At 37.2% G+C, this 72,089-nt stretch overlaps 1 long non-coding RNA gene across 2 annotated transcripts; it reads right to left on the bottom strand.

Annotated features, from left to right (window-relative positions):
- Positions 1-40,423: 40,423 nt before the first annotated feature.
- LINC02819 (long intergenic non-protein coding RNA 2819) lies at positions 40,424-64,358 on the bottom strand. Of its 2 annotated transcripts, XR_922189.4 has the most exons (4): positions 63,830-64,358; positions 62,297-62,373; positions 47,469-47,549; positions 40,424-40,496 (listed from the first exon to the last, which is right to left on the bottom strand). It is a non-coding gene; the product is annotated as a long intergenic non-protein coding RNA 2819 (long non-coding RNA). The 2 variants fall into 2 exon arrangements; XR_922190.3 differs by lacking the exons at positions 40,424-40,496; positions 47,469-47,549 and adding an exon at positions 56,731-56,885 and having other exon boundaries at positions 63,830-63,890.
- Between the last annotated feature and the right edge of the window lie 7,731 nt (positions 64,359-72,089).

The raw sequence follows: 72,089 nt of genomic DNA, 5'->3' as shown, positions 1-72,089 counted from the left end.
TACACGGAGTACTGTGAAGACCCAGAGAAAAAAATTCCCAACTCAATTGGTGAATTTCATCCTTGCATGTATTTGTAGCAGGTCAAGGTAAATGAGTTTGACAAGTTCAAGAACTTTATTCTAGTAAAACTTCATGAGATTAAGCCTACTCAGAGATAGCAAGTGCCCCCAGGTTAATGAATCCAGAATCTCTATAATTTATCATCCACAATTTTCAGTATGTAATTACAAAATGCTCAACATTGGGGAAAAAAACAACATTGTGGCCCCTATCAAGAGAAAATGAGTCAACACGTCAACCCTAAGATGACTCCATTCAGTAGTCAGGAACTTTAAAGTAGCTAGTGTATATAGGCTCAAGAACTTATAGAAAATTTTCTTATAATAAGTAAACATATGTAGAATCTCAGTCAAGAAATCTAGAACTGAAAATTAAAATACGTGAAATAAAAATTTACTGTTTAACAGTAGACTGGTGTTGGTAGAAAAAAGGGTCAATGAACTTGAGAGTGATTAATAAAAATTATTGAATCTGAAAAACAGAGAAAAAATGAATAACAATGAACAGAGTCTCAATGACCTGTGCTACAATTCAAGACATCTAATGTACATGTACTTGAAGTCTCAGAAAGAGAGAATAGTATGTGTCACAAAAATATTTGAAAAAACATTGGTTAAAATGTTCATATTATTAAAAAATATAAGATACAGATCTAAGAATCTGAGTGAATTCCAGGTAGGGTAAATAGAAAAATGTCAAATATATGTAAGCAGAGTCAAATATTTAAAACCAGAAATGAAAAAAAAATCTTGAAAGTAACCAGGTTAAAATAATAATTTTTTCCAAGATGACAGATTAGAAGCTTGTCAGCACACCTCACCCACTTGGAAATAGCAAAATACTGTGTATAAATTTACACTGCTAAATTTTATCAAAAAAAAAACAAAACAAAAAACACCAGGAGTGCCCAAGAAATTGCCAGCCAGCACAGGAGGCAGTTATTGGTTTGGAGAATTTTGGTAGGGAAATTTGTGATCTGGCCTTGAGTAGGGGAGGAGTCCCCATGGCTAGAACAGAGGTGAATGTGATGTGGGCTTTAGCCACAGGCATGGGAGTTGATCACCCTGTCTTTGTAAGACGACTTGAAGAGATTTGGCCTGGAAGCCATGGTTTTGACACAGGCAGTGAGTTTATGGCCTGCAGCAGTTTTGCCATCTGAAGAAAACTATTTGTGACTTGGCTGGTTGTCTCAGCTTGCTGCCAGCCGCAAGCTGTGGCAAGGATGCTTGTCAGGTTGAAAGCATTAAAGCAAGGTGGGTTCCACTACTGCCTGCTTGGCTGTGGTGCATGAGTTGCCTCTCCAACCATGCCGGCTCTATGGCATGGTAACAGGTGCTTTGCTCCTCCTTGAAGTATTGCTCCATGGGCCTAAGAACTGCCTTCTGACTCCTGTCAGGGCCAGCACATATGCCCATTATTGAGGGCCCAAGTGCAGGCTTCACCATCCCAGCCCTCCCCAGCTTGCCTGCTCACCCCTGCCTCAGAGGCAGAGCATGAGATTAGAACCACTGAGAGCTCCACAGCCCAACCCATCACCTGGGACACCTGAGCATTTCTCCTGGTTAACAAAGGTCAAGCATAAACTTACTGCTACCACCATAGCTGGCTCTCACCTGCAAGCACCACTTAATGGCCAAGAGGTGAACCCACACAGTGCAATATAAAATTTGCTAACATAATTGCAGCCTAGAAGCAAATAGCAATGTCTAACCTAACTGAACATCCTGAATGCCCAGACAGAGATGTGAAGGAGAAACTAATCCCATTTTTACCTGTTGAGGTTGTGGTACTGGGATTACCATAAAGAGACCTCAGCAACTTCCTCCAGGGACCTGAGGACTTCCCCACCACCCTGTCAGGGCTGGTGCTTGCACTTGCTATTGGAGGGCCTGAGTGTAGGCTTCCCCTCCCTGGCTCCACCATCCCCTCCTAGAGGGAGGGTGGGACTGAAGCTCTTGAGTGCTCCAGAGCCCAACCCACCACCTGAAACACTGGAGCACTTCTCCAGCTGTTAACACAGTTCAAGCATAAACCCTACAGGTACCACCTCAGCTGGCTTTTACCTGAAAATGTCACCTACTGGCTAGGAAGTTGACTGGCACAAACAACACAATACAAAATCTGATACAAGAGTGCAGCACTTGGGAAGGAGACAAACTTTTCCCAACTTCTACTAACACCATTGCCCATGCCACCTTAGCTTGTCAGGGGGCAGTGAGCCTGCTCACCCACCTGGTACACCACTACAACAACCAGCATTTTAGAAAGCTGGCACACTACAGCTATTTATAACCAAGAAAATAATAGAGTCTTGACTACTGAATGCACCCAGAGGCATAGTCAAATGACCCTGTCCAACATAAATCATAGTGATACCCCCAAGAAAAAAAGTTCCTGCCTGCATTAATGAAAGTAAATTCAAAATTAAGAAGTGACTGTTTGCCCAGATGCAAAGAAATCAGCATAATTATTCTGGAAGTATTAAAAAAACAAGGGTATATGATGCCCCAAAGGAACACAGTAATTTTCTAGCAATGGATCCTATCCAAAAGAAAATATTTCAAAAGCCAGAAAAATTCATAATATTGATTTTAAAGAAGCTCAATGAAATACAAGATAAATCTAAAAATGAATACAAAGAAATCCGAAAATCAACTCAGGATATAAAATAGAAATTTACTAAGGAGATATCTTAATTTTTTTTCTGGAAATGAAAAAATCTTTGAAGGAGTTACAAAATACAGTTGAAACCTTCAACAATAGATTATACCATGCAGAATAGAGACTCTCTGAATCTGAAGACAGGTCTTTTGAATTAATCCAATCAGACAAAAATAAAGTAAAAAGAATAAAAAGAAGGAACAAAGCTTTCAAGAAGTATGAGACTACAGAAAATGACCAAGCTTATGAATCATTGTTATTATTGAGGGAAAAGAAAAACCAAGAAGTTTAGGAGATCTGTTTAAAAAAATAATTGATGAAACCATCTCTTATCTTACAACACATTTAGACATCCAGATACAAAAGGCCTGGCAAACACCTGGAAAATACATAGCGAGATGGACTTCACCACAGTATATAGTTAACAGACTGTCTAAAGTCAATGTGAAAGTAAAAGATTCTGTAAATTACCTTGGGCAGTATGGCCATTTTCACGATATTGATTCTTCCTACCCATGAGCATGGAATGTTCTTCCATTTGTTTGTATCCTCTTTTATTTCCTTGAGCAATGGTTTGTAGTTCTCCTTGAAGAGGTCCTTCACATCCCTTGTAAGTTGGATTCCTAGGTATTTTATTCTCTTTGAAGCAATTGTGAATGGGAGTTCACTCATGATTTGGCTCTCTGTTTGTCTGTTGTTGGTGTATAAGAATGCTTGTGATTTTTGTACATTGATTTTGTATCCTGAGACTTTGCTGAAGTTGCTTATCAGCTTAAGGAGATTTTGGGCTGAGACAATGGGGTTTTCTAGATATACAATCATGTCGTCTGCAAACAGGGACAATTTGACTTCCTCTTTTCCTAATTGAATACCCTTTATTTCCTTCTCCTGCCTAATTGCCCTGGCCAGAACTTCCAACACTATGTTGAATAGGAGTGGTGAGAGAGGGCATCCCTGTCTTGTGCCAATTTTCAAAGGGAATGCTTCCAGTTTTTGCCCATTCAGTATGATATTGGCTGTGGGTTTGTCATAGATAGCTCTTATTATTTTGAAATACGTCCCATCAATACCTAATTTATTGAGAGTTTTTAGCATGAAGGTAATTTACAGATTCAATGCCATCCCCATCAAGCTAGCAATAACTTTCTTCACAGAATTGGAAAAAACTACTTTAAAGTTCATATGGAACCAAAAAAGAGCCCGCATCGCCAAGTCAATCCTAAGCCAAAAGAACAAAGCTGAAGACATCACACTACCTGACTTCAAACTCTACTACAAGGCTACAGTAACCAAAACAGCATGGTACTGGTACCAAAACAGAGATATAGATGAATGGAACAGAACAGAGCCCTCAGGAATAACACAGCATATCTACAACTATCTGATCTTTGACAAACCTGAGAAAAACAAGCAATGGGGAAAGGATTCCCTATTTAATAAATAGTGCTGGGAAAACTGGCTAGCCATAGGTAGAAAGCTGAAACTGGATCCCTTCCTTACACCTTATACAAAAATCAATTCAAGATGGATTAAAGACTTAAACGTTAGACCTAAAACCATAAAAACCCTAGAAGAAAACCGAGGCTTTACCATTCAGGACATAGGCATGGGCAAGGACTTCATGACTAAAACACCAAAAGCAATGGCAACAAAAGACAAAATTGACAAATGGGATCTAATTAAACTAAAGAGCTTCTGCACAGCAAAAGAAATTACCATCAGAGTGAACAGGCAACCTACAGAATGGGAGAAAACTTTCGCAACCTACTCATCTGACAAAGGGCTAATATCCAGAATCGACAATGAACTCAAACAAATTTACAAGGAAAAAACAAACAACCCCATCAAAAAGTGGGCAAAGGACATGAACAGACACTTCTCAAAAGAAGACATTTATGCAGCCAAAAAACACATGAGAAAATGCTCACCATCACTGGCCATCAGAGAAATGCAAATCAAAACCACAATGAGATACCATCTCACACCAGTTACAATGGCAATCATTAAAAAGTCAGGAAACAACAGGTGCTGGAGAGGATGTGGAGAAATAGGAACACTTTTACACTGTTGGTGGGACTGTAAACTAGTTCAACCATTGTGGAAGTCAGTGTGGCGATTCCTCAGGGATCTAGAACTAGAAATACCATTTGACCCACCCATCCCATTACTGGGTATATACCCAAAGGACTATAAATCATGCTGCTATAAAGACACATGCACACGTATGTTTATTGTGGCATTATTCACAATAGCAAAGACTTGGAACCAACCCAAATGTCCAACAATGATAGACTGGATTAAGAAAATGTGGCACATATACACCATGGAGTACTATGCAGCCATAAAAAATGATGAGTTCATGTCCTTTGTAGGGACAAGGATGAAATTGGAAATCATCATTCTCAGTAAACTATCACAAGAACAAAAAACCAAACACCGCATATTCTCACTCATAGGTGGGAATTGAACAATGAGAACACATGGACACAGGAAGGGGAACATCACACTCTGGAGCTTGTTGTGGGGTGGGGGGGGGGGGATAGCACTGGGAGATATACCTAATGCTAGATGATGAGTTAGTGGGTGCAGCGCACCAGCATGTCACATGTATACATATGTAAGTAACCTGCACATTGTGCACATGTACCCTAAAACTTAAAGTATAATAATAATAATAATAATAATAAAATAAAATAAAATAAAAAAATAAATAAAAATAAAAATAAAAGCAAAAAAAAAAGAAAGTAAAAGATTCTAAAATTATCAAGATAAAATTGTCTAGCCACCCATAAAGGAAACCTCATCATATTAGCAGTGGATTTCTCAGCAGAAACCTTGCAAGCCAGAAGGGATTAGGATCCTATTTTTAGAGTTGTTAAAGAAAAAACTGTCAACCACGAGTTTTACATGCTGCAAGAATAAGCTTTTTATGTGAAAGAGAAAAAAATATATTTCCCAGACAAACAAATGCTGAGAGAATTCATTACTACCAGACCAGTTCTACTAGAAATGCTCAAAGGAGTTCTAAACATGGAAATGGAAGGTTGATATTTGCCATCATAAAACACACAAAAATATACACCTCACAGACCTTGTAGAAACAATTATACAAGGAAGAAGAGAAAGAAATCAAATGGCAACATGACACAACTCCACAAAACCACAAAGACAAGCAGAGATAAAAAAGGAAAAAATAATGTTCAAAATAACTAGAAAACTAACATTATGACAAGAACTAAACTTTACATATCAATCTTAAGCTTGCATGTAAATAGATTAAACACTTTAAAGATATAGAATGGCTGAATTAAAACACATGAACCAACTGTATGCTGCTTCTACAAAACTTATCTTACTGCTAGAAACAGACTGAATGCAAAGGGATGGAAAAAGGTATTCCCCACAAATGGAAACCAAAAGCAAGAGGAATAGCTATATTTATATCAGATAAAATATACTTTAAATCAACAACATTAAAAAGAGGCAAAGAACATTATTATATAATGATAAATGTATAAATTCAACAATAATATAAAGCAATCATAAATATGTATGTACTAAACACCGGAGCACTCAGATTCTTGAAGCAAATATTACTAGACACAAAGAGAGAGCAATACAATAATGGTGGGGGGGCTTCAACACCCCACTCTAAAAAGATCATCAAGACAGAAAATCAACAAAGAAACATTGGACATAAATTAGGCTTTAGATCAAAGGAAACTGACAGACGTTGACTTAACATTCTATCTAACAAATGCAGAATATACATTCTTCCCATAGCACATAGGACATTTTCCAATACAGTTCATATGTTAGGCCATGAAACTAGCTTCAGTAAATTGAAAGAAATTAAATCATAGCAAGTATCTTCTCAGAACATAGCAAAATAAAACTAGAAAACAATACCAAGAGGAATTCCCAAAACTAGACAAATATATGGAAATTAAACAGCATACTCTTGAACAATCTTGCATCAATGACAAAATTAAATTGGAAGTTTGAAAAACTTTTGAATTTAATAAAAACAGAGACAAAAGCAAAACTTTTAGAATATAGCAAAAGCAATGCTGCAAGGAAAGTTTATAGTGTCAAAGGCCTACACCAAAAACCTCCCACCAAAAATAAAAAGATAAAAAATTAACAATCTGAAATTGCACCTCAAGGAAATAGAAAACAAGAACAAACCAAACCCAAAGCTAGAAGAAGAAAAGAAATAACAAAGATCAGGGAAAAACTAAACAAAATTGAGACCAAGGGAACAACAGAAAGGAGCAATGAAAGAAAAGTTGGTTTTTGAAAAGACAAACAAAATTGATAAACTGTAGCTACACTAACCAAGAAAAGAACAGAGAGGATTTAAATACACACAATTATAAATAAAAATGTAGACATTAACAACTTATACTACAGAAATGCAAAAGAACATCAGAGACTACTATGAACAACTCTACATTGGCAAATTAGAAAACCTAGAGGAAATGTATTAATTCATGGAAATATACAATCTCCCAAGATTAAACCAGGAAGAGGTAGAAATCCTGAACAGACCAATAATGAAGAGTGAGGTTGAGTCAGTAATAAAATTCTGCCAACAACAAAAAAATCCCAGGACCAGGTGAGTTCACATCCAATTCTATGAAACATACAAAGAATTTGTACTAATCCTACTGAAACTATTCCAAGAAAATAGAGAGGAAGTAAATCCTCCCTAACTCATTCTATGAAGTTAGTATCATCCTAAAACCAAAGCCTTACAAGAGGACAACAATAAAACAGAACTACAGACCAGTATCTCTGATGCACATAGAGGCAAAAATTCTCAACAAAATACTAGCTAATGGAATCCAGTATCATATAAAAAAATACCACCATAATCAAGTGGATTTTATTCTGTGGATGCAAGGATGGTTCAACATACACAAATCAATCAATGTGACTCATGACATAATCAGAATTAAAAACGAAAACCATATGATCATCTCAATAGATGCAGAAAAAGCATTTGATAAAATTCAGCATAATAATGTCCCCAACAAACTATGCATAGAAGGAACATACCTCAAAATAATAAAAGCCATATATGACAAAACTGCAGCCAACATAATACTGAATTGGGAAAAGTTGAAGGCAATCTCCCTAAGAACTGCAATAAGACAAGAATGCACCCATTTACCACTCTTATTCAACGTAGTACTGGAAGTCCTAGCCAGAGCATTTAGGCAAGAGAAAGAAATTTAAGGCATTCACATTGGAAAAGAGGAAGTCAAACTATCTCTGCTCACTGATGATATGATCTTAGAAAACCCTAATGACTCCTCTAAAAACACTCTTAGATTTGATGAACAAATTCAGTAAAGTTTTAGATACAAAATCAATGTACAAAAATCAGTAGCATTTCTATACACCAGTAACAATCAAGCTGATAACCAAATCAAGAAGTCAATTCCATTAGCAATAGTTACAAAAATAACATATCTAGAAATATATTTAGCCAAGGAAGTGAAAGATCTCCACAAAGAAAACTACAAAACACTGATGAAGAAATTGTAGATGATAGAAATAAATGGAAAAAGTCCCATGCTCATGAATCAGGGAATTAACATTGTTAGAATGACCATACTGCCCAAAGCAATGTACAGACTCAATGCAATCCCTATGAAACTACCAACATCATTTTTTTTTTCACAGAATTAGGAAAAATAATCTTTTTTTTTTTTTTTTTTTTTTTGAGACGGAGTCTCGCTCTGTCGCCCAGGCTGGAGTGCAGTGGTGCGATCTCGGCTCACTGCAAGCTCCGCCTCCCGGGTTCACGCCATTCTCTTGCCTCAGCCTCCCGCGTAGCTGGGACTACAGGCGCCCACCACCACGCCCGGCTAATTTTTTGTGTTTTTTAGTAGAGACGGGGTTTCACTGTGTTAGCCAGGATGGTTTCGATTTCCTGACCTCGTGATCCGCCCGCCTCGGCCTCCCAAAGTGCTGGGATTGCAGGCGTGAGCCACCGCGCCCGGCCAGGAAAAATAATCTTAAAATTCATCTGAAATGAAAAAAGAGCCAGAGTAGCCAAAGCAATCTTAAGCAAAAAGAACAATGCTGCAGGAATCACATTACCTGACCTCAAATTATGCTATAAAGCTGGCCAGTAAGCAAAACAGCACGGTATTGGTATAAAAATGGACACATAGATCAATGAAACAGAATGAAAAAAAAACCATAAATAAAGCCACATATCTTTAGGTAACTGACCTTTGCAAAGTTGAGAAAAACATACACTGGGGAAAGGACACTCTTTTCAATAAATGGTGCTAGAAAAATTATATTACTGTATGCAGAATAATAAAACTGGATCTGTCTTTCTCCATATACAAAATCAACTCAAGATGGATGAAAAAGTTAAATTTAAGACCTAAAATTATAGAGCTACTAGAAGAAAACCTATGGAAATTATTTTAGACATAGGTCTAGGCAAAGAATTTATGACTGTGACAAAAGCACAAGGAAGAAAAATAAAAATAAACAAATAAAAATTAAGCTAAAAAGTTTCTGCACAGCAACAGAACAGAGTGAACAGACAATCAGGAGAAAATATTTATAAACTATGCATCCAACAGGGGACTGATATCCAGAATTAAACAATAAAAACAACAAAAACCAAATTACCACATTAAAAAGTGGGCAAAAGACATGAATAGACTTCTTTTTCAAAAGAAGACATACAAATGGCCAACAAGATTATAAAAAAAATGCGAAATGACTAATAATCAGAGAAATAAAAATTAAAACCACAGTGAGATATAATCTTAAAACAGTCAGAATGGCTATTATAAAAGAGTGGAAAAATAACAGATGTTGGGGAGAATACAAAGTAAAGAGTAAAGAGCATGCTTACACACTGTTGGTGGGAATGTAAATTACTACAATGTTTATGGAAAACAATACAGAGATTTTTCAATTAATTAAAAATAGAGATACCATTCGATACAGCAATCCAACTACTGGATATATATCCAAAGAAAATAAATCATTATATCAAAAACATAACCTGCACTCACATGTTGATCATTGCCCTATTCACAATAGCAAAGATAGAATCAACATAAATGTCTATTATTGGGTAATTGAATAAAGAAAATCACACACACACACACACACCATAAAATACTAAGCCACAAAAATGAAATAAATCATGTATTTTTCAGCAACATGGATAGAACTGGAGACCATTATTTTAAGTGAAACAACTCAGAGGCAGAAAGTCAAATACTGCATGTTCTCATTTATAAGTTGTAGCTAAATAATGTGTACACATGTACACAGGCTTTGTGAAATAATCATCACAGGAGTCTTGGAATGGTAGGAGGGTGGGAGGAGGGTAAGGGATGAAAAACTACTTAATGGGTACAATGTACACTACTCAGATGATGCTTACCTTAAAAGCCTGGACTTTGCCACTACGTAATATATTCATATAATAAATCTGCGCCTGTATCCCTGAAATTTATACAAAAAAAGACATATTACATAGCAGGGAACAAGAATAATTTTACTTGACTTCTAATCAGAAACAATGGAGGCCAGAATAAATTCAATGACATTTTTAGTGTTATGCCAGAATTCTATATCCAGCAAAAATTTTATTCAAGATAAAGGTAAAGATAATTTCAGGTAAGTAAAAATTGAGATAATTTATGCACTACCAGAAATACTAAAGGGAGTTCTTCAGACTGAAGTTAAGTGACATCAGGTGCAAGCTTTATATTTGCAGAATAAGGACAATTGAAAATGGCAAATATGTGGGTAAATATAAAGGAATATCTTTTTTTCTCAATTGTTTTAAATAATGTATTATTTAAAGAAAAATATGAAATATTGTAAGATTTATAATGTTTATAATGTGTGTTGACATCATACTTATGACAACTATAGCAAAAAGGAAAAGACAAATGTAAATATACTTTTATGAAATGCTTTTGTTTAATAAAAGTGGTGCAATTTAACTCTAAGAAAAATTGTTATGAGTTATGAATGCATGTTAATCCACAGAGCAGCAATTAGAATAATGCAAAGAGGTATAGCTAAGAAGACAATAGATAAATAAAATAGAATACTAAAAAATTTGTTTGATCTAAAAGAGGAAAGCAGTGAGAAATAGAGGAACAAGTAAAGGATAGGACGAATAGAAAAAAATAGCAAAAGCTGGGTGTGGGGACTCGTGCCTGTAATCCCAACTACTCAGGAGGCTGAGACAGGAGGATCACTTGAGGCCAGGAATTTATGATCAGCCTGGGCAATACAGTGAGACCCCTATCTCTAAGAAAAATTTTTTTAAAAAATGTCAGGGCATGGTGGTGTGTGCTTGTAGTTCCAGCTTATTGGGAGGCTGAAGTGGGAGGATTGCTTGAGTTTAGGAATTTGGGGCTGCAGTGAGCTGTGATGATGCCATTGATCTCCAGACTGGGCAACAGAGTGAGATCTCATCTCCTAAATATTAGAAAAATGGTAGACTTAAATCCAACAATATATGTAATTATGTTTAACCTAACTATATTGAACATGTCTGTGAAAAGGCAGTCATTGTATTTTACCAGAATAGATGAAAACAAGCAAACCCCAAGTATACTCTATTTTAGAAGACAAACATAAAAATATGTAGATATATTGAAAAAACTATGGAGAAAGATATAGTATGCAAACTCTAATTCTACCAGAGTGGTTATACATTCCAGAACTTTCTATAGCATTTTTGGTAGTGTAGAAATTATTTGAATTTCCACCTACCTAAAAACGTTTTTCATGTTTATTTCTAAATCATTAGCAGACAAAGTAGACATAAAAACAATAAATATAACCATAGATGAGAAAATGATTTCATTATGATAAAGGTCTAATTCATCAGTAAGACATACCAATCTTAAATGCTCCTGCTCCTAATAACAGAACTTCAAAATAAATAAAGCAAAAACTAGGAGAAATCAAAAGAGAAACAGACAAACTCACAATTCTAATTGGGATTTTAGTCCTCTTCTTTTATCAATTGATTTAACAAGTAGACATAAAATAAGAATATACGACATCGATATCTAAGGACATTCTAACCAAAAACAGAACATACTGTCGTTTCAAGTGCTTATGGAATCGAGAGAGAACATGTGATGAATCATACAATGACTCAATAAACTTATAAAAATTAAAATAATGCCGACTTTCTCTGACCATAATGAAATTCAGTTAGTAATAAGACAAAAAAAATAAAAAATTCTTAAACATTTAGAAATTAAACAACACACAGCTAAATAACTGAGGGATTAAAGAAGAAACCATAAGGAACATCAGACAATATTATAAGTTGAATAGAAATGAAGACAAGAAGTATTAAATCTTGTGAAATTCAGCTAAACCAGTACATAGAAATTATAGTTTGAATGCTTATAGTTAAGAAAACCAGTATATCAGCCATGGCCCATTCTTGAGACAGAAATCACATAGTAATTTCAACAATGAAAATTTAATATAATGAATTAATTGTAACAGGAGATTGCCTGTAGGTTCAGTGACATATGGAGCCACTAATGGCCAGATGGCAGTCTCATCTTCCAATTAAATGGACTATTGTTATGTTTTCTGGTAGAAGTATTTTCCCCAGGGGTGCTAAAACCAGCAGAGTTCAAGGTTGCTGAGACAGGCTAAAAAACTCTGTAAGTGAATTATTAGGTGTAGTAATAGGAATAAAAGAAATCCTTCCCACTTCCACCCTTTAACTCCTGACCCCTTGAATTTTAGCTATGATGGGGTGACAGTACTATATAACAGTATGATTCAAAACATACACTACATTCTATAAAACAGAACTCTATAATTTCAAGATATTTCCCAACTAGTGTTGTAACTAAGTCTTTAGTATGCCATTCATTTTTCAAGTACATAAGCTATTTTTGGACAATAAAGCATGTGGTAAGACAAGTTTATTCCATGGACGTGAACCCATTGCTGTATCTCCTTTATTGTTAAATTAGTTCCTTGAGCAGATGCAATGCTATGGGAAATGCCATGAAGGTGTTTAAGGCATTCTGTGCACCCACAGATAGTGGTGCTGCCAGAAGGATTACAGGCAGGGAAAGCAAATCCATGTCTAGTATACAAGCCTATTCCAGCAAAGGCAAATTTCTTCCCCTTCCATTATAAAAGATGTTCAAATAATCAACCTGCTATGAGGCCATTTTTCACAAGGCATGGTGTTATAGTTAGGGTTTACTATTTGTCTCCATTCTCAACAAATTATGTGCTCAACAGCAGTGTTAGCTGCGTCAGCCTTGGTAAGGGGAAGCCCATATTGTTAAATCCATGTGTAGTCTCTGTCCCTGCTAACGTGGCCATTTTGTTTATCAGACCTTTGTATAAGCAAAGTGTCTGGGGAAAGAAGCTAACTGGCATCTATAGAACATGCCATTTTGCTCATGTGACCATTGTAAGCCTTCATTTTGCTTGGTGGGCCACAGTCACATTTTGGGTTTTGAGATATTAGCATCAATTCAGGGACAAGGTCAAGTTATTCTGAAATGTCTGAGTATTTTCTACTTCTCAATGGAGTATATGTATATACCTCTAGTATACGGCCACAGATCCTTTTGGGGGAAGTTTTGGTGGAAGATTTACAGTGTGTGCTTGCATCAGTGATACTTCCCCAAGAAGTCTTGAACTCCCTTTCAATTGAGGGCCATGGTTCTGTGAATTATGATAGGTCTAGAAACTGGTTGAAAGACCATGATGCTCTGCTGTATTAACTTAAGTCACATGATAGAAGTAGTGTTAGCTCTGGTCTGACATACTCTCTGGTAAGTTGGTTCAAGGACCTACCCAGTGTCTACTTCTTCAGTTCCTGAATGTATAATTAGAATAGACATACATAGCAACTGGCAGAATACTCAAAGTGGTTCCCTGACCCATAGCATGAGGGCCATTATAATAGGAAGTATTAAGTAGAAGCCCCTAGAACTTCCTTTTCCTACCAACATAGTACATATGAAGCAATTCTGCATTACTATGGGAATTGTAGTGATTAATGGCATCTTAAAAGACCTAAAAGAAGCAGGGGTGGTTATACCCATCATGTCCCTCTTTAATCCTCACAGTTTGGTCTGTGAAAAAGTTAGATGTAAATTAGAGGAAGACTCTGGACTACTGTACACTTAATCAGCTTGTCACACTAATTGCAGTTGCTCCTCCAGATGTAGTATCTCTATTGGAGCCAATGAACATAGCACCTGTCAGTTGGTATGTAGCTATTGAAATAGTGACTATTTCTCCACATTAACTTTAAGGAGAACCAGAAGCAGTTGCTTTTACCTGGCAGGACCAATAGTATACTTTCACAGTTTTGCCTTAGGGCTATGATAATTCTGCTGCCCTCCATCATAATATAGATCACAAAAATGTTGTTTGTCATAAAATTTCATAGAACATCACACTTATTAACTTATATTGATAAAGTTAAGCAAATTGGATCAGTCAAAGGGAAGGTAACACATACTTTAGAGGCCTTAGTAATAAAGATGCATGAATAAGAGGGTAAGTTCTCATACTGTATAAGTCAGGGTCCAATTAGGAGAAAAAACACACAGTGATTTGAATAGGGAGTTTAATGTAATGAATTATTAAGTACAAGAGGGAACTTGAGTAATGAGGTATTTGATAGTAATTAGCAAAAATAATTCTAAAGAATATAGGAATAGCAGATATAAGTAACAGTCACTACCCCTAGGGTTAAGATAGAGTAGTGTGAGAAAACAACTTTTCCATGGATTTTTTTAGCATTCTTACAAAAACCTCAGTCTTCAGAGACATGGAAATGTATACATTATAAGAATAGAGAGTGTTTGCTTTCATTTCCTCTAGAAACATTTTGTTTTTTAGATACACTGAGTATTAAATCTGTAAACATTTGTTTCCCTAATGGTGGAGCTAATTGCTTCCCTACTGTAGACCTTATCATTTCAAGAGCCAAATAGTAATTTTGGGTTAGGCACAAAAATTAAAGCATTATCTGCCTAGTTGTTTACATCCCAAACGGGGAGAACCCCAGGGCCATGAAGAAACATTTAGGTTGTAAAAGCCACAGACACTGGGTTTATCTTCCTCTTGGAGAAACTGATATACAAACCAAAGAGTTAGAGTAAGGACTTTTCCTATTCAGTTCCAAGGAGATTCAGAAGCGGAGGGATAAAAATGATTTTTCCCCTTTATAAATGGAGGACATTTATGTTTCTTCATCTCTTGCATAGAGAGTAATTCTGTCACTTGTGTATCAATTTTTTTTCTATTTGGGTCTTATAATGCAGGATTTTGGGTGTGGAGAGACTAATACTGCAATGTCATTTTGGCTATTGATTGTACATTGAACATGGTAAGAAATCAACTTTTATCAAGAAATCATCTTTTATCCAGAAACTTCATGTTTGCATTAAGGAAAATTTAATAAAGATAAACATTAAAAGCTGACATGCACCCAGAGGCAACCCTTCCTGCATCAGTGCTTATACCCAGACTTTATTAGAGAGGGCACAGTCTGGCATAGTGGCTCATGTCTGTAATCCCAGCACTTTGGGAAGCACAAGTGGGTGGATCTCTTGAGCCCAGGAGTTTGAGACGAGCCTGGGCAACATGGTGAAACCCTATCTTTACAAAGAATACAAAAACTAGCTAGGCATGGTGGCATGTGCCTGTCAGCTACTCAAGAGGCTGAGGTGGGAGGATCACTTGAAACCCAGGATGTCGAGGCTGCACTGAGTCTGTAATTGTGCCACTGCACTCCAGCCTGGATGACAGAGTGAGACCCTGTCTCAGCATTGATCCACTGTATGGCTGCGATGTTGCAATTAAGATGCTGCAATGTGCCATTCAGAGAGAACTTGATTGGATCTATACTTTTGAAATTTTGCCAAAAAAAAAAAATGCTTTCTAATGTACTGGGGAAAGTTATTCAGAAGAATATGTCTTACTAGAGGCACTCCACCATGCAAAGAGGGATGTTGAGGGAAACTTGGTGCTATTAATTACTGTGTACTGCAAGAGATGGATGTTGGTGAAGCTGACCATGTTGCAGGAATTTGGTATTGGTGAAGTCAGCCTGTACTAAAGAAACCTGCCAGGTGGATCACACTGGCAATATAGCTGGAAATTATGAGGCAGAGCATGAGAAAATAGGAAGCTGCACAAAATAAGAGTTACAGAAATTTGCATAAGCATCCCTCGTGTCTGTAACAGAATACTAAACTATGTGTACACTGGGCCAGATACCATAAGGCTGGCAGAGAAGACTTATGGGAAGACATGGGCTAAACAGAGATTATTAAGTTTACACTTGGCTGGGGGATGTTGTAACCAGCTAGAGTGGAGATGCTTAACTGAATACTGTGGGCCCTCAACTGAGATCTCAATAAGGCCACACCTTAATGGTAGGGCTACTCTAACACTGAAGTAATGGGTAATGTGAAATGCCATATCACACTTAGGAAGAAAGTTCAATAAGGTCAAGCTTATTTACAAGTAACTCAAATACCTAACAGAACACAGTTCAATATTCTTTTAAAATACACAAGAAAAAAATGCAGCTCTCCACACATAAAATAAAAATCTCCAATATTCACTAAAAAACTGCTAGATATATGAAGAAGCAGAAGTACGTCACCTATAATCAGAAGAAAAGTCAGTCGGAAAAAAAAGAGACAGAAATGAAAAAGATGATGGGGTTAGCAGACAGGGATGCTAAAACAATTGCAAATAGTACAAATTTGTTTAAGGTTAAGAGGAAATATGGATGTAATAAGGAGAGGAATGAGTGAGGTAAAAGAACCAAATGTAACTTCTAGAAATCAAAGAAAATATCTGCAATAAAAATTTCACTGGATAAGATTAGTAGCAGACTAGAACCTGCAGAAGAAAAGGACATTTAAATTGAAGACAAAGCAATAGAAATTATCAAAATAAGGAGCACACAGAGAGAAAATATTGGAAAACAATCAACTGTGCTTTAGTGATTTGTAGAAAAAACATCAAGCAGTTCTTAGACAGAAATCTGTAGTTTCTAAGGCTTATGTTGGTAAATAAGAAATGTCCAAATTCAATGATTAAGCATTTTAAGAGGCTAAAAGAAAAATTGAAGCCAAATTGGATAGAATAAGATAACAGAGAGGAGAACTGAAATCAATGAAATGAAAAGCAAACAAAAATAAAGTCAAAAAGCCCAAAAGGTTTTTAAAAAGTACCCTAAAACTTAAAGTACAATAAATAAATAAATAAATAAATAAATAAATAAATAAATAGATAAATAAATGTGATAAACTTCTAGTTAGATGAGCCAAGAAAGAGAGGAAGACATAATTAATGAGGGACTCCAACTATAAATTCTGTAAATATAAGAAGATTAAAACAGGAATATCATGAAGAACTTGTGCCAATAAATTCCACCACTTTTAAGAAGTGAATGATTCTTCAAAAGTCACAGGTGATAAAATTTTACTCAAGAAAATATAAGAAATGGAAAATCTGAATGGCCATATATCCATTAAATTAATTAAATTAAATTAAATTTTCCCACAAAGAATGTGCCAGGCTCAATGACATCACTAGTAAATTCTATAAAAGATTTAAGGAAGAACATGTACTAATTCATCACAAACTTTCTGATTAAAAAGGAAGTGAAAATACTTTCCATTTAGTTTTATAAGGCCAGCTTTATTCTGATATCAAAATCAGACAAAGTCTTCATGCACAACATAAAAAAAGAAAAACTAAAGAAAAACCTCCCTCATAAATACAGATGCAAAGCTCTTTAACAAAATGCTAGTAAATAAAACCCAACAATAATTAAAATGGGTCATATAAACAAGTAAAATTTACCCCAGGAATAAAAGGTTGGTTTAACATTTAAAAATCAGTTAATACAATTTGCTGTATATAGGAAAAGTCATGTGATTAACTGAAAATTGATTCAGGAAAAAAAATTGGCAAAATTTAGCCTTCATTCACGAAAAAACTTCTGGCAACCTAGAAATAGGAAAGAATCTTCTCAACTGCCAGCTATTATCATAAGCATAATGATTGATTTGTTTTAGATTTGTACAATTTGTTGTCCTTTAAAATAAGTCATAATTATACTTAATGGTGAACTCCAGGGTTTTGATATAGGTAGAAATAAAATGAATTACAAACAGCACAAAGAAGAGGAATGAGTAAACGGCATCAAACTGTTTAATTTTCTTGTATTATGTTTAAATGATATAATGTGAATTAAGGATAGACTTTGGAAACTTAAATGTCCACAATATAAATCATAGATCAATGATGAAGAAAAATAGGGAGGAGGAAGAGGGGATGGAGGGGCTGAAAAAGCCAATCTAACAGGTACAATATAACACTAAAAATACATGATTAATGCAAAACAAAGCAGGAAAGGAGGACTACAGGAAAAACAAATAAATAAAATAGAAAATAAATAGCCATACGGGAGACTTAAACCCAACCATATTAGCAACATATTAGCAATTGAACCTAGTAGACTAAACATCTCAATTAGAAGTCAAAGTTTGCCAAACTGAATTTAAAAAGCAGTACCTCTTATATGATGTTTGTATGAAGTGCACTTTAATTATAAATACCAAATAGATAAAAGTAAATGGATGGAAAATGTATGCCATGCAAAACAGTAAGCATCATAGGTTTCATATGATATGTCAGACAAAGTAGACTCCAGAATAAAGAACATTATCATGGATAAATAGGAGTAGTATGACAAGAAAATTATCATAAATATTATCATTCCAAAATGATAAAAGACATCAAGAATGAAGAAGACATAACAATATAACATATCTATGCACTTAATACCAGAGTTTCAAAATAAATAAAACAGAAACTGATAAAACTGAAAGGAAAAATTGACAATCTCACAATTACATTGTGCTATATTGATAGTTTAATACTTCTCCCTCAATAATTGTAACAAGTAGACATAAAGTCAATAAAATTAAAGAAAAAAATAAAAAGAATTGAAGAAAAAGGAAGAAAATGTTGAAGAATAAAAAAAGGATACCTACAGTTTTAGCTAACTTGAGCTCTTTGTTGTTTATAAAGCACTTCATTTTAAAGTGGCAGAATACACCTTCCTTTCAAGTGTTCATGGGTCAATCGTCAAGAGAAACCATTTGCTGGAATTTAAAATAAGTCTAAATCCTTTAAAATACATTAAAAAGGAGTATAATACAGAGTATCTTCTACTATAACATAAATATATGTATAAAATACCTGAGTGTTTAAAAATTAAACACCACACTTTTAAATAACCCATGAGTCAGAGAAGAAATCAAAAGAAAGTTTAGAGAGTATTTTAAATTAAATGAAAATTTAAAAAATTGTCATGATGCTGTTAAAGTAGAGCTTAGGGAGAAATCATAGCATTGCATTTTTATATAAGATTAGAGGAATGGGATAAAATCAGTGATCTATCTTTCTATCTTAAAAAGCTAGATGGAGAAAAACAAACTCAATGTAAGAGCCATCCAAGTTTTGCATATATCAATAGTTCATTCATTTATATTGCTGATCAATATTCCATAGTATTAATGTGTTTTTTGCCTATTTTCAATTAGATTGTTTGCTTTCTTACTGTTGAATTTTGAGAGTTATAAAATATTTTTCTAGGAATCTACTGCAATTGACCTCCAAATTTTTACTACAATTCCAAATTCTCATGACAATAGTGGAAGGAATTCTGATGTATTGAGAAGAGGAGGAAACAATAATCTCTAAGAACCACTGTGACTTTAGTCACAGGATTACAATAATAATGATAGATATATATTTTTTATTTTTAAATGTAAAAAATTTTTATTAGAAAATAAACAAAATGTGGTTGCACTGAGGAGATATCTGTTTCCCTAAGAAATATGCTGCGTACCTATCAAATGTAAATTGTGCTAGGTAGACACTGATAAACCTTTATTGGTTTAGGTAGACACTGATAAACCTTTATTGTTTTATAATAGCAAGGTTTTAAACTTGAGAATAGAAAGGAACCGGGTTAAACTTAAATGATTAAAGTTAAGATTATAGAGAATAATATTTCCAGAATCAGCAGTTGAGTGATTTTTTTCCCTAAATGACACTGACTCCATAGCATTATCTATCAGCATTTTCCACATCCTCTTCAGACTGCATCACGTGAAACAGGAATTATTTGTGAAGGTGTTTGTCCTTAGCTCCAGAATTTGTGCAGCAATAGGGACACTTTTTTTTCCAGAGGATACTAGGCCAGAGAGAGAGGGTTACACTGTGGGGTTTTGGGTTCTGAGTGGAAAGGCTCCTTAGATCTCTATAAAAGAGAAGGTGATGCAATCTGCTGAAAGTGAGGGTGATGAATAAGGTTGGGCCTGTGCAATGCTCATAGTGAATATTCAAAAAGCACAAGGAACGAAGGAAGGAAGGAAGGAAGGGAGGGAGGGAGGGAGGGAGGAAGATGGAGCACATTGTCATTGTTCTGGGAACTACTGTTCTAATCAATGTGAGAGAAGTCAACATACATACTCTAAGGATTTGTCCTTTAGACCACAAGGCCAGAGTTAATGGAGACCTTACCATGGCTAAAGAGAACTTGGCAGTGATCATTGGAAGGATAAGTAGAGCTGTCCTTTGAGAATGAAACAAAGATCTCCAAACTTGGGCTCCTGGGGCATGAAGATGTTGGCTGTATACATCTTTTCTCTACTTTGGCTGTTCATTGACATGAATACTTTCAAATGCTTCTGGATCTTCTCATTACTGGAATCTGGGCCACAAAGGTTGGGAGGCAAACAGTAACTGGTAGTTTTAATAATTAACTATCACTGATTTCTCAGCCAAAGGTCATTCTCTTTCTACCTTTCTGAAGCTCAGACTCAAGACACATAGATATGTGAAGAAGTGAAAAATCCAAATTATTGATTCTCTTCAACACCCTCCACCTCCTACCCTATGTAGGTAAACTGTAAATGGTCTGAGCTCTGTGGCAGAAGCTCCCCTAACTAGTGAGACACTTAGCACTTTGTGAGGGTGTTGTGTAGCCTGCTCACACTTGCTGCTGGCATTGGACTTTGCTCAGACATATAGGAGAGGTAGTGGGGTGGGCTGGAGGGCATGTGGGAAAAGTGGGAAAAAAAACTGCTAATAAAAGGGTTCAATCTGCTTTTTTCTTACCTAACATTTTGTTGGGTAAATATTTTTCTTCTTTTCTTTTTCTTGGGCATGCATAAGAATAAGTTCTTGTTTCTTAGAGAATCTACTACTTACTATGTGAGCTTGGTTCTACAGCTAGAGAAACTTCTGCAGACATTTACTTTGTTCTTGAGCCTTCTTTAGCTTCACCCTTACCTGCAGGCTCCATTTCTTTAAAACCTAGTACAAAGACAGTGAATTAGTTCTAGTTAAGTTGAGAATTAAAAAAATACAGTTTGTACAGTGGGGTTAAAATGTTGCTCTCCAAATCATTGAATATTTAACCACCCTAGCGCTCACTGCTACTAGCTTTAGGAGTCCTCCTGAGGCATTGCTGGACCCTGGGTCAATAGAAAGGCATGGCGAGGCAAGGTCTATAGCAGGGATATTTTGTGGGCTCATTCCAAGACAGTCCTGGGACACGAGTAGGATTTCTATGGAAATGGGTTCCACAAGGACCAGTTCTTTGTGGAAGTAATCTGGCTATCAGAGATTCTTTTACGTGTGTGTGTATAAGTGAGGTACATCTGCCATCCTGATATTCTAGAGCAATGGAAAAGAGTTCACTTCTGAACTCTAGAGTAAAATGTTTTTTATCACCGAGCCCCATCTAAGAACTCAGAAATAAATATGATTGGCATTTGAATTGGATCATTATCAGCTTACTTTCCTTACGTTTCTGCTACTACTTTTGCATTGCTTATGCTTCAAGTTGCCTGCAAAATTTAATTTTTAAATGCTTTGTTAAGCTTGTAAAATGATTTTTTTTCCTAAACAGAGGGCTTTGTGTATAGTTATTAAGATCTTCATTAATCAGTTCTTTATTACCCTGAGCAGCAGAGAATTAAAGAGTAACTGAAAATATATTTTGAACAGCCAGAATGATGTGACTAAATAAATCCATGCTCTAAAATGTATTGGCAGCATTTTTTTCTGGGATTAGTTTGCTGAGAGTTTCATTATGAATGGATGCCGAATTTCATGAAAGTCTTTTTCTACATAGATTGAGATGATGACGTGCTTTTCTTATTTTTGCAGTTGTGGTGAAATAAATGTATTGATTTAAAAATGTTAACCCCAGCTTTAATCCTTGGAGTAAATCCAACACAATTGTGATGAATAACCAGGTTTAAATACTACTACTGTCCTTGTCAGATTTTGCTATCAGGCTATGCTTTTACTAAATAAATTGGGAAAAGTTCCCTCATTTTTATTCTCTGGAGCAATTTTTGTAAGATTGGTGCTTAACAGCGATCATCTGATCTGATCCAGGTGTTGTCTTTATACAAAGATTTAAAAGTATAAATTCAATTTCTTTAATATGTTTATTTAGATTCTCAGTTTTTTTGTGTTTGATTTTATGAGTTATATTTTTAGGTTTATTTTATCTAAAACTTTTCAAATATTTGATATAAAATTATCTGTAATATCTTCTTATGATTTCACATGCCCATAGGTTCATGATATTTGTTCTTTGTGCTTGCTTTATTTCTTGATCTGTCTAGGTAGGGGAATATTAACTTCATTGGTTTCTCCAAATTACAAACTTTTTGCTTTATTGATCTTCTCTATTCTTTTCTATTTGACAAATTCTTGCCTTAATTTATTGAATTATAGATCCTTAGTTTGATTTAAGTTACAAATGCTTAATTGCTTGATTTTTATCTTCTTTTCTAAGATGTGCATTTAAAGCTGTATACTGCTCTATAATCACTGCTGTAGCAATATTTGACAAGTTTTTACATGGCTTATCTTTATTATCATCCAGATAAATTATTTTTTAATGTCCACTGAGATTTATTTCTCACCTGCTGTTTGTTAAAAATATATTTAAAATTTTAAAAATAATTTTTTAACAGATTTGGGTTTCTGGCTTAATTATAAGTCAGGAAATATACACTACATGATTTTAATTCTTTGAAATTTTTCGAGAATTGCTTTATGACCTAGCATATAGTCAAGTTTAAAAAATGTTTTGTATGCACTTGAAAAGAGTGTGTATTCAACAGTTGGTGAGTAGTGACATCTGTATCTATATACATGTATATATAAATTCAATCAAGTTTGTTAATGAGTTGTTTAAACTTTTTGTCTCCATACAATTTTTCATTTAACTATTCTATCAGCTTCTGATAATTGTGTCAAATACTTCCACTATAATTTCATGTCCCAGGTGTGGCATGAAAGCAGCAGAGAGAACTACTGGATCTGAAAATGAAGCTGATAAAGATAATGGACATCTTTCAGTTGATTACCTGTGTGGACAGACGACCCAATTCCTATAGGGCCACTCCTATAGGAGTGTTGTGCTGTTGAATATTCACAAGACTCTGAAAAACTGGTACAACTTAGGGAACAGAAGGGGAATCCCTAGTAAAGTGAGGCTATATTTTTTCAAAGCTCAATGGGACAGAGGCTCAAAAAAAAAAAAAGAATAGATCAGGTTTGTAGAAGGGGGGTGAAGAAGATGGTTGAGTAGAATCTTTGAGCAATTGTCCTCCTTTAGTAAAATCATCTGAACAACTATTCACACAAGAAAGCACCTTTGTAAGAACTAGAACATCAGGCGCTGATGCATGTTCACCTGCATCAAGAACATTCAGGGAAATATAACCTCAACAAATGTTCTAAAGAAGTCACCAGTGACATCCTAAAGTGAAGACAATGTGACAATGTGTGATCTCTCAGAAAGTGAATTCAAAATCGTTGTTTTGAGGAAGCTCAATAAACTTTAAGAAAACAGGGAAACAATTTAGAAATTTATTAGATAAATTTAAAAATCTCTTGATTGAAGCAATAATTTAAAAAAACACCCAGATATCCTGGAGCTGAAAAATACAGTTGGCAAACTAAAAAATGCATCAGAGTGTCCCAACAACAGAATTTATCAAGCAGAAAAAAGAGTTCAAAGACGGGCTATTTGAAGGCACACCATCAGAGAAGAAAGGAAAAAATGAAAAATGCTTGTGAGATCTAAAAAATAGCCTCAAAAATAATCTAAGTGTCATTGGTCTTAAAAAGGGAGTGGAGAAAGAGATAGTGGTAGAATGTTCAATCAAAGAGATAATAATGGAGAAACTCCAAGCCTAGAGAAACATATAGAGATCCAAGCACAAGAATGTCAAAGATCACCAGGCAGCTTAAACTCAAAAACGATACTCCAAGGCATATAACATTCGAACTCTCAAAAGGTCAAGGACAAAGAGAGGGTCCTAAAAGCATCAAGAGAAAAGAAACAAGAGACTCAAACATCTCAATTGCAAAAATAATCCCAAATAATCTGATTTAAAAGGGGGAGGAAGACCTGAATATACATTTATCAAAAGAAAAGATGCAAATGACCAAAATATATATTTTAAAATGCTCAATATCACTAATCATCAGGAAAATGCAATCAAAACTGCAATGAAATGACCAGTTAAAATGATATAGCCAGTTAAAATGGCTATTATCAAAAAGACTGAAAATAATGATACCAGTGAGGATGTGCAGAAAATGGAATGTTCATACACTGTTGGTAGAAAAGTAAATTAGTACTGCAAGTATGAAAAGCAATATAGAAGTTCCTCATAAAACTAAAAATAGAAACTACCATATGATCTAGCAATTTTGCTGCTGAGTATACACTTAAAAAAAGGAAATCAGTATATTGAAGAAATATCTGCACTTCCATGTTTATTGCAGCACTATTCACAATACTCAAGATATGGAATTAACCTACATGTTCATCTATGGATGAATGGATAAAGAAAATGTAGGATATATACATAATGGACTACAGTTTAGCCATAAAAATGAAATCCTGTCATTTGTGACAACATGGATGAATCTGGAAGATATTATGTTAGAGGAAGTAAGCCAGGCACAGAAAGACAAATATCACATGTTCTAACTCATACGTGGGAACTAAAAATATATATCATGGAGATAGTAAGTAGAGTGGTGATTATCAGCGGCTGGAAAGGCCTGGAGAGAGGGGAGAATGAAGAGAGATTGGTGAATGGATACAAAAATACCATTAGAAGGAATAAATTTTAGTGTTTGTTAACCCATCAGGGTGACAAGAATTTATTGTATATTTTTAAATAGCTAGCAAAGAAACTTCGAATGTTCCCAACACAAAGAAATGATAAAGGTTTGCGGTGATAAATATCCCAATTACCCTAATTTGACCATTACACATAGTAGTTATCAAAATATCGCATGTACCCCCATAAATATGTATTACTATGTGTATCAATAAAAAAGGAAAAATATAGGCCAAAATACAGAAAAAGTAAATTTTAGGCCAGGCACGGTGGCTCACACCTGTAATCCCAGCACTTTGGGAGTCCAGGATGGGTGGATCACAAGGTCAGGGGTTCGAGACCAGCCTGACCAACATGGTAAAACCCCATCTCTACTAAAGATACAAAAATTAGCTGGGTGTGGTGGCGGGTACCTGTAATCCCAGCTACTCAGGAGGCTGAGGCAGGAGAATTGCTTGAACCCGGGAGGCGGAGGTTGCAGTGAGCTGAGATCGAGCCACTGCACTCCAGCCTGGGCGACAGAGTGAGACTCTGTCTCAAAAAAGAGAAGAAAAAGTAAATTTTATTGTATCCGTATATTCATAGACTGAGGTTTATATCTGCTACCCAACTATATAAAAAATAAAGTTATCCATTTTTAGGGGCTTAATTTTTAGTTAAAGTACACAAGATTGCACAACAGAAGAAAAATAAGTGTGCAAATAAATGTATGTTAAGTATTGAATAAGTGAGACAAATTGTAAAAATCAATTAAAGCAAGCAATACCTAATAAAATAAAAATATTATTATGTTTGTACTGCCCACACGTTCTTTGTTTGACACCATGGGAATCTGAAGAATTGCAAGACATAGTTTCATCTTCAAAATGGCACATGTATACCTGTGTATCAAACCTGCACGTTGTGCACATGTACCCTAGAACTAAAGTATAATAAAAAAAGTTTACATCCTATGGGTTAAAAGCCTGTAAAAATGTGTCCTTCGAGCCCAGAATGATCATGTCAGCTTCTTTTCCCTGTCTTTCACCTTTAACACGTAACAGAATAAACTTCTCCTGGAAGCTGCTTGCTCTCTGCTACTCTCCTTTAGCCCAATGGATAGCACAAAGACTTGTATTTGTCAAATTTCCACTATTTTTCCCTAGCTTGAGGGGGAAAAAAAAGAAATAAAGGGCTATATGGTAAATTTGAAAAATAATGATAAACCTATTTAAATAAAACACTAAATTAAAGAAATGTCCCTACAATGATGCCTTGGTAGTTTGGTGATATAAAATATTGTTAATTTAATAAAGCAGTAATAATGACAGATTTTTAAAAAATTACTTGGCGAAATTTTAAAAATGGGAAATTTTACTGATCAATGAAATTTTAAAGTTACTTTTCACTGCTCTAGAATCTCTTTTAGGGGTAGAGCATTTGGCCCTTATAGGCTTAATTCTGTATGTGGATGTGGTTGATCTGCTTGAATGCTTGTTCTGAGGGTCTCCAACAAGGAAGAATTAACTTTCTATCCCAGAAAGGGAGGTCTTCCCTGGGAGTTGAAGTAGTACTGTCCTTGGAGAGGTGTGGGCAGGAGATAGAAATAGAGAATTTCTATAAAAAGACATTCCTCTTAACTGCACGAAGTTGGCTGCATTATTGGAGAAATAATTCTATCCATTAGTGATATTTTGGAAAGAATAATGTCAGCCTGGACATTCCAGCTCCTATTTCATTTTTTCATACTAGGTTTTATTTGATAAAAGCCCCTTCAGAGCCTAAAATGACTGAACAGAGGAGTCAGATAGCTCGAATTTGTAAAATGTAAGAAAGAACTAAAGGGTGAAACTGCCTGTGGTGAGCAATGGGATTTTTAAGATACGGGATGAAATTGTCTTTGAATACGTGGCTGCATGCAAGGGAGGGGGAAGAAGCCAGAGAATAGGATAGTGGTCTTAGATTTCATTCTTTTTTTTCTAATTCACTGCAATTCTTTTCTAACATTTGTCTGATTTGGAGAGAAGGAACATTATGCCTCATATGTCAGTGCATGGTGTTTGTCTTGCTGAAGGCTGAGAATATGGAGTGGACTGAGAAGAAACTGTTCTTATTGACATAATTTTATCGTAGAAATGATGTAAGAGCAGCATTGATCTCTTTAGATGAACTAGGACCTGACTTTGCATTGTCTTTGTTTTTCAGCAGCACAGAGAGTTCAGAAACTAGGAGGTATGGAGAAGGCCCCAGCTACTAACATCATTAGGAATAAAGTTTTTGCTTTCCTTCATAGCTGGAAATCTCGCTCCTCTGGCTCAGAAAAATAAAGGGCTCTACCTCTCTTGAGAACCCTCAGCACCTAGGACAAGGAGAAACTTAGTGCTTCCAGTGGAGGGGGCTGGTGACATGAAGTCTACAAAGTTCCCAAGAGAGGACAAAACCTGAGAGCATCAGCATGTCTCATGCAAACTTCCTCTGCCCCTGGAAAAAACTCTGGGGGATCCAGGCAGGAGAAGAGATAAGCTGTGGCCCACATGGCTCCCTGGAGAGAAAGACAGCTCTGCTCTGGTTTACTGGGCTAACTGGAAGACAGCATTCCCAGAAAGGCTATTATGGAGCAGAATTGTAGCAACGGTGTTCTTTCCCCCAGCTAGTGGAGCTGAGCTTATAATGCAGCTCAGCCTTCAGCACATGCAGAGATCCACCAACAGAAAAAGAAGGGCCCTTCTAATGTTTGTACAGTCCATAAATCAGTTCTCTGGTGGAGACAGCCTCACCCTTGTTCTTTTGGTGGTCTTTTCTTTTTTACCCGGTACCTTAACCAGGAACTGACTTGTCTTTGCTCACTTACCTTAACTTGAAATATTATCTTATATGTTCTTCCTGTGGTGGAAGATTGATTTTTTTCCATCATTCTCTTCTCTAATACCTCTTCTTCATTATTTTCTATTGAATGCCAGCTCCTTTCCCTCTTCTCAAGAAGAGGGAAAAGACACATGTCATAACCATTTTCCCTATTGAAGGAAGCTGGCAGTTTTATAACGTAACTCTCATTACATTCCTAAGACAGAGACTGGGATGGGTGTAGTGCAGTGGTCTTCAAACTTATTTTTTAAACATTCACAATTTTCTTTACAATTTTTTGAATTCATCTCTTAGTTACAAATTCATTTATTTGTAAGTTATACATAGTTGATTATACTAATCTGTGCATTTAAAAACACAAAAATAAAACATTTAAATAGTTGAGTTAAATTTGAAATATATAATATTAATTTTTTATCAATTTTAGCTAGTCTCTTACATCACTATATATCATCAAGGCAAAGTTCATCATTAATAATAATGGAAGTAAATGTGTAATTGTTTCAGCTCACAGTGTAGCCGATAAAGAGATTGTTCTAGCAGGAAAAGTAATAGGACTTCCACTTTTTGGTTGTTTGCTTGTGCTTGCTTTATGAAGAGTCTCTTTAATTTGCAATTTCTCACAGGAATCTTTTTAAGCCCCTCATTCCTTTTATGATGGTTAATGTAATAAAAACTAGATAAGATCATCTGTAAACTTATGTAGACAGATACATGTACATTATTTTTGTCTTAATATTCAATATGCTGAAAGTGCATAATGTGTGAGGTTCCCTACTGTTAATGGCCCTGGGCCATAGATTCACACTCAGGAAAGCATGTGTACTGTATGTGAAATGAATCCATCTCAAATAGGCTCTGAGTGTATCATTGCCAATATGCACATTACATATCTGTAAACCTTATATTTATTATGTTATAGATACAAATAAATAAAATGTTAAGTATTTTCTTCCCAGTCCAATGAATCATTTCGCACATTCATCAATGTGTGGACAGCCTATATTAAGAACCATCACCGGTTTAGTGAATGTGTAAGAGACTCTTAGTGATCCACCATTATCTCACTTGGAAACCCTAAAAACAACAGATGCCATATGATCACGTTATATCCAACAGGTCAATGTAAATGGAAGAGATGTGGATCTACTAGGTTGTACACTTAAAGGGAAGAGGCTTGTTTTTTGTTTTAGCCGTTTGTGTTTACTGAGAAATTCTTAAGATGGATAGAGGTAAAGCCTTCACAAAAGGCCTTGTGATGAAATCCTCACATTGAGAATTTCTAGGGAAGGAAATAGAAGGGAGTGACATCAGCAGGATGGCTGGTTAGTGCTGCCTAATGCTTGTCTCTGCACAAAAAAGGACCAAAACAATAAACAATCACATTTCAATGACAGTATCTGAAGGAGAGTGCTTGAGTAAAACAGGGGAATGACAGAGACCCTGTGAGGCATGGAGATTTGAGATGGCTGCACTAAAAAGGCAACAAAATACCCTGTCTTTGCCACCCCATCTCCCCAATTAGGATCAGCTTAGAATCAGGATGGACTCTTCCTACTGGGAAAAAGTGAATGGGAGACCCCCAAGTGCTCCAATTAAAGCCACGGACACTTACTGCAGTCTTTGCTGCTGGAGAACTCTGCAGTCTGCAAAGACCCCCAGACCGGTCAAGGAAACTGCCTGGAGTTCACATGGCCATATTACCTCAAAGAAGCAGCCCACATTATGCTCCCTCCTCCATGATCTAAGCTGCTACCCTAAAGTGCCATCTTAAGACTGAAGTCACTTCTCCAGTACATCATGTTCCACGGCCAGTAGCCACTGCATCTCCCCATCCCCAAGGCTCCACCACCACTACACCATGCCCATACATGGTAGTGCACTATTCCTAGTCAAGTAGCCATAGCCCCATACCCCTTAAGAATAAAGTGCCTAGGAGGCACTTCAACTTTTCCATCCCAGTGACTGTAGCATGCCAACCTCATTTACTTGCAGTGTAGGCCCAGCAGTACAGCTGTAACTGTGGAACCCAGGCCCAGCTGATGCCCCACTGTCCAAAGAACAGATAGTCATGCCTAGGAAAGAGGCATTGCCTGACCCTGGTGAAGCAGCCTCATGTCCCTTTCCCCAGTAAATAGGACATGCCCAACCCTGGTCCAGCTGACCTCAAGCACTGATAAAACAGACTGCTGTTTTTGACTCCAGTAGGGAGGCTGGGAGTGACCCCAGCAGAGCAGCCTCTATGCACCCATGCAGGATGGCCTGGTACCCCCCCACCCGCTAGTGGGGTGGCTACACCCAATTTAGTGGAACAGCTGCACAAACTCCTGCAGCCTAGGCTTCTAAGGTATTTGAAGGCATGCTGACATTGACTACAGTTAAAGGAACTGCATGGAGACTATACTTCTGAGCCCACATGGAGCCAAAGCCAATGCACCCTATTCAAACAATACCCTAGGACACATCTGCAGCCAAAACTCTTTCCCTGTGGTAGCCACTGTATAAAATTGAAAGAAGTGACCATTCCACAAGATGCACAGATATCAACATAGGGACACAAAAAATACAAAAAAGCAAAGAAACATGACATCACCAAGGGAATAGAAATCTGCAGTAACTGACCTCAAGCAATGGAAATTTACAAATTACCTGAAAAAAATGCAAAATAATGTTCTTAAGAAAACTCAGGAAGATGTAAGAGAATACAGATAGAAAATAAAATAAAATCAAGAAAATAAATCATGATTTGATGGAGAAACTCAACAAAGAGATAGATATCATTAAAAAAAACTTAGAAATCTTGGAGTTGAGGTCTTCAGTAAATGAAATAAAAATACCCTTAAAAGCTTCAACAGCAGTCTAAGATCAAGCAGAAGAAAGAATTTTTGAACTTGAAGACCAGTCTCTTGAATAACCCAGTCAGGGGAAAAAAAGAAAAAAGAATGAAAAATAGCAAAAATAATCCGATGAGGCCTTTTGGACACCAACCATTAAATGAACAAATGTTTGCATTATGTGATTTTCATAGGAAGAACAGATGGAGAAAGGCATAGAAAACTTATCGAACGAAATAATAGCTGAAAATGTCTCATGTTTTGGGAGAGATATGAATATGCAGATACATGTAGCTTAAAGGATCCTAATTAGATTCAACTCAAAGAGATCCTCTCCAAGGTACATTATAATTAAACTATCAAAAGTCAAAGACAAAAAGAATTATAAACACATCAAGTCAATATGTAAGTGAACCACCATTAGACTATAAGCAGATTTTTCAGAAGAAACCTTGCAGGCCAGGAGAGAATAGGATCATGAATAGGATGACCTACTCAAAGTGCTAAAAGAAAAAAATCATCATCTAAAAATACTATACTCAGCAAAGCTATCTTTCAAAAATGAAGACACAAAATTCCAGACAAGTAAAAGCTATGGAAATGTATCACTGCTTGTATTAGTCTGTTCTCATGCTGCTGATAAAGACATTACCTGAGACTGGGAAATTTCCAAAAGAAAGATGTTCAATGGACTTACAGTTCCACATGTCTGGAGAGGCCTCACAATCATGGTGGAAGGCAAGGAGGAGCAACTCACATCTTACATGGATGGCAGCAGGCAAAGAGAGAGAGCTTGTGCAGGGAAACTCCCCCTTATAGTACCATCAGATCTTGTGAGACATATTCACTATCATGAATAAGTGATACTGCTGAAAAACCTGTCCCCATGATTCAATTACATCCCACTGGGTCCCTCCCACGACACATGGGAATTTAAGATGATATTTGGGTGGGGACACAGGCAAACCATATTACTGCTATACTGACCTTACAACAAATGATTAAGGGAATGCTTTAACTGGAAGTGAAAGGACTTTATTACCATTAAATCACAGAATATAAAACTCACTGAGAGAAAAGCTCATAATCAAATTCAGAATACTGCATTACTGTGATAGTGGTATGTAAATCTTTCAAATGTCTAGTATGAAGGTTAAAAATCATCTACAATTACCAAAACTAAATACACTGTTAAGAAATACACAACATAGAAAGATTTTAATTAAGGCAACAAAATGAAAAATTGTGGGGAAGAGGGTAAAAGTCTAGAATATTTGTATGTGACCAAAGCTAAGTTGTTACCAACTTATAATGGTATTTTATAGCTGTAATGTTTTATGTAAACCCAGAGTAATTTAAAAAATTACAGCAGATACACATATGAAAAAGAGAAAGGAAACAAAACTTATCACTAAAGAAATCACTAAACCACAAAGGTAAACAACAAGAGAGGGAGAAGAACAAAAGATCTATAAAATAACCAGAAAATAACTAGCAGAATGACAGTAGTAAGTTTTTACCTATCAGTAATAACCTTGAATGTAAACTGATTAAGTTATCCAATTAAATGATATAGAGTGAGTGAATTGATAAAAAAGAAAAAAAGACCCATTTAGATGCTGCCTGCAAATGAGTCATTTTACCTGTAGGACACACATACACTGAAAGTAAAGGGATGAAAAAGGATATTCTATGGAAACGGGATAAGAGATATTTCATGCAAATGAAAGCCAAAAGAGAGCAAAAGTAGTTATACTTAGATCTAGACATTAAGTTAAAAAAGTAAAAAGATGCAAAGATGGTTATAAAGGTGTCAATTCAACTAGGGGACATAACAACTATAAATTTATATGCATCTGACACTTGGATAGTCAAATATATAATGCATATGTTATAAATCTAATTAGAGAGATAAACTGTAACATTTAATAATAGTAGGGGACTTAAGCACCCCATGCTTAGCAATGGACAGATCATTTAGAAAGAAAATCAGTAAAGAAACATTGGATTTCAAATGGACTCTATATAAAATGAATCTAAGAAACTTTTACAGAATATTCCACCCAACAGCTATAAAATCCAGTCTTCATCAGCACATGGAATGTCCTCCAGGACAGATCACATGTTAGGCCATAAAACAAGTCTCAAAAAAATGTAAAAATATCTTAATCATATCAAGCATCTTTTCTGACCACAGTGGGATAAAATCTGAAATTAATAACAGGAGGAATCTTGAAAACAAGCAACGTATACAAAAATTAAACAATAGAGTCCTGAATAACAAATGGGTCAGTTAAGATATTAAAAAGGAAATTAAAATTTTCTTCAAACAATGAAAATGAAAATACAACATACCAAAGGCTATTAGATACAGCAAAGGCAGTTATTTGAGGAAAACTTATAGCAATAAATGCATACACCAAAAATTTGAAAGATATCAAATAAACCACATAATGTTGCACCTGAGGAATTAGAAAAACAAGAACAAACTAAACCCAAAAATATTAAAAGAAAAGAAATAATAAATTACACTATAAAATTACAAAAGATCAATAAAACAAAGAGTTTTTAAATGATAAACAAAACAGACATACCTTTAGCTAGACCAAGTAAGAAAGAGAGAAGATTAAAATAAATAAAGTTAAAGATGAAAAAGTAGACATCACAACTGATATCAAAGAAATACAAAGGATTGTTAGAGATTATTATAAACAACTATATGCCTATAAATTGGAAAACCATTAACAGAAATTGATAAATTCCTAGACACATACAACCTACTAAAATTGAATCATGAAGAAATAAAAATTCTGAACAGATCAATAATGAGTAAGAAGATTGATTCAGAAATAAAAGGTTTCCCACCAAAGAAAAGTCCAGGAGCTGATGATTTCAGTGCTAAATTCTACCAAACAGTTAAAGAAGAACCAATACAAATACTTTTCAAACTATTCTAAAATATTAAAGAAAATACAAAATTTATTGTATAAGACCAGCATCCCTTGGTACCAAAACCAGACAAAGACACAACAGCAACAAAAAAGGAAAACTACAGGCAAATTTCTCTGATGAACATACATACAAAAATACTCCACAAAATACTAGCAGATTGAATTCAACAACACATTAAAAAGATCATTCACTATACTCAAGTGGAATTCATTTCAGGCATGCAAGGATGATTCAACACACACAAATCAATAAACATGATGCATGATATTAACAGAATCAAGGAGAAAAACTGTCACTTTAGTGGATACAGAAAAAGCATTTGATAAAATTCAACATCCTTTCATGATAAAAACTCTCAGTAACTTAGATATAAAAGGAACATATCTCAACACAATAAAGGCTATATATGACAAATCCACATTAACACCATACTAAATTAGGAAAAGTAGAAAGCTTTCCCCCTAAAATCTAGGATAGGAAATAATACCAGCTTTTGCTACTCCTGTTCACCTTAGTACTGGAAGTCTTAGCCAGAGCAATTAGGGAAAAGAAAGGAAAAAAAAAAGGCATACAAATTGGAAAGGAGGAAGTCAAATTATTCCTGTTTCCAGTGGACATGATTTTATATGTAGAAAACACTAGAGACTCTACCAAAAAACTGCTAGAACTAATACACAAATTCAATACAGTTTCAGAATAAAAAATCAGTATACAAAAGTCAGTAGCATTTCTGTACACCAATAATGAATAATCTAAAAAAGAAATCAAGAAAGCAATCCCATTTACAATAGCTACAAAAAATAAAATACCTTGGAATAAATTTAATCAAGATGGTGAAAGAATGCCACAATGAAAACTATAAAACAGAGATGAAAGAAATTGAAGAGATAACAACTAAGTGGAAAGATATTGTGTGTGTATGGATTGGAAAAATCAATATTGTTAAAATGTCCATAGTATTCCAAGTGATTTACAGAGTCAATGCAATTCTTATCAAGGGAATTGAACAATGAGAACACATGGACACAGGAAGGGGAACATCACACACCGGGGACTGTTGTGGAGTGGGGGGAGGGGGAAGAGATAGCATTAGGAGATATACCTAATGCTAAATGATGAGTTAATGGGTGCAGCACACCAACATGGCAAATGTATGCATATGTAACAAACCTGCACGTTGTGCACATGTACCCTAAAACTTAAAGTATAATAATAATAAAATTTTTTTAAAAAAGAAAAAAGTAAAAAAAAAAAAAATACCAATGACATTCTTTGCAGCCATAAAAAAGAAACCTATTTAAAATTTGTATGGGGGGACAGGCCAAGATGGCTGAAGAGAAACAGCTCCTGTCTGCAGCTTCCAGCAAGACCAACCCAGAAGACAGGTGGTTTCTGCATTTCCAACTGAGGTACCCAGTTCATCTCACTGGGACTGGTTAGGCAGCGGGTGCAGCCCACAGAGAGCAAGCAGAAACAGGATGGGGTGTTGCTTCACCTGGGAAGTGCAAGGAGCCAGGGGACCTCCCTCCCTCCAGCCAAGGGAAGCAGTAAGGGACTGTGCTACCCACCCCGAGAACTACTATGCTTTTCCCACAGATTTTTGCAATCTACAGAGTAGGAGAGTCTCTCCTGAGCCTACACTACCAGGGTCCTGGTGAGAGGTGACAGCATGCTGGCAGTCCTCACAGCCCTCGCTCGCTCACTCTCGGCGCCTCCTCTGCCTGGGCTCCCACTTTGGCAGCACTTGAGGAGCTCTTCAGCCCACCGCTGCACTGTGGGAGCCCCTTTCTGGGCCAGCCAAGGCCGGAGCTGGCTCCCTCAGCTTGCAGGGAGGTGTGGAGGGAGAGGCGCCAGGAACCAGGGCTGCACGTGGCGCTTGCGGGCCAGCTGGAGTTCCGAGTGGGCGTGGGCTTGGCGGGCCCTGCACTCGGAGCAGCTGGCCGGCCCTGCCGGCCCCGGGCAATGAGGGGCTCAGCACCCGGGCCAGCGGATGTGGAGGGTGTACTGGGTCCCCCAGCAGTGCCAGCCCACCTGTGCTGCGCTCCATTTCTCGCCGGGCCTTAGCTGCCTTCCCGTGGGGCAGGGCTCGGGACCTGCAGCCCGCCATACCTGAGCCTCCCACCCTCTCCGTGGGCTCCTGTGCCGACCGAGCCTCCCCAATGAGTGCCGCCCCCTGCTCCATGGCACCCAGTCCCATCGACCACCCAAGGGCTGAGGAGTGCGTGTGCATGGCGGGGGACTGGCAGGCAGCTCCATCTGCAGCCCTGGTGCGGGATCCACTGGGTGAAGCCAGCTGAGCTCCTGAGTCTGGTGAGGATGTGGGGAACCTTTGTGTCTAGCTCAGGGATTGTAAATACACCAGTCAGCACCCTGTGTCTAGCTCAGGGTTTGTGAATGCACCAATGGACACTCTATATCTAGCTACTCTGGTGGGGCCTTGGAGAACCTTTATGTCTAGCTCAGGGATTGTAAATACACCAATCAGCACTCTGTATCTAGCTCAAGGTTTGTAAATACACCAATCAGCACCCTGTGTCTAGCTCAGTGTTTGTGAATGCACCAATGGACGCTCCGTATCTAGCTATTCTGGTGGGGACTTGGAGAACCTTTGTGTCTAGCTCAGGGATTGTAAATGGCACCAATCAGCGCCCTGTCAAAACAAACCGCTGGGCTCTACCAATCAGCAGGACGTGGGTGGGGCCAGATAAGAGAATAAAAGCAGGCTGCCTGGAGCCAGCAGTGGCAACCCGCTGAGGTCCCCTTTCACACTGTGGAAGCTTTGTTGTTTTGCTCTTTGCAGTAAATCTTGCTATTGCTCACTCTTTGGGTCCACACTGCTTTTATGAGATGTAACACTCACCACGAAGGTCTGCAGCCTCGCTCTTGAAGCCAGCGAGACCACGAGCCCACCGGGAGGAATGAACAACTCCAGCCACGCAATGAACAACTCCAGGTGTCCGCCTTAAGAGCTGTAATACTCACTGTGAAGGTCTGCAGCTTCACGCCTGAAGCCAGCGAGACTACGAACCTACCAGAAGGAAGAAACTCCAAACACATCCGAATATCAGAAGGAACAAACTCCAGACGCGCCACCTTAAGAGCTGTAACACTCACCGCGAGGGTCCACGGCTTCATTCTTGAAGTCAGTGAGACCAAGAACCCACCAATTCCGGACACACTGGGTTTCAAGCACAAAACTTGGGCGGGTGTTTGCGCAGGCACCAAGCTAGCTGCTAGAGCGTCCATGCTAGCCATGCCCAGAGTCCAGAGCAGTTCATAGCATCAGAGGCCTTACTGTCCTCTCTCCTCAGCTATATTCTCCAGAAATTCCTAGTTCACTACCATATACCTTAAGCTTAGGTAGTCCTTGGCACTTGGGTGACAAAAGCCTAATCTATCAGGTCATTTTAGGGAAGTGGCTTAGATGTCTTTCATAGAGCGCATGGAAGATAAAAGTGATTTGTGACGTTGTGCTTGGGACTTGGCATGGAATTTCACCTGTTTGTGCTAATCCCTTCCCTGACAGACTCACCAGTGTGAAGCTGAGAGAAAAATCATTCCAGGGACTTGGACCCACAATGGCCACACAGAGATGAACTGGGGGCTTAGGATAGAATAGATCACTCTCAATTGGCGTTCCGATAGGATTGCTGTATGGCACAAAAATTCCAGGAGCATGATTCACAGTGAATATAGTAGCAGCTATAGGAGTGATTAATAGCAAAGATGTTGGAGCCAGACTGTCTGGGTTTGTGTCCTGGCTCAGCTTCTTATAACCGTGTGATTTTGGGCAAGCTTTTAAACTTTCTGTACCCCAGTTTCCTCAAGTGCAGGAATGGTATTAGTGTCTACTTTGTAGAGCCGTTATGAAGACTAAATAAATTAATATAAATAACTGTTTAGAAGAGTACACCGTGAGCATAATATAAGTGTTTCTCTTTTGACATGCTGAGGCTGTGTCCTTCACCTAGTTGGCCTGTGGCTCCATCTGGGATAGAGTGGGGGTGAGGAAAATGCTAATAAATGTTATAGAAGAGATGAAAGAAGGAAGACCCAGACAATACTTGGCTTCTGACACAATGAGATGATGCAATAGGTAAATAACTTTACAAGCTAGATTACTGTGCTATGAAATAATTTGCTAAATTATTTTAGAAGCACTCCATTCCTCCCATACATAGCTTACCTATCAACAATTAGCCCTGAGGAAAAGTAAATTCTAAAGTTTTCCTATAGTGTAGAGAAGAAGGTATTTCTACCTTTAGTAGCTATTCCATGAGGATTGATTCTTTATATACAAAACAGATAAAAATAAGGGAAGTCTAAGAAGACCCTGCTCCCTTTCCACTGAGGGACAAGAAGATCAGTGTGAGGGAGGAGAGTCTTATATTCAAAATGTGGGTCTTCAGCTCGGACTGGGTGAAGGGAACATTTGAGAAGTAAAGGCAATGTTAAGAACAGAGAGCTCCTGACTCAGATCTGATTTTGAATTCCAGATATCTGATGTGCAGGAGCCTGCAGTCCAAAACAAGGCAGCTCAACCTAGATAAGAGAGAATGCATAAGGACATTTCCAAGACACTCTCAGCGGTTTTAGGTAAGGACAATAGATCAAGAGATATGGGACTTCTGGGAAACTTGTGGCAAGGAAAGTAAACAACACAACTGAGGCTGGAGAAGAGGAGAGAATTGCCAAGCTAAGGGTTCTGCAGGAAGATGTGGTAAACACCCAAAGCTGGGAGTACACCTTGGCTCAGGAAGATATGGGTGATGTCATGGAAGAATAACCCAAGCCAGAAGAGTGGATCATCTGTTCACCAGCCACAGACTACAGTGTGTGTGTGTGTGTGTGTGTGTGTGCATGCACATATATATACACACATATGTATATACATATATGCATATGTATATACATATAAGTGTGTGTATATGTTTGTATCTTTTTGTCCAGATAAACCAGAAGACAGGTGGTCCAAGGAAGCAACTATCACCCTGTCTTTATCTATCTATGTATATATCTATCAAGAAAGAGAGATTTATTTTAGGAATTGGGCTCATATAATTGGGGAGGCTGGAAAGTTCAAAATCTGCAGGGTAAGGCAGCAGGCTGGAGACCCAGGGAGGAGTTGCAGTTTGAGTCTAAAGGTGGATTGCTGGCAGAATCCCTTCCTCTTCAGGGAGGTCAGTCTCTTTTTATTAAAGCTTTCAACTTATTGGATGAGGCCACGCACATTATAAAGGATAATCTGCTTTACTCAAAGTCTACTGATTTAAATGTTAGTCTGATCTTAAAAATACCTTAACGAAGGGCCGGGCATGGTGGCTCACACCTGTAATCCCAGCACTTTGAGAGGCCGAGGTGGGCGGATCAGCTGAAGTCAGGAGTTCAAGACCAGTCTAGCCAACATGCTGAAACCCTGTCTCTACTAAATATATAAAAATTAGCTCGGCATGGTGGTGGGCACCTGTAGTCCCAGATACTCAGCAGGCTGAGGCAGAATCGCTTGAATCCGGGAGGTGGACATCGCAGTGAACTGAGGTTGCGCCACTGCACTCCAGCCTGGGTGATAGAGTGAGACTCCATCTCAAAAAAAAAAAAAAGAAAGAAAGAAAACCTTCACGAAAATATCTAGACTAGAATAATATTTGATGAAATATGAGAGTATCATGGCCTAGTTAAGTTGACATATCAAATTAATCATTACAGAATTACAACCAGCAGGAGGACAACAGTAGAGATCTGGAGACCGGTGGGTACACGCAGAGACAGGGAGACTTTTTCCTCTTTTCTCCACCTATGAAGCATCACCCACACACCCTTCTCACTACTACCCGATATTGATACAAAACCAAGCTCATTCTGCCCATCATGCAGACAGCAAATTACTGATATAATGAGTTTTGCAGTAGAGAAAGATTTATTCATAGGGAAACCCAGAGAGGAGACAGGAGAACAGCTCTCAAATCGGCTTCCCTGAAGATAAGGCTGGCTCAGGGATATTCATGGGGTAAAGAAGCGAGGTGGTCTAAAGCATGAAGAAAAGTGATTGGCAGTAGGGATAAATGAGGTAACTGATGATGTGTACAAGTGTAGTTGGTGTTCATGGCTCCTTATAGGATGCATGTTCAGAAAATGGTGGTGTTATCACGATTTGAGAGAAGAATCTTTGGCTCTTTGACATCAAAAGCTCACCTCTTGAGCATTTGTGCAGGCCCAGTTGAAAGGTCAGTGGTCTTAACTGGTTTAAGTTGGACAAAAGCTGACCCCCAAGTTCCTGAAAACAACTTAAGCAATTGTTACCATGGTGACATATACATCAGAAGCATTATCTCTAAAGGAGCTCATGAAGGTTAAGTTATAGTGTTTAGCAGTGTGGCTTTCAGCTACATGGGTTAAAAACAATCAACAAAAAGCAAGTGACTAAAAAGATTAGCCCTTGGTTTCAACAAGATCTTGGGAAGAGAGACAAGGGTGGGGAAGGTTACCTGAGAGACTGTGTTTTTCTCCAAATGAGAGGCTACTATCTAAATGAACTGTAGAAATTACTGCATAGGACTAAGACTAACTATGTAATACACTTGTTTATTCCTGTTAACCAATGACTAGAGACCTGGCAGGAAGCAATCAGCTATAGACAATAAAGAATTTGTATTTTCTCTGCGTATCTGAACTTGTAGTATGAGTGAATTTAGTGACCACTCAATAGGACTTGAATCAACAGTTCAAGCTTCTCTCTTCTTTTCTGTATCCCTAAAAATTATCAGGTTTTGATATCCAGTAGCATTCAACATTGCCTGCATCATTCATCTTGTCTTCAGCAGAAGTGTCACTGACAAAGCTGGTCCCCCAAAAGATAGAGTCTTTCCTTGTTTCCTGTCATGAAGCCAATATACAAAACGAAAAGTGAGCATCAAGCAGAGCAAATTTTATTCGATGGCCATAGAATTCAGATGTGGGGGCATGGCTCACAAATCAATTTCTCCACTAGTGAAGGGTGAGAGGGCTAAAATATAATATTTCTTTAATGAATGTTTATTTAATGACATTACAAGTAAGGGGAGAAATATTCATGTGTTTTCCAAAAATGGGCCGTGAACTCCCTGGAACCAGAGTTCTCCCTTCCTTTTTGTCGTTTTATGGCTTCTGGTCATTGCCATGGCGATTGTCAACAGTCACAGCACTGATAGGAGTGTCATTTAGCATGGAAATGAGATTATAATGAAACCTGAGGTTTTTTTGAAGTTGATCTCTCTTGGTTATAACCAGTTTCAGCTGGTCTGGCTATAAAGGAAAATTTTTATTGCAGGTATTCTTTTTCTTAAAGATCAGCAAAGTTAGGGCAGAGTAGAAATTCAGCTATGTCACACAGGCATTACGCTGGGTAACAGAAGGATATCAGTCCAGAGTTCCACTGTAGCCATTGGGAGCCATCTCTACCATATCTATCTACCCATTTCAGAAAGAATCTAACTTTCTCTTAACAGGTTGTGTTAGATGACTTAGTTATATAAACAACATCCCCAGGGGCTATCATCAGAAAGATGAATGGGTGGTGCAGAGGTGATTTTTTTCAGTGCTTTGAAACTATTTTGTATGATTATATAATGGTGGATATATGTCTCTGTAAACTTGTCAAAACCCATAGTCTGTACAACACACAAAGAGGATGCTAATGAGAATTTTAGACTTTGGTTGATAATGATGTATCAATGTTGGTTCATGGATTGTAACTGGTGCTGGATATTGATGGTTGGGGAGGCTGTATGTGGGAGTGGGGAGAGGGTATGTGAGAACTTTCTGTACTTTCTGCTCAACTTTGTTGTGAACCTACGACTGTTCTAAAAAATAAAGTCTATTCAACTCAATTTTAAAATTCAAAAAACAAAATAAAATAAAATATCCATCCTCTCTTGTCTTCTTCAGCAAATCTTGTGGATACTGAAAGAATAGCCAGTGTCCCAAAACACATTAGAAGATGCTCAGCATCTAATCAGGGAAGTGCAAGTCAAACAGTATTGGGATATCATTTTTGCCTCAAGTTACAGAAGTTTAGAACTCTTCAGCCCTTCCAAGAATATGGAGAAATGGGGATTCATATATTGGTGATATCACTGTGAAAGGCTACAAATATTGTAAAGTTACTTGGAACACTGTTATAAAATTAAAAAAAATACCCATTGACTCATAAATCACTAAGTCTAACAACCTAATAGGTCCCAGTATGTAAAAGTATATTTAAAAGAATGATCGTCACACTATGTTTTAATTGTAAATATGTAAAACAACCATTAACAGGAGAATGGTTGAATAAATTATACTCCATATTTACTATGGAATATTATGCAGCTACATAAAATGAGTTAAACCTGTGTGTATTAATCTGAAGTGACAGTTATAGCATATTCTAAGTGAAAAATGCATATTGCAGAGTAATGCGTGTGGTTTAGTCTTGGTAAACATAAAGAAACAAAGGGAAATAGGTATCTTTATATTTGTTAATGCAGAAAGATAAGGGGTAAAAGGGTAGAGAATAAACCGTTAACACTGATTACTTTGGGAATGAGGAAAAGTGAAGAGACTGTTGACTTTCTTTATATGCTGACAGTTGTTTTATTGTTCAAACAAGTAGGTACTGCTTTTGTAGCTTGAAAGCAAAATTCAATAAATTGTAGAGGGAATAAATACAACAAAAGAGATGCTGTGGATGGTATGGCCTCAGGGTCAAACATCTATAGTCCATCAGACTTTTTACATTGCCAAGAGTGACTGCCTCTTAGTACAGCTCCTGTGCATTACTATACTAAGAAATTCATCTCTTTTCTGTGCTTTGAGGGATGTTATAAAAATATAAACCTTCTGCACTCTGTGCAAGGTACATGACTTGCTGCAGGATGAGAAGTCTATTAGTCAAGGTTCAGTAAGTAGGTGAAGAGAAAGATCTCTACTCCCACCCCATCCCATCCCCGTCCTGTTCCTAAATTGGTATGCATCCAGCTTAAGAAGAATGTAGGGGGTAATGGGTCATGCCCCCAAAAAGGAGTTAAAGGGATGAGAAAATTTTCCTACTTAAAAAGGTTCTAGCATTCTATAGCACTGTAGGATGACTGAAGTTAGCAATAATATATTATGTAGTTTCAAATAGCTAGAAGGATATTGAATGTACCCAACACAAGGAAATGATAAATGTTTGAGATGATGCATATGCTAATTACCCTCTATATATGTATCACAACATCACTATATACTCCACAATGTGTACAATTATTACATGCCAATTATAGTTATTTTAAAAAAATAAAAAAGTATGTCCAGTCTAACATCAAAGCTCAAACATAATGTATTAACCATCTACTTATGCATAACAAATTACTTCAAAACTTACCAGCTCACCTTCCTGTGACCATGTGTTCTCATTGTTCAATTTCCACCTATGAGTGAGAACACGCGGTGTTTGGTTTTTTGTCCTTGTGATAGTTTGCTGAGAATGATGACCTGCACGTTGTGCACATGTACCCTAAAACTTAAAGTATAATTTAAAAAAAATTACCAGCTCATACAGTTTCTGTGGGTCAGGACACTGGGAGTGACTTTGCTGGTTGGTTCTGGATCAGAGCCTCTCATGAGTCAAGGTATTTTCTTGGGCTCATCAGAAGACTCAACTGGGGCTGGAGGACCAGCATTCAAGGGGGTCACTCACATGGCTAGTGAGTTAGAGCTGGTTGTTGTCGAAAGACCTTAAGTTCTCCCATGTGTGCCCTCTTTCAGGGCTGCTTAGTGTCCTTAGAGATAGGACAGTTGGCGTCTCCCAGAGCTACTGATCCTAGGAAGAAAGCAAGGATAATGCCACAGTGCCTTTTATGACCTAGCCTCAGAAGTCACATGCAGTCCCTATTGTACATTCTACTCCATTAGTGGCAAGTCACTAAGCAAAGGTCACACTCAAGGAGAGAGGAGTTAGGCTCCATTATTTGAAGCGAAGAGTATGTGAGAGTGTGTAAACATTAAGCTACAACCACCACACAATACTCATTGGTACCCTGCTGTTTTCTAGCTTTCAGGAATTCCTAAAAATTTCAGGTCCACTGAAGACATTCTTTTTCTCCAGAGGTTTGTGAAGTATTTTCTTAACAGCTTTTCTTTAACTTCATTGAGCTGTGGTGATCTAGGTTCTCCATTCCTTTTTTTAGGTCCTGTATTTACTTCCATTTATACAAGACCAGAACTCCACAAATTTTTGTAAAGACTTTTACTCATAGTTTTCCCCCCAAATCATGTATTTATTAATGCAACCATCCCAGGAGTCCATTGGAACTAATTCCATCATGACCTATATCCCTGTACTCATCAGCCACCATACAACCAATAGTGGCTGACTATAGAGCACTTACTCTATACCTGACACTGTCTGAATGGCTTGACACATATTCACATCAAATACACCAAGTCACCCCTCTCGATTGAGGTCTTCATTCACAGTCTAAATTGCTCTTTCTCCACTTCCAGTTGCCAAATCGTTTCCCTAGAGGATCCATGGCCCATCACTGGCAAGGTCCCTAATATCTTTGTCTCTTCTCTTGAATGTTTCCTTCACCTTTGTGTTCACACTGAAACCTGGCACTCCCTTGAAGCTCTGTCTCTATTGTGGCCCCTCATAGAGTAGATATTTTCTGTCCTGGGGATAGGGTAGCTCTTTGCTCCTTACTGCTGCTTCCAGTCCATTTCTCTCCATCCTCCTTAAAAATTTTTCAGCTTTGAAACTCCTGCTATCAGACTCCACTACTGGAACTGTCTCTCCCTTTTTTTTTTTTGAGGTGGAGTCTTGCTCCGTCCCCCAGGCTGGAGTGCAGTGGCGCTATCTCAGCTCACTGCAAGCTCCGCCTCCTGGGTTTGCGCCATTCTCCTGCCTCAGCCTCCCGAGTAGCTGGGACTACAGGCGCCCCCCACCACGCTCAGCTAATTTTTTTTTGTATTTTTAGTAGAGACGGGGTTTCACCGTGTTAGCCAGGATGGTCTTGATCTCCTGACCTCGTGATCCACCCGTCTCAGTCTCCCAAAGTGCTGAGATTACAGGGGTGAGCCACTGCGCCCGGTCCTTTTTTTTTTTTTCTTTTTTTTTTTTGGTCATTTAAAGACACTTCTGGTTACTCCCTTTACTTCCTTGAATATTTTAATTCCTACATTACTATCACTCTCTGTAATGCTATTATCATAATTCTTAGTGATTTTAATAACCATGTAGACTATCCTGTCAAAACCTTGGTGTTTCTGTTTTGTCTTATCCTCCGATAATTTTTGTTCTTACTCTAGCTCAGCCACATATTTCTATGTCTTATGCTAGATCTGTCCATTATCAAAAACTATATCCCCTCTGTTAATCACTATGTCCATCACTGCCTATATTTCCAGCTCTCTCCTTTTAGTATCTGAGGGAACAAATCTTTGACCTAAATAGCACTTTGTTGATCCTAACACTGTTTCTTACTCTTCTCCTGTCCTAGCTTCTCTTCTTACCCACCTTAGATTCCATGGTCCCTTTTTATAATCACTCTCTGGCAGAGTATCAGCTAATTTCTCTTTCCTTTGCATTTACCTAAAAAATCTCCAACCCTAGTTAAATCCAACTTTCAACCTACTTTGCCACGGAAACAAACAGTAGACAGTTGGAGAACAACACAAAGACCCTTTCATTCCACTCTGTGTTAAAGACACTGTGGGTTCAAGTATTGCTAGGCAACCTTATCATATTTTTCTAGTCCAAATTTGTTGCACATTAGAATATCCTGGGGAAGCTTTCAAAATAATCCTAATGTCCTGGTTATGCCCCAGACCATTTGAATCACAATATCGAGCTGGTAAATCAAGGCATCATTTAAAAAAATATATCCCCAGGTGATTTCAATGTGTAGCCACATTTGAGAACCACTGCCCTTCCAGATGACTCAGTTTCGTACATACTGGCTTTTTTTTTTTTTTTCTTTTTCTGTTCCTCCTGCATGCACAGTACAGTACTGCCACAAGGTCTTTGAAATGATTCTCTGCTTCTTCTGGAATGCTTTTTGACCATGAAGTTGCATGATTGACTCCTTCATTTCTTCAAGTTTCTGCTGCAAAGTCATTCATTAGTAATGTCTTCCTGAACTATCTCATATAAAATAGAAACCCTGCTCTTAGCACTCCTTACCTCCCTTGCCTGACTTTTCCTCTTTAGCATTTCTTGCCATCTGAAATATTATGTATTTATTTGTTAAACATTTATTGTCTCTCCATAACTACTAGAATAATAGCAGAGAACTTGTCCATTTTGTTTCTTGAATATTAACAAATATGCACAGTAAATTTATTTAGTGATGGATCAATAGGTGCTTAATAAATATATCTAAAACGGCTATGCAGCAAAAACTTCCAAGGATCTTATTTTCATCTAATTTTTGTGTTCAGGATAACTGTTTTTTTATGCAATAAATGCACTTTATAATTCTGATCAAAGGCTGGGTTGGGCCTTCAGTTTGGGATATTGAGAGCTTAGATTCTTTGAGAGCCATGAAGTCCCTAGATCTTATACATGAGTATTGCTGGGATGATAGAAAGAGATACCAACAACAATATAAGCAAATAGGAAATGTTACAGTTTCAAGGTGGTAGTGTTGTGTTTTGAGCAACAAAAAGAATATAGCACTAGAAGGAGAACCAGTTTTTACTCAAGATTAAGGCCCAGAGGGACAACAGACCAGTGCTTGCCACTGCAACATACATAGAAAGTAAGTTTTGTTGGTGAGCTGATGGGGTGGAAAGAGTGTCTGGAGAAGTGGGAGTGGCAGTAATTACAAGGGAGAGGGCTCAGTCTACTACACTTGATTTGGATACCAGTGGCGTTTTCCTTTCTGAGTTGGTAGCCGAGGAAGTATGCATTCAGCATAAGCTTTTAGAAGACGTAATACTAAAGAAAAGAGGATTTACAGGCTAATACTACATCATTTTTTAAAGCTATGGGCAGATCATATATATTAAGCGTAATGAACAAATCATCACAACAGATTAAAGATGAGTCTTTTTTTTTTTTTTTTTTGAGACAGGATCTTGCTGTGTTACTCATGCTGGAGTGCAGTGGTGCAATCTCAGCTCACTGAAACCTTCACGTCCCATGCTCAAACAATCCTCCCACCTCAGCTTCCCAAGTAGCTGGAACCACAGGCGTGCCACCACACCTGGCTAATTTTTTGTATTTTTGTAGAGATGGGGTTTCACTATGCTGCCCAGGCTGATCTCAAACTCCTGAGCTCAAGCAATCCACATGCCTGGACCTCCCAAAGTGCTGGGATTATAGGTGTGAGCCACTGTGCCCTGGCCAAGATGAGTCTTTAGTCAACATTTTTCAACTTTGCTCAAATTACCCTGATTTTTTGAGTAATAAACACAGGTAGTCCTTCCTAAGCACGGATTCTCCACGTGCAGTAATGATAAGTTTGAATCAATTTATAAATCTCTAGGGATAACAAATGTCATGTTTCTTTATTTTTCTAAATCAAAATTATATTACCAAGTTTCTGCTCATCAAAGCCCATGAGAATTTCAGCATCAGTTTCTTTTTCTCTACTGTATTATATTGGGATGATGGGCTTATGCAGCACAAGAAAATGTGGACAGGCTACATTTTGGAAAGTGATAAAGACTGTTCCATACTTAGGCCTGGGAATCAACTTGAAGTTTCCCAACCTCTGTGCCAGGTGAGTCACGGGGACTCTTGTTGGTTAGAAATTGTGGATAGAAATTTTATCCTTGTGGATAGAAATTATAATTTAAATATTTTCTATTTAACCATGATCAAAATCAAAAGCATGTACTCACGATGAAAAAGGCCAGAAAGAAAGATTCCTGTAGGGTCAGGCTCTTTGTATTTTCAACACGTAAAGCTTGTCATGTCTCCCCCTAGTAAAGTAAGTGAGAAGAGGTTGAAGAACTTTCACAATCTAGTGACATTGGGAGCACAAGGTACTAAGAGAACATGAAATTTAAATGCGTGAGGCTCTGTTTCTTGTTCCGTTTGTTAAGAAGAAGCAAGAAACTTTCCAAGATAGTCACAGGGTTTTCTGGAGCTATTTATCACAAGCTCCTCCTAGAAAAATTATTTCATTAAGTATACTCAAGCGTTATGTAATCACCCTGAGATGTAACCATCACTTGAAGAGTTACAAAACATATACTGTTCATTTTAGGTATAAAACATACATTATAGGAAACTGAATTTTTCATTAAAATTGCAAACGAACTAATCAGCTGTACGTTAGTCTGATTCATTACTCTGTAAATCATATAAGCTCTTCTTTTTCAGTGAAAGAAAAAATGTGTGTGGGAGAACTCATATCTTATGGTCTACTTCTTCTCCTTGATTCCACCACAAATAAAAGATGCCTTCACAGGTTCTAGTTTCATTATAATCTGCAAAATTATTCTTTTCACAGAGTTTAATCTCCATGGGCATTCATACGGCTGTTTTCCTCTGGGATCTTTCTGCTTGTGGGGTGCTGTGTTTGAAGAATGTGCAGATATTCATGAATCCATGACATGGAGCTCTTTCAAGTGACCCATCTTCTCCTGTTCCTCCTCTAGGAGAATGAACTCCCTTGAAACTGTGCCACCCACTTCCCCCCCAAAGCTACAGTCTCCAGCCATACCCACTTGGTGGCCTTTCTCGTTTTGAAGTGTATGGAAAAAATACAGTTTACTACTCTCCTGCAGTCAAAGAGCTTCCAAAGTAAGAAGTGGTAGAGAAGCATATAACATATTTGTTGGTGTTAATGAAGAAGCAAAAAAAAAGACATGTATTCTCTAATGAGGCCATAACAGAAAAAAGAAAACAATTAATTTCTCAATAATTTTTTCCAAAGAAATAAAATTTAGCAGTAAACTTAAGAATAATAATTATTCTTTAGCAGCATAGGTGTCAACAACTCAGCCTCAACACAGTCTTACAAACTGGGAGCTCCTTGAAGTCAAATGTTTTCTTCTCCTCATGTATCCTCAGCAGTGTGTCTCCCCAGCACTTACAAAGTGTTAAATAAAAGCTAGATGACCACACCTGAATCAAGTGAATACTGACCCTAGCCTTCTCGTACGGACTTTATAGCTTAAATATCCCAGGTTATAGTAATGTATTCTTTAGTTCTTATTCTCTACTTTCTTTTCATTCTCCGTATTTATTTATATTGTTAAGCATTGCATTAGTTTCCTGTGGCTGCTATAAAAAATGACCACAAACTTGGTGACTTGAAACAACAGAAATTTATTCTCTCACAGTTCTGGAGGCTAGAAGTCTAAAATCAAGACCTCCACAGAGCTGGTCAAGTCCATGGCTCTCTCCCATCTTTCTGTGTTTCCAGCAATCCTTGGTGTTTGTTGGCTTGCAGATGCATCACCCCAATCTCTGCCTCTGTTTTCACATTGACTTCTTTTCTGTGAAAATTATTTCATTAAGTATACTCAATTGTTCTCTCATGTTCTCCTCTTATGAGGACAACACTTGTCTTTGGGTTTAAGATCCACCCAATCCAGGATAATCTCATTTCAAGATCTTTAACTTAATTGTATTTGCAAAGACACTTTCAAAATAAGGTCACCTCCACAGGTTCCCGGTAGACATATCTTTTCAAGGCCAACATTCAACCTTACAATCATCTTTGCTTTTTAAAATTATGGGACCGTCTTCCTCCTTTTGACTTTGATGCACAAATCTTTCTATCTTTGCTCCATCTAGATCTACACAGATGTCTCTAAGATAAAATAACCCATCATAATTAATTCACTAGAAGTCAGGGGACCTGGGCTTTGCTTTTGAATTTTTCAGTTTTCATTACCAGACAATGTGATCTTTGGTACTATTAATCACTTTGAATCTTATTTTTCATGTTGGTTGCAAATGTAAAAATCAATTAGACCTAGCTTAAGAAAAAGAAAAATTCATTGTAAATTGTAGCAGCATCCCATAAAACTTAAGTGCAAGAATGTAGCCACACCTTAAGAAGACATTAGATGATGAAGTTGGGAAGTTTTAGCACTCTCTCTCACTTTTTTGTCTCCATTTCTGTCTGTAATCTATTTACTTCCTTTTTTTTCTGTTCAGATGGCTATTTTCCTCACAAAAACTACCAATTTAATGTTATAGTTTAATCTACATGGACAGTTTCTTTTCATCTTTCCCCACCACTTCCTGACTCTCCTGTTTCATTTTCTTCTCTACATTTTTACTTCCCAATTTCTACTTCTTTCCTAGTTCCAAATTCCTAAATGAGGGAATCAGAGTGATCTAACTGGGATTTGATAAACTTCTCTGATTCTACCAACTCTGATCAAAGATAGGGTCACATTACAAAGAGATAAATTTTGAGAATTAAACAATATGGATTCAGAGTAAAGGCAGTTACAGTGAAGAAAACATTTGGAGTTTGACAGGTTCACAAAAAATGTGTACCACATTTCTCTCCTATAAAATGGAGCTAACACTTTCTGCTATGCTCACTTTACAATTAAAAAAATTTTTTTGAGGGTCATAGCAGACATTGTGTTTAAGAACACATTGAATATTATTACACACTTGGAAGAATTGTTTTGAAGTTTTATAGTGCTAGATTTGGGTTCCGAACAAGTGGCAGACCTGATCTTGATGAAAGAAAGAAGATAATTCATCCAGTTGTGAAGTGGATAAAGGTTTTCTAAGAGCTCATCACCATGACTCCCAAAGTTTTGATTGTCTTCATAATGATGGGAAATCACAATTTCAGGAATAGGAACAAAGTTTTTGTGAGAGTTAGGAAGAATCCAGAGGTGCAAGGTGTAAGTGGTGATGTTTGTGTGTGGAGGTAATCCTTCCAAGTTTATCCAGACAACAATGGCAAGAGTAAGAACTGAACTTAAATACTGATGCACTTAGACATGGAAAATGCTGAACTTTATGTGTAATGATTTGTCAGTTATTTATTATATGATTATTTATTTTCTGACAGGTCATAAAAGCAGGATACATCATTGACAACAGAAGTAATTATCAGTTTTAGAATAAAAGCAAAAAGATTCTTAGGTTTCTTGGGGCACTATAATACAGTGTTGATGTTGGGAGGAGTAAAAGAAACAGGTATATCTTTTAACAGGTTGGTCAAAGAGGTTACATGTGTTTTTCAAGAAGGTTGTCAGTTGGAATTATTGTTGCTTCTGCCCTTATTCCAATGGGGCTGGTACAGCAATAGTGCCTACTTTTCCAGGCTTTGAAGCATGTCTGCATCAGGACAGGCCGACAGTCCTGGAAAGGGCACAGAGAGAAGCCTGGAGTGAGCTCCTGGAGTGAGGGAAGCCTGGACTGTACTTAGGGAGATTTGAGTTCTTATTCTCAGGATCTTCTTTCTGTCCCTCCTTTTACTGTTTCATTAAAACAAACAAACAAATGAGCAAACAAACGAAAAACCCCAGCTAGCCAAATTCCTGTAGTAGACCTGGTGGGAAAAGTCAAAGAGGTTATCCTAAGACTTTACATCTGCACCAGCTGAAGAAAATCTCAGACGGCACATGTGAACCAGGCCTGGTCATCAGACACTGGACTTTATTTGGGGACAAATGTATGCAATTTCCTGGAGTGTAATCTGTGCCGAACATGCCCTATTAAGAATTTATAGCAGGAGACAGCTGGCCAAAGATTTGGGGTCCTGGCTTTCTACTATCACTGCTAATATGAGGCACATAAGCAGGTGCTCACTAAATAATAAATTAATGAACAGTCTACTGAACATGTCCTTTTGCAATATGGCACTGAGAGTCATCTGTCTTATTTTATGAAGCATCAGTAGTTTCTGATTCATACTCTGTGAAAATGGCAGTGTTCCCCGGAGGCAGAAATGCACAATTTTTCCTTGGCAGTTGAGAACACCACTACATTGCTTGTCTTCAGTTACAAATGGAGAGATTAGTGTTGGCCATGAGAGCAGACTCTTCTTCCCCAAAGAGGGTCACAGGGCAACAGAGGTAGAATAAAGATACAGAGAGACATTTGGTTAAGAGGAGAGATTTGAAGGAACACATGTCAAAATGCCTTAATATTCCTGGTAAGGTAGGATACCAAGTCACTGACTAAGACTGGAATGAGTAGGGCTATAGTTGGTGATTTGGAAAAGCCACTGTGTTGAATGTGATATAAGGCAAAAACATACTCACTTTCTTCAGATATCTGTATATCTCATATTTCTGTGGTTTACTCAGGTCTCTACTCACATGTCGCTTTTTTACAGAAGTCTCACAAGCCCAGCCCATTAATAAAAATGCCTCTGGCCGGGCGCAGTGGCTGACGCCTGTAATCCCAGCACTTTGGGAGGCCGAGGCGGGCGGATCACAAGGTCAGGAGATCGAGACCATCCTGGCTAACACAGTGAAACCCTGTCTCTACTAAAAATGCAAAAAAATTAGCCAGGCGCGGTGGCAGGCGCCTGTAGTCCCAGCTATTCGCGAGGCAGAGGCAGGAAAATGGCGTGAACCCGGGAGGCGGAGCTTGCAGTGAGCCGACATCGCGCCACTGCACTCCAGCCTAGGCGACAGAGCCAGACTCCGTCTCAAAAAAAAAAAAAAAAAAAAAGCCTCTGTATTACCCTTGCTCTGTATTATTTTATTAAAAATAATGTGTGACATTATATTTGTATATTTATGAATTTGTTTATGATACTTCTCCCTACCAAGAAGAAACCTTCATGAAAAAAGGTAACACTTTGTTTCATCTGAGTCTTTCAGGAAACAGAATCTGAATTGGAGATAGGAGTGTGAAAGGTCTATTGTGGAGTGACCTATGAAAGCAAAAGGGAGGAAGCGAGAATAGGGAGTGTGTGTGATCAGGCTGTGCTGTAGATTTGACAAAGTCCCTCCCAACCCATTGGGGAACACTGGAGAGATGACGACTTAGTAAAGGAATCCCATATTGGTAGAAATGGCCTCCGTACCACAGTCTTGTTTAGTCATTGGCTGGGAGACCCCCAAAAGAATATGACCTTGAATCAAAAGCCCCCATGGACTTGGAGGTGTTAACATCTTGAGACTCTTATCTGTCCATACTCTTTGCGTATAGGTAACAAATTCTTTCTTGAAGAGGGAATCTGAATAGGTTATCTCCACACCTTTAATAGTCTACCTTTTATATGGCATGGATACATTTTCAATATACCTTCAGGCAGTACCTCTTTAAGGCTTCCACGAAGCCTTTCTTTCTGAAGAGAAACCTAGATGATGGAGATTAGTGGGAAAAACTGTAGCCTTCATCTTTGCAGTCTGTCTTGGGGCCACAGCTGATACTATTATTTTCTTCTTCATCTATTAATTCTAACTTCCCCCTCACTTTCAGCTCTTACTTCTAAAGTTCTCAGTGGCTTACTTGTGGTTTCACCGCAACCCTTGTTCCTGAGATGTCTGAGTCTAGTAATCCCATCCTTCACAGGTAGAGGTTATTGCACTTGAACATTCACAATCACAATTGTCAAGGAATTACCAAGAAGTATCTAATCTAAATGAATCACTGAGTTCCACAATTATTTCTTGGTGTCCCTACTGTGTAAAAACATCCCTACCTCTTCCTGCTGTCACAATTTCCTTTTCTTACCTGCTAGTCCTTGAATATAAAAAGTCCAAAACGCCCAGGTGGCAGTCATAGGTTGTAATTCAATGGCACCCTTGATGTGTCCCTGTGTAGGGTGGGCCTTTTGGGGGCACCAGGACCTTTAACATTGCAAGGCTCAGAATAAACAGACAGAAGGCACAAATTCTCCCAAAGGGACACAGAAATGATGGTAAGTGGGGATACTTCTGTTTTTACTTCTTGGACTTGGACCTATGCATTATTCCCACTAGTGACACAGCATCGTATAGACAGATGTCTCTGATCCAGTGTACATACTGTGTTTTGGAAGAAAGCACCTTATCTTTGCAAATGGTTTATTCCAAGCTGGTACTTCAGCTATGTCTTTAGCAGGTCATTCCAATATCCTCTCAGGCAGGCTGCTTCTAAATTATTCAGCTTGTGGTACAGTTAGTGGATACCATGGTCATGGGCCCACTCCTGCACCTCCTTTGCTGCAAGGTGGGTCCAATGGTTGGATGATTTATAGAGCAGGATTTCATGCTTGAGGATCTAGTAGTCTGTAAACCCCCAATAGAGGTGCAGATAGAGGATCTCCAGGCAGGAAAAGGAAACCATTACCTAGAGTAAGTTTCTGTCCTGTGAGGACAAACTGCTAACCCTTCCAGGAAGAAAGGAGCCCAATGTAGTCAACTTGCCAATAAATAGCTGGTTTGTCTCCTTGATAAATAGTGCTATACTTGGAGTACATTATTGGTCTCTGTTACTGGCAGTTGGATAATCAGAGGTGCTAGTAGTTATCAAAAGCTTAGTGAATGGCAATACATGCATAGCCTCTATCTCTGCCACTGTTGAAGATGTTCCTGTCAAATCAGGACTAAGTTGATCACTGATAAAAGCTGGCTAATATCAAGTGGCTGAGTCACTCCATCTACTTGATTGTTTGGTGATTCTTCTATGGTTGATGCTTCCTGGTAGTAACAAATGTGTGATACAAGGTTCACACTTCATGTCCACTCTCACATATACATCCACATGCCTCTATTTCAGACTTTCTTGTCTGCAGTCTTCCAATCCTTTTCCTTTTAGGTTCCTGACAAACAAGTCAGGCTATTTGTTATGCTTATGAGTCTACACATATTCTAATGTAGGGGCACTTCTCATTTAGCAAAAAGTAAATAATCAAGTGTACCATCCAAAGCCCCACCAGTTAGGAAAACTTTCCTTCTGCACCATCTTTGAAGGCTATCCTTGAGTGAGGCTATAATGCATCTATTTTTGACTTGTACCCACATATTGAGTTGATGCATCCACAAACCAAGCTAGTACATTTTCTTTATGCAGAAACTTCATAGTGAACTAGGGAAGGGTGATGCAGATACCACCCTGGCTGGTGACATGGAGATTTAGTTTACATGTTTATGCAACTTGCTTTTATGTTTTTGCCTTCTGGTCCTGCTTGTGCTGTCTCTGATGTATACTGTGGATCTTTTGAATAATTGTTACTGGGCCTATCTGACTTTACAGTTTTGAAGGTCAAGCAAGATCTACTTCATGAAGAAAAATTCTAAATGCATGATCACTGGTGTCCATTGTTGCCAAACATTCTATCTCTACTAGGGCCTCGTAGCTTGCCAGGGGCTGATTTTCCAAAAGTTTGTGATTCTCTGCTCTACAAGGCATAACCCTGCTACAGAACCTCAAAGACTCACGTTGTGATTCTTCCTCTAGAGCTTGCCATATGTTCTACACTACTTATTTTTCTACCATTGACAGCTACAACAAAATAAGGTCTGCTAAATCATATAGCCCAAGTGACAGGTCTAATTGCACTACAACCTGTATCTGCTGCAGAACTCCTTCTGTTCCAAGTCCTACTCAAAGTTGCAAGGCTATCATGTAATATAAAAGCTAGAGCATTACACCTAGTTTGTGGACTTACTGCCTCCAGAATGAAAAGGGGCCTACCAAGTATTGTGCTTCCTTTTTTTGTGGTATGGGATGTGAGATGCACCAACTTGTTTTATTTGGAGGGAGTGTCGTAGCATACCTCTGACCACAGGATTTCTGAAACCAAAATGACAAATTTCTGAGTGTTCAGAGTTTTTTTTTTCTCTCTCTCTGTAGTACATGTATCTTACCAAACCCTCTAGTATGCTAGCCACATTGCACTCACCCTGTCTGATCAACATGATGTGATTGATATGGTGGATCAGTGTGATGTTCTGTGGCAATGGCTTTCAGAACCATTGGATGAAAGGAACAGAATCTAGCATGAGCATTGAGGAGAAGCCTCTGCATCCATACTGCAGAACTGAGTCAAAGGAACACCTGCTTCTTTTACAATTAGGATGCAGATTGCTCCACATTGTACACCGCTACAACCAGCATTAGAAATCCACAAAATTCAAAAGTTCACATATTTAGAGAGATGCTTCCTCTAGAGTCGCACTGCATTTGCTCTAATCTACTCCAGCAACATTGCCCAGGGCCCTGCTTCTCAATACCCATAAGGAAAGGCTGGAAGATGGCACCTTGGTTCAATTCTGCTGCTGAAAAATCAGTCCCTGTGCTTGTCAGTAAAAATGGCAAAAAAAAAAAAAAAAAAAAAGAGGAAGATATGTAGTCTCTGTCTTACTACCAGCCTCTAAATATCTGATGGGCTGAACCAAAATCACCTTGAGAACTGTAGTTTCAAGGGAGTCCAGGAAATATACTTTTTAGCCTTTCACTCTCTGCCATTTGGAAAGGCAAACTAGAAGAGTGAAGTAGATGTTGAACATGAGTCCACCATTTTCATCTCAATAACGATCCCTCATCAGATGCTTTTTGAAAGGATTAAATGTGATAATATATGGAATTGCTTATTATAGCAGCTAAATGTAGTAATATTCAATAACTGTTGGGTCTTCTTTCTTAAACCATTTATTCATAATCAAGAGTATTAATTTTCAACCCCAAATCATGTCAATAATATTCAAAAGATGGATTTACTGTCAATTTGTCCATCTGTGATGTAACTAGGTATAGGATTGACAATTTAAGTCAGTGCTGTCCGGTATAGAACAGTATGAACGGTTCTATAAGAATAAAATGCACACTGAATTTCAAAGACTTAGTGTAAAGTAAATGTAAAATGTCTCATTAATAATTTTTTACTAATTAAGTGGTGAAATGATATTTTAAAGAAATATTGACTTAATAAAATATATTATTCAAATTAATTTTATTTCTTTATTTCTGCATTTAAAAACTTTGACCACTAGAAACATTAAAATTACATATGTAATTTAATTATATTTCTTTTGGACATTAATGCCAGAACTAGTCCCTGAACTCTACCTTCTAAGTTTGCGTCTCCCTCTTGTGAGGGTCTTTCTGTCGCATTTAGAGTTCTCCTGCTTCTCTGGTTTTAATTATCCATATTACAGTTTACATGAGGTATTTTTAAAAAATTCATTAAAAACATTATGAGAAACCACAAAGAAATATGACTACATCTGACTCTGATATTGGCTCTCCCACCCTGTCCCCTAAGTTATGAAACTCTGGAACATTCTGTTTTCTCCCTGTACTAATCTGAACACAGAACTTGGCACCTCTTCAAGTCTGCAAAATAATCTCCAAAAGCCTGGGTAAGCAATGATAATGGCATTCTTGAAGAGCTGTAAAAGAAAATAGATGAAGGACTTTACATTGCACCCTTAAAGCAAATCTAACACCCCCTCCAATTAGTCATTTCTAATGTTTTCCTAAATCCCTTCTCTGTTACTCAATGAATAGGTCTTCTGGCTCCCTCCTACTATTTCCTCCCTCTCTCCACTATCTTCCTGCCTCACTGGCCTCTTCCTCCGCCTCTAAGATTCACTCCTGTTAAAATTCCTCATCCCTTTAGTAAGCGGAACAATTTAATTGCTGTATTGTGTTCCTTCGGCATTTCCTTAGGGTCTCATACTCCAAAAAAAGTAATTTCTTTTGAATAAATACAAAGTCTCCCTAAGAGGAATTTTGGGAAATATGATTTTCTTCATTTCATTACACAGAATAAATTGGATAAGTTTAGAAAGTAAAGATTTCAATGCTAAGAAATTTGGTAAATATAATAAGGAGCTTTACCAAGTCTCAAACCTCCTTAGTGTAAGACAATCATTCCTCATCACATTTGGGTTGATATAGTCTACCTGCAGCTTGCACATTCCGTTCTAATAACAAGGCAGGTTCCATCTTGTTTTACACTACAAGAGCAGTTCATCAGTCTGAAGACAAGGCCAACACATAGTTTTCTCATTTATGTCCCTTCCTACCCCCATGTGTCCTTAATAATCTCCCTATGATAACAAGTTTCTTAATTTAAGGTCAAAAATAGGTCATAGTTCATTTGTGTAGCTGTGTTAATTAACCCTCCAAATTCCAAGACAAGAGCTCATCCTTGTTGGCTCACTTTATCAACTCTTCCACATTCTTCCAGTTCTTTGAAATTTATCTCTAGTATGTCTCATTTCCTAAGATGATGATTTTATCAGAACATAACCAATGTAATATTCAGTATCATACTACCATATTGAGAGTTGAGAACACTAGAATCCCAATAATAATAAAACTAGGTTTCATTTATCAGCTAGCTACAGCTCTAAGTTGCTTTATATGCAATTAGCGCATTGTAATTATCATAACTACAGAAGAGGCAGGCATTATTATGTCTATATTGTACCTAGGAAACTACGGCTTAACAAGATTAAGGTATTTCCCCCCAAAAAAAACGACATTCTATTTCCCATCAATGTGATGTTTCATTCAGGGTCCATACTCCATATACTTCCCCACTGCTCTGAAGTCCATAAAGTTCATTATAAAAGCATAGGGTTTTGGAATTGAAGGGACTTAGAGATTATCTAATCCTATATACTCACTTTACAATTACTACAGATGTCCCAACTAATTAGAGCCATTCTTACCCCAAGACTTGGTTGATAGAATATTATACATTTAGGGACATCCAGGAGGTAATGATAGTAACTTGGCTTGCAAAAAGGTTTAAAATATCTTTTTTCTTAATGACCCTAAATGAAGGCAAATGGCTTTCCAAGAACAGCTCTTTCAAGTAGGGAGCAACATATCAGCTGACTTGTTACCAGCTTTTTATTTGCATGATCAGTGTATTACCATCAACTTTTAGTAGCAGATAAAGGTATTTAAGGAATCAGCCTCAAGATGAGTAAACTTTATCGGAAAAGGCTGTCACAAGCTTGGGTAGCTGTCTTATGGGCTTATTTCTTAGTCCTTTTGGGCTGTTGTAACAAAATACCTTAGACTGGGTAATTTATAAAACAGCAGAAATTTATTGCTTATAGCTCTGGAGGCTGAGAAGTCTAAGATCAAAGTGCTAGCAGATTTGGTTCTGATGAGGGTCTGTTTCACATAGATGGCACTTGCTGTGTCCTCAGTTGGCAGAAGGGGCAAGGAAGCTTGCTTAAGCCTCCTTTATAAGGGTACAAATTACATTTATGAGGGTGCAGCACTCATGACTTAATCACTTCTTGAAGGCCCCTTCGTATCATATTGGGTATTAGCTTCTGACATACGAATTTTTGGGACCACAACATTCAGACCATAGCAGCTTTGATACTGTTTGGGTATATCATGATTAATCAGCCGGAGGGTAGTGATTGCATCAGTGGAAACAGGGAATGCTATGAAGACAAAAGTCAAGTTATTGAGCTCAAAAGATACACTGCTTACTTTGAAGTGTTTTCCAGGACTAACCCAGAACGAACTCCTCCCCATGCGGAAACCTTCCAAATGCTTTTGCCTGGTTGTTATAAATTGATCTCATATGGCACTGCCCATTAAGTTGGAGAGCACGCTACAAATATGTATTCTACAAATGTGTACTCTGTGTTTCGTAGACTTTACGGTTTTCTAGAGGATGGTATGATGCCTATCTCTGCTGAATATCAAAAAGATCTTCAGAACGGAACAAAAATTGCTTAATTATACATTGTTCTTTCCTATGGCCAGACATTCTTTTGTTGTTAGAGAGAGTCATTATGTAATAAAAAATCTTGAATTTTGGAGTAATAAAAACAAAGTGTTCCATCGTATATTCATTTACTAAAAATATTTATCAAGAGATGACTCTATGTTAGTAACTGGCAAATGTTATAAATAAGACTTGTAAGGCTACTACTCTCATAGAACACAGATTCTAGAGAGAGGAGTTAGATAATTAATACATCAATAAATGAGTAAAATAAATCTTATAAGGACAATAGGATGATAAGATTTGTGGCAAGGAGGTATTTTAGACTGGGTAGTCAGAGAAGGCCTCTCTTTGGAAGCAGCAACTGAGAAGGAAACATCATATAAGTGAACAGATAGAGGCCGATAGGTCATAATTTAGGGCAGCTATAGGTAATACATAAAGGAATGGGTGTGGGTGTGTACTAATAAGTCTTGCTTTTTTTTTTTTTTTTTTTTTTTTTTTTTTGAGACAGAGTCTCACTCTGTTGCCCAGGCTGGAGTGCAGTGGCACAATCTTGGCTCACTGCAACCTCCGCATTCCAGGTTCAAGTGATTCTCCTGCCTCAGCCTCCCAAGTAGCTCGGATTACAGGTGTGCGCCCTCACACCAGGCTAATTTTTGTATTTTTAGTAGAGATGGGGTTTCACCATGTTAGTCAGGCTGGTCTCGAACTCCTGACCTCGTGATCTGCCTGCCTCAGCCTCCCAAAGTGCTGGAATTGAGCTATCTCTCCCGTGTAAGTCTTTATTTAGAAAAACAGGCAGGGGTGCGGGAGTCAGATCTGGCCTGCAGAGGAAAGCATTTCAGGCAGGAGGAATCTGGGAAGTTGAAAGGCCAAGGCTGGGTGTGGGCTTTGTATTCTTGTATTCTTAGAAAGTAGTATGGCTGGAGGCTAGTGAGAGTGAGAGTGATAGGGTGTTGGAGACAGAGGTACAGGCCAGGTCAGGTAGGGCTTTTTAGACTTATGAAGAAATTTACATTTTATTCTAAATGCAAAAGGAAGCCACCAGAATGATTCACGCAGGGAACAGTGACACAATCTGATTTATATTTTAAAGAGGCTCTGGTTGCTGAGCAGTTACTATTTTTAGGGAAGCTAAAGTGGAAGCAAGGAGAGTCAGGAAGCTGTTACAGTAATCCTAGGAAAATACCATAGTGAAGACAGGGAGAGCTGGAAGTGTAGCAGTTTGAATTTCTCTCTTCATGGCTCCTTAACTATACATGAACTTTGAACTTCATTTCCTTCATCAGCTAAGTATAGATAAAATTCCTATTCTCTTTGTTAGGATAAAATAAGCCTATAAGGCAAATGTCCAACAAATGGTTAGATGTCGGTTATGTTAGTTCTTTCTTTTTCTTCTTTGTCTAAAGCTCATACATTTTTTTTCTTCCTTCTCCCCTTTCTTTCTTTTTCTCCTTTCCATGGATATTTGTCTCCTTCCATAGATATTTAATGGTGAACTGGTTTGTGCAAAACACAATACTTGGTAGTGGAAGATATAGAGAGATCTTGTTTTTAAACATTTATTGACTTATATAGTTGGGTGCTCAAAAAAGCAGAACCTTTAGTTTTCCCTTTAGTTTTTCTTTTCTTTACTTTTTTAGTAAGGCAAACTGCCATTTTAAAGTCCTAGCTAGTTATATAAATAATAATGAAGAAAAAATCATTTTGGAGAAGATCTTAGTTTTGGGCAGAATCAACTAAGGGTGATATACAAAAAACTCCTTACATTAAAACAAAAATTAATTTAACATTGGTTCTGAGAATATACTGGAAGTTTTATCCTGGGAAACATATGTACAATTTTTTTTTTTTTTTCGTGACAAATATGCCCCAACCCACAACCCTTGTATATATGCAGCACAAGATTACTGGGGACGATGAGGTTATTAAAATAGCCACTGTAATTAAAGTGGTCTTGATATGGTTTGGGTGTGTCCCCACCCAAAATTTCATCTTGAATTGTAATCCCCATAATCACCATAATCCCCAAATGTCAAGGAAGAGACAAGGGGGAGGCAACTGAATCATGGAGGCGGCTTCCTCCAAGCTGTTCTCATGATAGTGAGTCAGTTTTCACGAGATGTGATGGTTTTATAAGTGTTTGATAGTTCCACCTGTGTTCATTCTCCTTCCTGACACCCTGTGAAGAAGGTGCCTTGCTTCCCCTTTGCCTTCCACCACAATGCTAAGTTTCTTGAGGCCTCCCGAGACATGCTGAACTGTGAGTCAGTCAACTAAGCCTCTTTCCTTTATAAATTACCCAGTTTCAGGCAATTCTTTATAGCAATGTGAAAATGGACTAATATACAACTGAAGTCATTTGGTAAAATAAGCTTCAAGATTCCTCTTTTCATCTCTCACTGAAGGTAAGATCACCATGGCTAAAGTGGGGTGGATTTATCCTGAGTCAGATTTATGCTCTTGCTCTGTATGGTTCATACCTTTACAAACGGTTTTTAAATTAAAGCCTAAAGTCATCCCAATTTTTCTCTCTGAATGATTTACCCTCCCAGAAGAAATGTTTTCAGCTAACTTGTAATTATCCCTCTTTATGATGTAGCATAGTATTTTGGAAAATACACTCGCTTCAAATCAGCCATGTACCAGCTAGCTGCATGATGTAGGACAGATTCCTTAAAATTTGTAAGATCCAGTGACCTCACTTATAAAATGAAGCCTTTGTACTAGATCATTCCAATGTCTTGTGCTCAGTGACTCAACAAAAGGACCAAACTGCATGTCTGCCCCACAACTTTGGAGGCAAAGAGTAAGACGGTCAAAAGTAGAACTCTAGCAAGGTATAGTAAGAGAAGCAATAGAAGTTGTTTGTAGAGAAAACACTATACAGCTTAATTTTGAAACCATATTATTCTCAGATTACATGTTTTTAAAAATTGCTTTAGTTGAAAAATTTTATAAACTGTTGGTAACAAATTTTTAAACCACAATAATAACTCTCTGCCTAGTATTCTATGTACCCCAGCCCCAGTGTGAACATTTCATTGCAATCAAGTCCTAAGAGAAAACATCAGAAAGGCTTTAAGATAATACCTTATAACAGCAGGTTCATTTATCTGGGTACTTGAACATAATGAAGATAGACATTCTTCTCTCATTGTATAGGATACCTATAAATAACCAAAGCCCAGTGAACTTTATGGCAGAAAATAATTTAAAGTAATTAGGATTTTTAAAAAGGAAAAGGAAATAGAGTTATGAGAAGAGAGATATGGGATTAATACAGCAAAGGAGAAGGATTAACTCTAGTTTTGTATTCATTACCCAGAAAGAAGTCTTTGGATCATTTTTGTGCATGATGGGAATTTCACATGCAGAGAGGACCTGAGGAATTTCATATGCAGTGAAACATCACCTTTTTGCATTTAACTGAAATTGATGTTCATATTAAATCTATTTTATGTGGGAATGAGTAAAAAATTGATGATTTTAAAAATTAAAAAATACAGTTTTCTACAATATTTTTGTACTAAAAAAATTAGATTGCAATTCAAATGCTAAAAACTGGCTAATGACTAATAAATATTGGACACACCTATGCTGAATTATTTTGCATGCTTTAAATATTATGCTTATGAAGAGTCTGTAATACTATAGAGAAAATCTTTTACTTTATTAAGTGAAAAAGTAAAATGTGACTTTTATATAAAATATTATCTCAACATAAAAAAACTAAAAGAAATGCTCTTTCTATAATGTCCAGTTAGTTGGATTTTGAATGATTCATTCATTCTTCTTTATGTATTTTTTATAATATCCTATTTTTTCCAAATGGGTCCACAGTATTTTTATTTGTAATTGGAAAACGAAATACTTAATTTGAAAACCTCCTTGTGTATAATCTGATTAAGTCTTGGAATATATAAGGAACCTCTTAGATTGTTTTGGAAAGAACAGTTATTCATAAAGGCAAATAATTAATCAGAAGATATCTGGTAGCAATAAAACTGCTGAAAGCAGAAATGCTCTCTTTTTTTTTGAAAGGGTAAAATTAGAAAATTATCATTACAGGACATTGTATTGTTGGTGATAGTGTGAAAGTTTAGTCTCCTGGCTTTCCCACCCCTCAGAGAGCAGAAAGCATTTTCTTCCTTATAGAAGAAGATAAAGCAGGGCCAAGTAGAGAGTGATATTCCTGAGCATCAGCTGGTACAGCAAACACACAATAACAATAGCAAGCAAAACAAAACAAATATACAACAAAGTCCTTACGTTAAAGCAAAAATTAATTTAGTGCCTGCAGCAAAGGAAAGCTCTTTGCCCCTTTTCAACTACCTCTTTTCTGTTTGCGTTTGGCACCTCTCTTTGCCTGGTCTTTGGTGACCACTTGAATGCAACTCATTAATTTCAAGGCTAAATCCTCAACCTTTTGCTTTTCTTTCTCTATAATCTCTCTCTCTCAGAGATATTGTTCATTCTTATAGCTTAACTTTTTCACCTTATATTGATAGCTCCCTATTTTATATTCTAAGAACTTCTTACCTATCTTTTCAACTTTCTGCTGAGTATTTCCACTTAATGTCTTTAAAGTCATCTCTAACTAAATGTGTTTACAACCGAACTCACCCAAACTTCATATTTTTAGGAACCACCTCCTGCTTTCGGCACTCAGAATGGTAAGAGTGTTCTTTCATTCTATCTTCTTCTTCATGATCCATACTAGATCTGGGACAAATTTCTGATTTAGCCTTTGTAACAACATTTACTTTCCATCTCTACTCTCATCCTTTTGGTTCAGGTTCCTGTCATCTCATTGTTGGTGACATTTTGGAAACATGAAAACATATTCTGAATGTAGTATGAGGTTCTCAGTTTGAGGCTAACTTGCATTTCCACTGGGATTCAGACTTGTCAGAGTTGAAGTCCACAGGAATCCATTTGCACAAAATTTATGTGAAAGAACTTCTGTGAAGGAACTTGTACAAGGGGAGGGGAGATGAAGGCAGAGGTTGGAGAGGGACAGCGTATTTCCTGTTTCCCATTGTGATGTCTGGAAGAGGTGCTGCAGGGCAGCTGTTGTCATGACGGGCTCTGTAGGAATAAGAATGTCTGTTTCTGGCCGGGCGCAGTGGCTCATGCCTGTAATCCCAGCACTTTGGGAGGCCGAGGTGGGCGGATCATGAGGACAGGAAATCGAGACCATCCTGGCTAACACGGTGAAACCCCGTCTCCACTAAAAATACAAAATATTACCCGGGCGTGGTGGTGGGTGCCTGTAGTCCCAGCTACTCCGGAGGCTGAGGCAGGAGAATGGCTTGAACCCGGGAGGCGGAGCTTGCAGATCGTTCCACTGCACTCCAGCCTGGGCGACAGAGCAAGACTCCATCTCAAAAAAGAAAAAAAAGTCTGTTTCCGTTTCTATGTAATGAAGAGCAATGCCACTTGGAGAAGTTTTTCTACTCTTTTGAGAAGACTGAAAGAAACAGTGTCAGTCAGCATGTCACCTGTAGAGGGTCGTGATTGCAAGTTGTCCAGGTTCTTGGTGTTTTGAACAAAGAGTTGGACAAAACGCCAGCAAAGCAAAGAAAGAATGAAGCAACAAAAGAATGAAAGAATGAAAGCAGGGATTTATTGAAAATGAAAGTACACTCTACAGTGTGGGAGTGTGCTGAGCGGTAGTTCTAGGGCCAGGATACAGAATCTTCTTGGGTCCAAATACTCCCTAGAATTTTCCCATTGGCCACTTCATGCTCACCTCATGTCAGTGAAGTGGTAGCTTGCCATCAGTCTGATTGGTTGCAGAAAGCAGCCAACCAGGGGCTGAAGTGAAGTTACAAAGGTCACACTCCTGTGCAAACATCTGATTGGTTGTCAATCAGAGGCTAGGGTGAAGTTACAAAGTTATACTTCAATGCAAACGAATACTCCACCCACAATCAATCTGATTGATTGTGGACAGCAACCATTCAGAAGCTGGAGTGAAGTTACAAACTTGCAAAGGAAGACTGGACCTGCAATCAGTCTGATTTGTTGCGGACAGACAATTTCCCATCTGCCTGCAGAAAAGGTCAAAGGCAGTAGCCTCTGGTCCTTTTGTTACTTAGGCGTGTAAAGTTAGGATTTTCCTTTCAATTTAGTTCTAGGAAGTCGGCATGAAACAGCCTTAGGTTCCCTGCCTCCAGACCCTATTCTCCTGCCTCAAGCATACAACCTTTATTTCCAGCTAAAATTCCTAGCTAAAAATGTCTAGCAAAATTCCTAGAAATAAGTGAATTAATGAAGACAAAATGAAGCAATACAAAGATACGTGATGGGAAGAGGGCAGATCTTACAAAAGACATATTATATTCCAGAATGACAATGGTAAATATTACACAAATATGTACAATTGACAAAAATACAATAACAATTTAGTGGAGAAAGGATAATCTTTTCAATAGGAAAATGAAACCTGACCTAACTTTCACCTTATGCAAAAATAAACTTAAATATGTTATAGATATATATGTAAATCTAAAACTATGAAACTTTTTGGAGAAAATCTTCCTGAACTGGAATTGGGCAAAGAGTTTTCAGACATGGTGCCAAAAAACGACAGAACTGATCAATCAAACTTCATCAAAATAAAAAACTTTTGCTTTGTGAAAGTAATTGTAAAGAGAATGAAAATACCAGCAATAGCCCAGGATAAAATGTTTGCAAAAAATATATCTGACAATAGAGTTGTATCCGGAATATATAAAGAACTCTCAAAATCCGAGACTTGGAATATAAACAATCCAGTTAAATATGTCAAAATATTTGAACAGATGCTTCACCATAAGATGTAATGATGACAAGCATATGGAAAACTATTCAGTATTATAAGCCATTAAAGAAATAGAAAGTAAAACCTCTATAATACAACTACACATGTAAAAGAATGGCTAAAAGATAAAACACACACACACACACACACACACACACACACACACACACATTACCAACTACTGGCAAGGATGCAGAACAACTGGAATTATCACATTGGGAAAGAAAAAATGTACAGCCACTCGAAAACAGTTTGGCAGTTTCTTATAAAATTAAACATACGCTCACTATATGACATGGATACCTCATTCTTTGCTATTTATCCAAATAGAATGGAAATTTATATTCACACAAAACCCAATAGGCTAATGTTTCTAGCAGCTCTATTCATAATTACCAAAAACTGTAGCCAACCCAAATCTCCTTCAATGAACAAACAACAAGAGATACATCCATACAATGAAATACCATTCAGCACTATAAAGGAACAAGCTGTTGATTGACTCAGCAGCTTGGCTGCATCTCAGTAGTATTAAGCTAAGTGTAAGAAGACAATTTCAAAAGGTCACATACTGTATGATTCCCTTTACCTTATAGTCTTGAAAAGAGAAGACTACAGTAATAGAGAATAGATCAGTAATTGTTAGGATTGGGGTGAATGAGAGTTGTGACTGAAGGGATAGAATGAGAGAGTTTTTTAGATGACCAAATGGTTCTGTATCCTAATTGTGGTGCTGGTTACACAAATGAATATTTGCTAAATTTATAGAATTGCACACACACACACGTCAACTTTCCTATGTGATAATTTTAAAAAACTTAATTAAAAATTTAAAAAATTATTTTCTGGTGGATTTCAGCAGTTCACAATCTTAATAATGAAGCTATGGGTATTACAACTTTATTGTAATATTACCAATATGCATATATCCTCATAAATGATGTCTTTGCTTTTTTTTTTTTAAATGCTGACAGGCTAAGATTAACTTTGGTGAAAACTCAGCAAGAAAATTGGAATAAAATCAGAAAACCCATTACAGAGGAAGTAATCCAAATATGTAATTTAAAGCAAAATATTATTGAGAGGTATAATTCCAACTGCTCTTTAAAGAGATTGGACTATGCTAAAGTAAAGCACTCACTTGTCATCCAAGTTAAGGTGAATTTGGATATTTTGGTTGGAAGAGAGATTTGGAGTGCTTAAATATTCTGCATCACACAAAAAAGAATGTTTTAAAATGTTGAGGAGAGACAACATAGGGAGCCTGAACTTCTATGTCTTCTTCACTCAGCAGTAATGAGGTGTGCTGCTCCTTCCCTGCTGGGGTGGTGTCAGAGGAGGCCAAGTTGAGTGTCAGGACTTATACTACCTGCCAGTAGCAATAAGACCATCCCCCTCATAGTGTCCGTGGAAGTCAGTGGAGGTCACACAGGAGTGGTAACAAGGCACACCTATCCCTCCGAGCCAGGATGGTTTAAGTGGAAGCCTAGTGAGAAACTTTAATTCCCATCCTCACCCATCAGTAATAAGGAGATTGACCTCCCTTTAGGTGTCAGTGGAAGCCAAGTGGTGAACCTGGATTTTTGTCCCTACTTCACATTAATGAGGTGGCACATCTTCTGCAACAGCAGTGTCAGAGAAAGCCAGCTAAGGCAGAATATTTTTAAAAAGATCCAAAGTCTCATAACATAATACAAAATATCTATGTTTCAATAGATAATCATGAATCTTATCAAGAACCAGGAATATCTCAAACTGAATGATAAAAGGCAATCAACAGATGCCAATATCAAGATGATACAAATGTTAGAATTAGCTGAGAGATTTTAAAGCAGCCATCCATAAAAATGCTTCATGAGCAATTATGAACATGCTTAAAACAAAGAATAGAAGATCTTAGCAGATAAATAGAAATTCTCAGCAAAAAAAAGAAGATATAAATTAGAACTAGATGAAAATTTCAGAATTGAAAAAAAAAATCAATGTATGTACTCAACACTAGACAGGAGGGGACAGAGGAAAGAATCAATGAATTGGATGATTAAAAAATAGAAACTATCCAGTCTGAAAAACAGATGAAATAGACGGAAAAGAATTGACAGAGCTTCAAGGACCTGGGAGGATATGACAAAGGAGCTATCATTTGTGTAACTGATTTCCTGGAACCAAAGGAGAAAGAGGACAGAGCTGAAAGAATTCAAATAATTCTTTCAAAGTATTCAAAGAATTAAAGGCCGAGAACTTCCCAAATTTGGCAAGAGACATAAAGCTACATATTCAAGGACTTGAGAGAACCTGAAACAAGATAAATTAAAACTAATTCACACCAAGATCCATCATAGTCCAACTTCTGAAAGCTATAGAAAAAGGAAAATTTTTGAAAGCAGTTAGAGAAACAACAAATTACCTACACCAAAACAAAACAAAACAAAACAAAACAAAAACAACCAACCAAACAAAAAGACTCAAATGGAGAGAATTTCTGATCAGAAACCATAAAGTTACAAGGAAACAATACCACATTTGTAAAGTACTGAACAAAACAACTCAGAATTCTATACCCAGCAAAAATACCCCTCAGGAATAAAAGGGAAAACAAGACATTCTCAGATAAAAGAAAATTAAGAATTTGTTGCCAGCAGACTTACCCTAAAAGAATGGCCAATAGAAGTTCTTTCTGAATGTCTATGTCCACTCCACCCAGCAGTAATGAGGGGCCCAGCTCCTCCCCTGCTGGGATGGGGTCAGAAGAGGCTGAGTTGCATGTCAGGACTTATATTGCCAGCCGGTAGTAATAAGACCACCCCACTTATAGGCTCAGTGGAAGTCACATAGGAGTGGCAACGAGACATACCTCTCCCTCCCAGACAGGAATGTTCTCTTAAAAAGGAAACAGTACCAGAAAGAAGCTTGAAATATCAGGGAGGAAGAAAGAAAATTGAATGTGAAAATAGAGGTAAATAAAATAGATTTTCCTTCTCTGGAGTTTTAAAAGTTATGTTTGGTTAAAATGAAAATTATATCTGTCAGTGCTATAAGGGTTGATGTGGTTTTAAATTTGTGTAGAGGAAATATTTAAGACAATTATGTTATAAAAGAAGGAGGATAAAGGGATATAAATGGAGGTAAGATTTCTACTCTTTACTCAAACTGGTAAACTGATGACACCTAGACTATGATGAATTTTGTATATATAATACTTACCACAACCACCAAAAATCTATACCAAAATCTACATCTAAAATGAAACAGAAAAATCAAAATGGAATTTGAAAATATGTCCATGTTACCCATAGTAAGGCATGAAAAAGAGAAACACAAAAAAACAGATAAAATAGAAAAGAAATAAAATAGCAGATTTAAGTCCTAGCATATTAATAATTACATAAAACATAAATGGTCTAGATATACCAAATCAAAACAGATTGCAGAGTGGATGTCATAACATGACCTAAATATATGCTGTCTAGTAGAAATTAACTTTAAATATAGGCAGGTAGAAAATAAACAAATGGGAAAGAATAATCATGCAAGTATTAATTAAAAGAAACCAGGATTGGGTATATTAATATGAGGTAAGGTAGGCTTCTGAGAAAAGAAAATGACCAGAGAAAGAGAGAGACATAATATGATGATAATCCTACAGCTAACTTTGTACTTAATGGTGAAAGACTGACTGCTTTATCTATAGGTTTGAAAATAAGGTAAATATGTCCACTTCCTTTTATTAACACAATGCTATAACTAGCCAGCACAATAAGGCAAAAAGAGGAAATAAAAAGCATCCTGATTGGAAAAAAAAAGAAATAAAATGTCTTTCTTTGCAGAAGACATAATTGTCTATGTAGAAATTCCAAGGAGTCTACAAAAATCTCTTAGAACTAATAAGTGAGTTCAGTCAGATCATAAAATATAAGATATACCTACAAAAATCTATTGCATTTCTATATACTAGTAATGAACACGCAGGCACTGAAATTAGTAGCAAAAAGCCATTTACAACTGGAAAAAAAGTGAAATAGCAGTAAGTATAACAAAATATGTATAGGATTTGTATATTCAAAGCTATAAATGCTGATAAAAAAATCAAAGATCAAAGTAAGTGAAGAGATATATGTGTTTATGGATTGGAAGACTCATATAGTGAATACATTACTTCTTCCTAAATTGATATATAGAAATAATGTAATTTCTATCAATATCTCAGAATTTTTTTGTAGATATAGAAAAGATTATTCTAAAATTTATGTGGAAAAGCTAAGGAACTAGAATAGTTAAAATAATATAGGAAAGAAAGAGTAAAGTGAAGAAATAAGTCTACCAAATTTTAAGGCTTATTATATATTTATAATAATAAAGATTGTTAAGTATTGGTAGAAAGATAGATAAACAGATCAATAGGACAGAATAGAGAAACTAAAATAGTCACAAATATGTCCTACTTATTTTTTAGAGAGATTACGAAGTAATTTGATGGAGAAAGATAGCCTGTTCAACAATTAATGATGCTAGAGCACTTAGAGATTCACGGGCAAAAATAATAATAATAATAAACTTCAACCTAAGTCTCATATCTTATATAAAAATTAAGTCAAAGTAGACTACTCACATAAATATAGGCAGGATTCTTTAAACTAAAATTATGATCCATGAAAAATATGATAAATTGGGTTTCATTAAAATTTAAAACGTCATCAAAATTTAAAATGTTTGACAGCTTATTACTTATAATACTGAATAGGATTCCATTGTGTGGGTGTTCAACAGATTATTTACCTTCTCACTTATTGAATGACTTCTTGGTTGACTCCAATTTTTACAGACTATGAAGAAAGCTGCTATAAACTTTTGTATGCAGATTTCTTTGTGGACAAAAGTTTTTCATCATTTAGATAAACACCTAGCAGTGTGGTTGCTGGATCATAGGGCAAGAATATGTTTATCTTTGTGTAAAACTGTCCAACTCTCTTCCAAAGTAGCTATACCATGTTGCATCCCAACCCTTAATGATTGAGAGTTCCTACTGTACCACATCTTCACCAGCAATTGGAGTTGTCAGTGTTTTAAATTTTAGCCATTCTAATAACTACGTGGTGGTATTTCATTGTTATTTTAATTTTCATTTTCCTAATAAGAAATGATGAACATTTATTCATGTGCTTATTTGCTATCTATAGATTTTTGATGATGTTGCTATTCAGTTATTTGGCTGATTTTTAAATTGGGTTACTTGTTTTGTTATTGTTGAGTTGTAAGAGTTCTTTGTACATTTTGGATACAAGTTCAATTTCAGTAGCTTTCAGTTCTCTAACTTTGTTCTGTCCAGTATTGTGTTGGCTATTCTAGATGCTTTATCTTTCCATAAAAGCTTTAGAAGCAGTTTGTCAATATTTACAAAATACCTTGCTGAGATTTTGATTAGAATTGTGTGAATCTGTAAATCTGTTGAGAAAAGATGCTATCTTTTTTTTTTTTTTAATTATACTTTAAGTTTTAGGGTACATGTGCACATTGTGCAGGTTAGTTACATATGTATACATGTGCCATGCTGGTGCGCTGCACCCACTAACTCGTCATCTAGCATTAGGTATATCTCCCAGTGCTATCCCTCCCCCCTCCCCCTCCCCCACAACAAGCCCCAGAGTGTGATGTTCCCCTTCCTGTGTCCATGTGTTCTCATTGTTCAATTCCCACCTATGAGTGAGAATATGCGGTGTTTGGTTTTTTGTTCTTGTGATAGTTTACTGAGAATGATGATTTCCAATTTCATCCTTGTCCCTACAAAGGACATGAACTCATCATTTTTTATGGCTGCATAGTACTCCATGGTGTATATGTGCCACATTTTCTTAATCCAGTCTATCATTGTTGGACATTTGGGTTGGTTCCAAGTCTTTGCTATTGTGAATAATGCCTCAATAAACATATGTGTGCATGTGTCTTTATAGCAGCATGATTTATAGTCCTTTGGGTATATACCCAGTAATGGGATGGCTGGGTCAAATGGTATTTCTAGTTCTAGATCCCTGAGGAATCGCCACACTGACTTCCACAATGGTTGAACTAGTTTACAGTCCC

This window comes from Homo sapiens, chromosome 1 (assembly GCF_000001405.40).
Source record: "Homo sapiens chromosome 1, GRCh38.p14 Primary Assembly".
NCBI lineage: Eukaryota > Metazoa > Chordata > Mammalia > Primates > Hominidae > Homo > Homo sapiens.
This window is presented reverse-complemented; position numbering and strand designations above follow the sequence as displayed.